Below are 68,596 nucleotides of genomic sequence, written 5' to 3'. Positions count from 1 at the left end.
GCTTTATATCTTACTCACTTGTTATTAGTCAGTAGCTAGACCAAGAGTCAGCACTTAGGACAATGCAAGCACCCTTCTCAATTCCTTATGTGATGCTCATTGCTGTATTTTGCAAATCGAGATCACTAGTACATTGCAAAATGTATTTACGTATACTTGTAAGCAGACCACAGTATGAGTCTACCGCATTATGCAATGTGCCTTATATGTGAGGATGATGGGGTTTTCAGGATTATGCATCAGAATGTGCCTCATGTCCTGACCTACTCCGTGTTTGTCATTAGTTCTCTATGGTTACTCATTGCAAAAAACATGAATAAACTTCCAGGAAGTGAGCTGCTCTTCATGTAACATCTGGATCTCTTTCTTGCTGATCCAAGTGTCTACATGTAGGAGATATCTCAGGCCACGGCATGATAGGACATTCATTGCAGGACACATATTTACCTATTCTTCTTGTTAGGAGGGGTCACATTAGGTTGCAATGTTTCCTATAATTAAAGGAAACCTGTCAGCTTGAACATACTGTCCAAACTGCAGGCATGATGTTATAGAGCCGGAGGAGCTGACCAGATGGATATATAGTTTTATGGGGAAAGACTCAGTATAAGTTATATTTTATTCATTTATATCTCTGCTCATTCTGAGCTGAACAGTCCAATGGGGGGAGCTATCAGCGATTGAAAGCTATTTCTGTATGATGTGTGCATATAGAGATTGTTGTCAATCACTGATAGCTCCGCCCACTGGATCTCTAAGCTCAGAATGAGCAGAGATATAAATGAATAAAATACAAGCTCTACTGAATCTATTCCATAAAGCTATATATCCATCTGCTCAGCTCCTCCAGCTCTATAACATGATGCCAAGTGCAAGGACTGTATTTTTAATGAGATAGGTTCCCTTCAGGTCTGTTTCAAATATTTCTGCATGATTGTGAGGGGGGGCGGTATCTGACTCAGGGTTTTCCCTGTGATCTGGGGCAGTCGGGAGCACAGAGGTTCCGGGAGCCAACATGTATGCTTTCATTAACAAATAGAGATGAGCGAATCTACTCGGCCATGCCCCTTTTTCACCCGAGCACCGCGATTTTCGAGTACTTCCGTACTCAGGCGAAAAGATTCGGGGGGCGCCGTGGGTGAGTTGGGGGGTTGCAGCGGGGAGTGGGGGGAGAGGGAGAGAGAGAGGGCTCCTCCCTGTTCCCCGCTGCTACCCCCCGCTCCGCCACGCCACGCCTCCCCCCGCCCCCCGAATCTTTTCACCTGAGTACGTAAGTACTCGAAAATCGCGGTGCTCGATCGAGTAATTACTCGAAACAAGTATATTCGCTCATCTCTATTAACAAACTTTAATGAAATGTAAAAAGAAAACTGATAAGCAATTTAGGTCCCGCTTCGGGGTGACTCATGACTGTGAGTTATTACAGAGGATCCACATTAGTGGTATTTCATTAAAAGTCCAGTATGCATAAATTAGGTTTCTCAAAATTCTTCCCTGGTAACCAGGGTTTCAATATAAGTCCTGTTTTCCCTATGTAATAGGTTTCTCAAAAGTCCTTACCTGGTCACTTATAATGCAAGTCTCTAGCAGCTTTGTGCCATATTAACATTGTCAGGCAGAAGAGAGGAGAGGAAAGAACAGGCAGAAGTCTCCCCAATGCTAGTATTCAGCTCAAGCTTTATCCTGTTGAGTAGTTCACGCCCACAGAACTGCTCAGAGGCGTAACTTGAAGCTCCTGGCCCCCAATGCAAAATCTGTAACACGGCCCCCATCTATAATGCTTTATTCAAAGTACTGGGTTTTCGAAATGGAGAAGAGAGACCTTATGGGCCCCCTGAGGCTCCTGGGATTGGGTGCACCCGCATTCCCTATAGTTACGCTCTTGCGACTATACCCATGCACCCTGCAATTTCTCTCACAGCATGGAATATCCCCAGCTCCTCACACTGCAGCATAGCTGCACAAACTTGCTAACTCCTTTCCCTTCTTCCTGCTCAGAGAGCTGCTCATTGATCTCTTCCCTCGTTAAAGTCCCAGTAGTTTACAAATCACTGACACAGCAGAACATCAAATGAACAATAAAACGATCGGAAACAATCATACCCCCTTTAAAAGATTGCTAACTTGAACTTTCAGAATATTTACTATGACATCCTTAGAATGGAAGAGCAGAATAGTGGGGACTATTGGTTGCTAATTTTGAAGTTTGTACAGGTCAGGTTTACTGCACCTAACTGTATTTATTTTCTGTATCACATGAATCTTCATTATAGTGGTGATGGAGTTTAATGGAAGTATGCATAGATCTGTATTTCAATAGTTTATTGAGATTTATTTATGTGGAGTCGAGAATGAAATGCAATAGCAGCAGGCGCCATTGGGTCATACAGATATAGAAAAGGTTATTTTGACACTTAAAGGGGTTGTCCCGCGGCAGCAAGTGGGTCTATACACTTCTGTATGGCCATAATAATGCACTTTGTAATGTACATTGTGCATTAATTATGAGCCATACAGAAGTTATAAAAAGTTTTTTACTTACCTGCTCCGTTGCTGGCGTCCTCGTTCCCATGGAGCCGTCTAATTTTCGCCCTCCGATGGCCAAATTAGCCGCGCTTGCGCACTCCGGGTCTTCTGCTCTCTTCAATGGAGCCGCTCGTGCAGAATGCCGGCTCCGTGTAGCTCCGCCCCGTCACGTGCCGAAGAGCTGCGGTCCACGGAGGAAGAGGATCCCGGCGGCCATCTTCACCGGTAAGTATAGAAGTCACCGGAGCACGGGGATTAAGGTAAGCGCTCCGGTAAGCTTTCTTTAGGTCCCTGCATCGGGGTTGTCTCGCGCCGAACGGGGGGGGGGGGGGGGTTGAAAAAAAAAAAAACCCGTTTCGGCGCGGGACAACCCCTTTAATATGTTAGCTACAGTCCCAGCAAACCTTAAATTGACACTTACCACAAAAAAAGCCATTTAAAAAAATCAAGTTAAAGTTTGCTGCAACTGTACAATTAAAAGGGTTTTCCGAATAACATACAGGGTTATTACTATTGATTTTCTCAATTCGAAACACTCATTACTCTGTAAACTCTAATGGAAACTGATAGTTTCATGGACTCTTTAATGTTTTGTGATGAAGCCTTCCACCTTTTGGGCACAGTTAACAAATGTAATGTCAGAATTTGGGTGAAATGTTTCAAATAGGGAAGATCATTGGTAATAACCCTATATATTCTTTTAAATATGCCTGCCATGCTGAAAAACAATAGAACAGTCTATACTCCCTCCTCCTAGGTCCCCATTGCTGCAGGCAGTTCCTGCCTCTGTTCGCCTTGCCAGTACTCTGTTTACAGGTTGCAGTCAGCCTGCTGGCAGGATATTCCAGGCTGCTGCAGCTAATCATAAGTCTCAGCAGTTGACCGCGGAGGTCAGTGATTGGCTGCAGCAGCCAGTGATGTTCTGTTCACAGTCTGACTCTGTGGCTTATAAACAGACCAGGCTGGGTGAATGGAGAGACAACACTGGAGTAGCGGTGAGCTAGGACAAGTGAGTATAGGCTGTTTTATTGTTTCTCAGCATGGCAAACATATTTAAAAGAAAAAATATATATATCTCAGAAAACCCCTTTAATGTAGTGTCAAGTTAAGATTTGCTTTCCCTTAGAAGAACTGTTTTCAAAACTTAATTATATTACCAATTATATAACAAGTTTTGTAATAGGAATCTACAGTGTAAATGAAATTCAAAGCTCATCATAAGCAATAAGCAACTACTATCCATTACCCATAGCGTTCCATATTAAAGAATGTGTACCCCAGGGTATGTGGTTTTACTGGATACCATTGGTATGGTATTTTTTGTAGTGTACTAATGTATAGCTAGGATGTAAAGGATAGTCTTTTGGCTTCCGTTGCATTAATGGAGCCCTATGGATACATTTAGCATTTACATCATGAGCTTTACCCAATGTATATGCTAAGTGGACGTAAAAACATGATGTGAACCAAATCTAGGATGTGCTCGCTTCGGCAGCACATATACTAAAATTGGAACGATACAGAGAAGATTAGCATGGCCCCTGCGCAAGGATGACACGCAAATTCGTGAAGCGTTCCATATTTTTCCGCCTGATAACATGCTCCCTGACCTACTGACTGCAATCCCTGCTAGCCATCATAAACCGCTCCTGCAGTCATACTGTTTCTGCCGTCACACGGCCAAATGTCTGACCATTGTCTATGTGTATAGCATCCCTCACTCTCCACCTCGCCATACCGCGCACATCTCCAGCCCCTTTACCTTCTGTATCACCCCATTACTTGTAGTATGTAAGCTCGTTGGAGCAGGAGCCTCGCCCCTATTGTTTCCATCAACTGATTACTATATGTAACTGTGGTTCTGTAATGTTTGTACTTTTGTCTTTCTGTATCCCCCCTGTCTATGTAAGCGCTGCGGAATATGTTGGCGCTATACAAATAAAGTTTATTATTATTATAAGGCCACATTTAGCCAAATAAAAGTACAAGGCATGTAGAAACACCAATTCTCAACAGCATGGGACTCATAAAACAATGAAGACCTTTTTGCACTAGTTGGCCAAAATACCAATAACAACTCATGTTTGGAAGTCAGAAAGAAGACTCATGAGAGCAATTAGTAAGGATTACAAATCCACAACAGTTAACAAAACCAAACTAACACCAGATTTCTTCCTACAAAAAAATAAATAAATATGAGGTATTAGAAATATAATTTAAAAAACACCAATGCCAGGCATACGTTACTATTAGAGATGAGCGAGCACCAAAATGCTCGGGTGCTCGTTACTCGGGACGAAATTTTCGTGATGCTCGAGGGTTCGTTTCGAGTAATGAACCCCATTGAAGTCAATGGGCGACCCGAGCATTTTTGTATATCGCCGATGCTCGCTAAGGTTTCCATTTGTGAAAATCTGGGCAATTCAAGAAAGTGATGGGAACGACACAGCAACGGATAGGGCAGGCGAGGGGCTACATGTTGGGCTGCATCTCAAGTTCCCAGGTCCCACTATTAAGCCACAATAGCGGCAAGAGTGGGCCCTCCCCTCCCAACAACTTTTACTTCTGAAAAGCCCTCATTAGCAATGCATACCTTAGCTAAGCACCACACTACCTCCAACAAAGCACAATCACTGCCTGCATGACACTCCGCTGCCACTTCTCCTGGGTTACATGCTGCCCAACCCCCCCCCCCCCCCCCGCACAACGCAGTGTCCACAGTGCACACCAAAGTGTCCCTGCGCAGCCTTCAGCTGCACTCATGCCACACCACCCTCATGTCTATTTATAAGTGCGTCTGCCATGAGGAGGAACCGCAGACACACACTGCAGAGGGTTGGCACGGCTAGGCAGCGACCCTCTTGAAAAGGGGCGGGGCGATAGCCCACAATGCTGTACAGAAGCAATGAGAAATCCAATCCTGTGCCACCTCCATCAGGAGCTGCACACATGGGCATAGCAATGGGGAACCTATGTGCCACACACTATTCATTCTGTCAAGGTGTCTGCATGCCCCAGTCAGACCGCGTTTTTTTATAAATAGTCACAGGCAGGTACAACTCCGCAATGGGAATTCCGTGTGCACCCACAGCATGGGTGGCTCCCTGGAACCCACCGGCTGTACATAAATGTATCCCATTGCAGTGCCCATCACAGCTGAGGTAACGTCCGATTAAATGCAGGTGGGCTTCGGCCCACACTGCATGCCCCAGTCACACTGGGGTTCTTTAGAAGTAGACACATGCAGTTACAACTCCGTGTGGACCGACAGCATGGGTGGGTGCCAGGAAGCCACCGGCGGTACATAAATATATCCCATTGCATTGCCCAGCACAGCTGAGGTAATGTCATGTTTAATGCAGGTGGGCTTCGGCCCACACTACATGCCCCAGTCAGACTGGGGTTCTTTAGAAGTAGACACATGCAGTTACAACTCCCTGTGGACCCACAGCATGGGTGGCTCCCTGGAACCCACCGGCGGTACATAAATATATCCCATTGCAGTGCCCAACACAGCTGATGTAACGTCAGCTTTAATGCAGGTGGGCAAAAAATTAATTGAATTACACTGTAGGCGAGGGCCCCAAAAAATTGGTGTACCAACAGTACTAATGTACGTCAGAAAAATTGCCCATGCCCAACCAAGAGGGCAGGTGAAACCCATTAATCGCTTTGGTTAATGTGGCTTAATTTGTAACTAGGCCTGGAGGCAGCCCAGTTAAAATAAAAATTGGTTCAGGTGAAAGTTTCAACGCTTTAATGAGCATTGAAACGTATAAAAATTGTTTACAAAAATTATATGACTGAGCCTTGTGGGCCTAAGAAAAATTGCCCGTTCGGTGTGATTATGTGAGGTTTCAGGAGGAGGAGCAGGAGGAGGAGGAAGAATATTAGACACAGATTGATGAAGCTAAAGGGTCCACGTTTTTGATGGTGAGAGAGAACAATGCTTCCATCCGCGGGTGCAGCCTACGTATTGTTTAGGTATCGCTGCTGTCCGCTGGTGGAGAAGAGAAGTCTGGGGAAATCCAGGCTTTGTTCATCTTGATGAGTGTAAGCTTGTCGGCACTGTCGGTTGACAGGCGGGTAGGCTTATCCGTGATGATTCCCCCAGCCGCACTAAACACCCTAAACAAGACACTAGCCGCAGGACAAGCAAGCACCTCCAGGGCATACAGCGCGAGTTCAGGCCACGTGTCCAGCTTCGACACCCAGTAGTTGTAGGGGGCAGAGGCGTCACAGAGGACGGTCGTGCGATCGGCTACGTACTCCCTCACCATCCTTTTACAGTGCTCCCGCCGACTCAGTCTTGACTGGGGAGCGGTGACACAGTCTTGCTGGGGAGCCAGAAAGCTGTCAAAGGCCTTAGAGAGTGTTCCCCTGCCTGTGCTGTACATGCTGCCTGATCTCTGCGCCTCCCCTGCTACCTGGCCCTCGGAACTGTGCCTTCGGCCACTAGCGCTGCTGGATGGGAATTTTACCATCAGTTTGTCCGCCAGGGTCCTGTGGTATAGCATCACTCTCGAACCCCTTTCCTCTTCGGGTATGAGAGTGGAAAGGTTCTCCTTATACCTTGGGTCGAGCAGTGTGTACACCCAGTAATCCGTAGTGGCCAGAATGCGTGTAACGCGAGGGTCACGAGAAAGGCATCCTAACATGAAATCAGCCATGTGTGCCAGGGTACCTGTACGCAACACATGGCTGTCCTCACTAGGAAGATCACTTTCAGGATCCTCCTCCTCAGGCCATACACGCTGAAAGGATGACAGGCAAGCAGCATGGGTACCCTCAGCAGTGGGCCTAGCTGTCTCTTCCCCCTCCTCCTCATGCTCCTCCTCCTCCTCAACGCGCTGAGATATAGACAGCAGGGTGCTCTGACTATCCAGCGACATACTGTCTTCCCCTGCCTCTGTTTCCGAGCGCAAAGCGTCTGCCTTTATGCTTTGCAGGGAACTTCTCAAGAGGCATAGCAGAGGAATGGTGACACTAATGATTGCAGCATCGCCGCTCACCATCTGGGTAGACTCCTCAAAGTTTCCAAGGACCTGGCAGATGTTTGCCAACCAGGCCCACTCTTCTGTAAAGAATTGAGGAGGCTGACTCCCACTGCGCCGCCCATGTTGGAGTTGGTATTCCACTATAGCTCTACGCTGCTCATAGAGCCTGGCCAACATGTGGAGCGTAGAGTTCCACCGTGTGGGCACGTCGCACAGCAGTCGGTGCACTGGCAGATTAAACCGATGTTGCAGGGTCCGCAGGGTGGCAGTGTCCGTCTTGGAGTTGCGGAAATGTGCGCTGACCCGGCGCACCTTTCCGAGCAGGTCTGACAAGCGTGGGTAGCTTTTCAGAAAGCGCTGAACCACCAAATTAAAGACGTGGGCGAGGCATGGCACGTGCGTGAGGCTGCTGCAGAGCCGCCACCAGGTTACGGCCGTTGTCACACACGACCATGCCCGGTTGGAGGCTCAGCGGCGCAAGCCAGTGGTCGGTCTGCTCTGTCAGACCCTGCAGCAGTTCGTGGGCCATGTGCCTCTTCTCTCCTAAGCTGAGTAGTTTCAGCACGGCCTGCTGACGCTTGCCCACCGCTGTGCTGCCACGCCGCGCGACACCGACTGCTGGCGACGTGCTGCTGCTGCTGACACATCTTGATTGCGAGACAGAGGTTGCGTAGGAGGAGGAGGAGGAGGGTGGTTTAGTGGAGGAAGCATACACCGCCGCAGATACCACCACCGAGCTGGGGCCCGCAATTCTGGGGGTGGGTAGGACGTGAGCGGTCCCAGGCTCTGACTCTGTCCCAGCCTCCACTAAATTCACCCAATGTGCCGTCAGGGAGATATAGTGGCCCTGCCCGCCTGTGCTTGTCCACGTGTCCGTAGTTAAGTGGACCTTGGCAGTAACCGCGTTGGTGAGGGCGCGTACAATGTTGCGGGAGACGTGGTCGTGCAGGGCTGGGACGGCACATCGGGAAAAGTAGTGGCGACTGGGAACTGAGTAGCGCGGGGCCGCCGCCGCCATCATACCTTTGAAAGCCTCCGTTTCCACAAGCCTATACGGCAGCATCTCCAGGCTGATAAATTTGGCTATGTGCACGTTTAACGCTTGAGCGTGCGGGTGCGTGGCGGCGTACTTGAGCTTGCGCTCCAACACTTGCGCTAGCGACGGCTGGACAGTGTGCTGAGAGACATTGGTGGATGGGGCCGAGCACAGCGGAGGTGAGGGTGTGGGTGCAGGCCAGGAGACGGTAGTGCCTGTGTCCTGAGAGGGGGTTGGATCTCAGTGGCAGGTTGGGGCACAGGGGGAGAGGCAGCGGTGCAAACCGGAGGCGGTGAACGGCCTTCGTCCCACCTTGTGGGGGTGCTTGGCCATCACATGTCTGCGCATGCTGGTGGTGGTGAGGCTGGTGGTGGTGGCTCCACGGCTGATCTTGGCGCGACAAAGGTTGCACACCACTGTTCGTCGGTCGTCTGCACTCTCAGTGAAAAACTGCCAGACCTTAGAGCACCTCGACCTCTGCAGGGTGGCATGGCGCGAGGGGGCGCTTTGGGAAACAGTTGGTGGATTATTCGGTCTGGCCCTGCCTCTACCCCTGGCCACCGCACTGCCTCTTCCAACCTGCCCTGCTGCTGCACTTGCCTCCCCCTCTGAAGACCTGTCCTCAGTAGGCGTAGCAAACCAGGTGGTGTCAGTCACCTCATCGTCCTGCTGCTCTTCCTCCGAATCCTCTGTGCGCTCCTCCCTCGGACTTACTCCAATCACTACTACCTGAGTGATAGACAACTGTGTCTCATCGTCCTCCTCACCCACTGAAAGCTCTTGAGACAGTTGCCGGAAGTCCCCAGCCTCATCCCCCGGACCCCGGGAACTTTCCAAAGGTTGGGCATCGGTCACGACAAACTCCTCCGGTGGGAGAGGAACCATTGCTGGACATTCTGGGCAGGGGCCCGGGAACAGTTCCTGGGAGTCTGCCTGCTCCTCAGAATGTGTCATTGTAATGGAGTGAGGAGGCTGGGAGGAAGGAGGAGCAGCAGCCAGAGGATTCAGAGTTGCAGCAGTGGACGGCGCAGAACTCTGGGTGGTCGATAGATTGCTGGATGCACTTTCTGCCATCCACGACAGGACCTGCTCACACTGCTCATTTTCTAATAAAGGTCTACCGCGTGGACCCATTAATTGTGAGATGAATGTGGGGACACCAGAAACGTGCCTCTCTCCTAATCCCGCAGCAGTCGGCTGCGATACACCTGGATCAGGAGCTCGGCCTGTGCCCACACCCTGACTTGGGCCTCCGCGTCCTCGGCCGCGTCCACGTCCTCTAGGCCTACCCCTACCCCTCAGCATGGTGTATTACCAGTAGTGGCGAAACAGAACGCTGTAATTAAATGTGCCGCTTATTGGCCTGTGGTTGGAGGCTGACTTCGCTAACGGAACGCACAGCAGAGGCAGGAAAGAATTTTGCGCAAGCCTGCTGTAACACTTAGCTGGCTGCGTATGAATTAGGACAACTACCCCCAGCAGAGACCCAGTACACTTGTGGACAGGAATACAGCGGTGATGTAAGAGGCAACACAGAGGCAGGAAAGAATTTTGCGCAAGCCTGCTGTAACACTTAGCTGGCTGCGTATGAATTAGGACAACTACCCCCAGCAGAGACCCAGTACACTTGTGGACAGGAATACAGCGGTGATGTAAGAGGCAACACAGAGGCAGGAAAGAATTTTGCGCAAGCCTGCTGTAACACTTAGCTGGCTGTGTATGAATTAGGACAACTACCACCAGCAGAGACCCAGTACACTTGTGGACAGGAATACAGCGGTTATGTAAGAGGCAACACAGAGGCAGGAAAGAATTTTGCGCAAGCCTGCTGTAACACTTAGCTGGCTGCGTATGAATTAGGACAACTACCCCCAGCAGAGACCCAGTACACTGAGGACGGTCACAGGCAGCCCAAATAGATTTTTTTCCCCAAATGTTTTTGGAAAGGCCCACTGCCCATATACACTAAATATGTCTTCTGTCCATGCCTCACCACTACTGGCCATGGACAATGTAAAATTACTGCAGGACGCAATGCTCTGCACGGCCGATATACAAAAAAAAAAAAAAAGTGCAACACTGCAAAAAGCAGCCTCCACACTACTGCACACGGTTAGATGTGGCCCTAAGAAGGACCGTTGGGGTTCTTGAAGCCTAAAATAACTCCTAACGCTCTCCCTATAGCAGCTCCGGCACCAGCAGCACTGTCCCTGATCTCTCTCAGAATGCATCTGTGGCGAGCCGCGGGAGGGGCCGATTTATATACTCGGGTGACACCTGATCTCGCCAGCCACTCACTGCAGGGGGTGGTATAGGGCCTGAACGTCTCAGGGGAAGTTGTAATGCCTTTCCTGTCTTTCTATTGGCCAGAAAAGCGCGCTAACGTCTCAGAGATGAAAGTGAAAGTAACTCGAACATCGCGTGGTACTCGTCTCGAGTAACGAGCATCTCGAACACGCTAATACTCGAACGAGTATCAAGCTCGGACGAGTATGTTCGCTCATCTCTAGTTACTATGCAAGGACTTGTGCCGCTACCTGTAAGCCCACCCCAGCACAAGTAATAGTTGGAAGTCAGAAAGAACACTCATGCACTCCTGGGTCATAAATAGCAAGGGTCCACAACATTCAATAAATCAAAATAACTCTAGGAGATAGAAGATAGTTAAAACAACTCATCTACGTACAGTGCCTATAATCAAGAGAGCTGGAACTAAAGATGCTTTTACATGAGACAATCTGTCGGACAACAGATGTCCAACGGGTCGCCCCAGCGATCATCATTCCTGTACTTTTAGGCCTCATGTCCACGGGGAAAATCAGGCCTGCCGCGGATTCTTCATGTAGAATCCGTAGCGGGTCCCTCCTGCCCCGCGGACATGAGGGCTAAAAATCAGAATAAACTCACCTGCTCCGGACGATGCGGATCATCCTTCCTTCGCGGCCGGATCTTCTTTCTTCGGCCCGGCGGATGTGCTCGGCACGCCGGCGGCGAGCCGCGCGCATGCGCCGGCTCGAAGAAAGAAGATCCGGCCGCGAAGAACCGCATCGTCCGGAGCAGGGGAGTTTCATTCTGGTACGGGTCTCCCGCAGATTCGGACGGCTTCCATAGAAGCCTGCGGGAGCCCCGCACAAAAATGGAGCATGTCCATTTTTTTTCCTGCATGTGAATCCACGCCTGACGGGAAAAATGACAGCCGCAGGTATTTAACTACCTGTGGGTGTCCAATGCATCCCTATGGGGCGTGGATCCGTGTGCGGGAGAAACGTTGCGGATTTCAAGCCCGTGGACATGAGGCCTTACAGAGGACAAGCGTCGCTAGTGAAGCGAGCGAGTTCTCGTTTGCCGTTCAGTCAGTACATGCATTTACACTAAACGATAATCGTTCACATTCTCGCTGAATCGTAGGAATTTGAATGACAATCATTCCGTGTAAAAGCACTTAAAGGAGATTATCTCAAAACAGTGAAAACAATGCTTGCCACTCGTTTGAAAAGTATTTATTGAAAGTCATTTTAAACTGTTGGCAACATTCCTGCCGCATAGACCTGCGTGGGCAGGGGGGAAAAAAGTTTGGCTTCACAACAGGAATTTTTGGCATATTTAGAATCGATTGATTCCAAGAAACTGTTATCAACTCGTATAAACTTGTACAGCTATATAACCAACAGTGTATAGGGATAGGGGGAGGGGGAACCGGGTATAACAGTACAACACAATATAGGCACTTTGTTGGTGTTTCACTGTAAATCGGGATGATGCTTGCCACTTTAACCTACTTAACCCTTTCCATTCCAATTTGTATCCTGGTTTTCCTAGGGGACTTACTCTTTCTCTGCTGTTATACAATGGCGCTATCTGCTGGCTAAAGCCAGTACTGCATGAGGTGACACGTTGGATAGCCTCAGACAGCAGAGAGGCTGGAAATATACAGTAAGAGAACCTTGATGGACATCTTCCAACATCGGAGCTGTACAGCCTTAAATCATAATGTCTAGAGTCGTCAGACAGTGGATTAGAAAAGATTAAAATGATGTAGGTTGGTTGTTGTTTCCCAGGTTGCTCCTATTTCTGCTTCTTGATCAGTAGATGACCACCGGTGTGCATACGCAAAGATACAGCTGAATAAAGTCCCAATCTTTTGTGGTATGGCTCCATGAGCTGTCTTCTTACTAGAAGGGAATTCTAAAGGAGTAGAATAGAGTGCCATGTTCCGGCCAGCAGTATTTCCTGCTTGCATCCACCCCTCGTGGGTCTTCCTGACATCACCTAGTGTATTACGGACATCGTGCAGACTAGGGATAAGTGAGTATACTCGCTAAGGCACTACTCACTCGAGTAATGTGCCTTAGCCGAGTATCTCCCTGCTCGTCCCTAAAGATTCGGGGGTCGCCGCAGCTGACAGGTGAGTTGCGGCGGGGAGCAGGGGAGAGCGGGCGGGAGAGAGAGATCTTCCCTCCGTTCCTACCCGCTCTCCCCCGCAGCTCCCCGCCCCGCGCTGGCCCCCGAATCTTTAGGGATGAGCGGGGAGATACTCGGCTAAGGCACATTACTCGAGCGAGTAGTGCCTTAGCGAGTATACTAGCTCATCCCTAGTGCAGACCCAAGAATCCCAAACACGTTTCAAAAAGCTATTTTATTCCTAAGAGAAAAGTGTGGTACTGTGTTAGCCAGTACAACAAACTTGTTAGTGCTCTTAGTATGAGAAAAAAATAATCTTGTAGATATGATGTTAACAGTAAGCTTTCAAGACTACTGTGGTCTCTCTCGGGCATGGTATAACAAAATATATCTGAAGAAACATATATATGTACACTAGAGAGCAGAGATATGATGTGATGCATTGACATTCCAAAAAACCAAATAACAGAATGAGCTCAGAGAGTAAGGCTCCTTCTACACAGGCAAACAATGACAGAGTTCGCTTATCCGCTCTTGCAGCCTGTCTATACAGGCAGATAGAAGGTTCGGAATTGCGCTTGCAAATTTTTTAGCTGTTCACATTTACTGTACCAGTGAATGGGAATCACTAAAAGATCGCTGTTCACACGCAACAACGTGCGAGCGATTATTTTTATGCTTGCATAAAATGAACGACGAATGAGAAGCGAACAAATTCTCGTTCATCGTTCAATCGTTTGTCATGTTCAAACTGAATGATTGTTCAAATTCGCACGATCCAAAGATTTTTTCTGAAACAATAACATTGGGAAACTCAATTTTTGGTGACTGAGATGTTAGAACATTTTGGGGGTATTTTGGGGTCATAGATTCTGAAAATTACATTAGTTTTTCTCCATCAAGTCCGCTTATCAAGTTATAACATATGAATGTACACTAGAGATGAGCGAGCACCAAAATGCTCGGGTGCTCGTTATTCGGGACGAAATTATCGCGATGCTCGAGGGTTCGTTTCGAATAACGAACCCCATTGAAGTCAATGGGCGACCCGAGCATTTTTGTATTTCGCCGATGCTCACTAAGGTTTTCATGTGTGAAAATCTGGGCAATTCAAGAAAGTGATGGGAAGGACACAGCAACGGATAGGGCAGGCGAGGGGCTACGTGTTGGGCTGCATCTCAAGTTCACAGGTCCCACTATTAAGCCACAATAGCGGCAAGAGTGCCCCCCCTCCCAACAATTTTTACTTCTGAAAAGCCCTCATTAGCATCGCATACCTTAGCTAAGCACCACACTACCTCCAACAAAGCACAATCACTGCCTGCATGACACTCCACTGCCACTTCTCCTGGGTTACATGCTGCCCAACCCCCCCCCCCGCACGACGCAGTGTCCACAGCGCACAACAAACTGTCCCTGCGCAGCCTTCAGCTGCCCTCATGCCACACCACCCTCATGTCTATTTATAAGTGCGTCTGCCATGAGGAGGAACCGCAGGCACACACTGCAGAGGGGTTGGCACGGCTAGGCAGCGACCCTCTTTAAAAGTGGTGGGGCGATAGCCCACAACGCTGTACAGAAGCAATGAGAAATAGAATCCTGTGCCACCGCCATCAGGAGCTGCACAAGTGGGCATAGCAATGGGGAACCTATGTGCCACACGCTATTCATTCTGTAAAGGTGTCTGCATGCCCCAGTCAGACTGGTAATATGTACCTTAACAGTAACCGCGTTGGTGGTAATGTGGTGGTGACTGCGGACCTAGTAGCGCGGTTTTATTTTGTTGGTTTTTGGAATGTGGCCCGGATTAAGTGGGCCGTGGCGGGGGGATGTTTTTGAGGCACTACGTGTCCTCTCCACGTGTCCGTGGTTATATGCACCTTAACAGTAACCGCGTTGGTGGGAAATGGCCTCGCCGCCATCATGTCTTTGGGAAGCCTCTGTTTCCACACCCCAGAGACATACCATTAGCAGCGGTATAGGCAGAGCCCAGAATTCGTAACATTTCAGCCGTAGCATTAGGACAGGCCCCACTAACATATCACTAGCAGCATTATAGGAGGAGCGCAGTCTTCGTTCCATGTCAGCAATAGCAGCACTCAAGACAGGCCCCAGTAACAATTCCGAAGCAGCAGTATAGCGGGAGCGCAGTCTTCGTTCCATGTCAGCAATAGTAGCACTCAAGACCGGCCCCAGTAACAATTCCGAAGCAGCAGTATAGCGGGAGCGCAGTGTTCGTTCCATGTCAGCAATAGTAGCACTCAAGACAGGCCCCAGTAACAATTCCGAAGTAGCAGTATAGTGGGAGCGCACTCTTAGTTCCATTTCAGTAGCTGCAGTATAGCCAAGGCCCAAGTTACATTTATGTAGCTAAAGTGTAGGCCAACCCCACACATACTTCTGTACCATGAGTGCAGGCGAAGAACATACAAATTGCTATAATTACACTGTAGGTGAGGGCCCCAAAAAATTGGTGTACCAACAGTACTAATGTACCTCAGTAAAAATTGGCCATGCCCAACCAAGATGGCAGGTGAAACCCATTAATCGCTTTGGTTAATGTGGCTTAAGTGGTAACTAGGCCTGGAGGCAGCCCAGTTTAACGAAAAATTGGTTCAAGTTAAAGTTTCAACACTTTTAAGAGCATTGAAACATATAAAAATTGTTTAGAAAAATTAGATGAGTGAGCCTTGTGGCCCTAAGAAAAATTGCCCGTTCAGCGTGATTACGTGAGGTTTCAGGAGGAGGAGCAGGAGGAGGAGGAGGAATATTAGACACAGATTGATGAAGCAGAAATGTCCCCGTTTTGGATGGTGAGAGAGAACGTAGCTTCCATCCGCGGGTGCAGCCTACGTATTGCTTACGTATCGCTGCTGTCCGTTGGTGGAGAAGAGAAGTCTGGGGAAATCCAGGCTTTGTTCATCTTGATGAGTGTTAGCCTGTCGGCACTGTCGGTTGACAGGCGGGTACGATTATCTGTGATGATTCCCCCAGCCGCACTAAACACCCTCTCCGACAAGACGCTAGCCGCAGGACAAGCAAGCACCTCCAGGGCATACAGCGCTAGTTCAGGCCACGTGTCCAGCTTCGACACCCAGTAGTTGTAGGTGGCAGAGGCGTCACGGAGGATGGTCGTGCGATCCGCTACGTACTCCCTCACCATCCTTTTACAGTGCTCCCGCTGACTCAGCCTTGACTGGGGAGCGGTGACACAGTCTTGGTGGGGAGCCATAAAGCTGTCCAGGCCCTTAAAGACTGTTGCACTGCCTGGGCTGTACATGCTGCTCGATCTCCGCACCTCCCCTGCTACCTGGCCCTCGGAACTGCGCCTTCTGCCACTAGCGCTGTCGGATGGGAATTTTACCATCAGCTTGTCCGCCAGGGTCCTGTGGTATAGGAACACTCTCGAACCCCTTTCCTCTTCGGGAATGAGACTGGGAAGGTTCTCCTTATACCGTGGGTCGAGCAGTGTGTACACCCAGTAATCCGTAGTGGCCAGAATGCGTGCAACGCGAGGGTCACGAGAAAGGCATCCTAACATGAAGTCAGCCATGTGTGCCAGGGTACCCGTATGCAACACATGGCTGTCTTCACTAGGAAGATCACTTTCAGGATCCTCCTCCTCCTCCTCCTCCTCAGGCCATACACGCTGAAAGGATGACAGGCAAGCAGCAGGGGCACCGTCAGCAGTGGGCCAAGCTGTCTCTTCCCCCTCCTCCTCATGCTCCTCCTCCTCCTCCTCCTCCTGAATGCGCTGAGATATAGACAGGAGGGTGCTCTGACTATCCAGCGACATACTGTCTTCCCCCGCCTCCGTTTCCGAGCGCAAAGCGGCTGCCTTTATGGTTTGCAGGGAACTTCTCAAGTTGCATAGCAGAGGAATGGTGACGCTAATGATTGCAGCATCGCCGTTCACCACCTGGGTAGACTGCTCAAAGTTTCCAAGGACCTGGCAGATGTCTGCCAACCATGCCCACTCTTCTGAAAAGAATTGAGGAGGCTGACTCCCACTGCGCCGCCCATGTTGGAGTTGGTATTCCACGATAGCTCTACGCTGCTCATAGAGCCTGGCCAACATGTGGAGCGTAGAGTTCCACCTTGTGGGCACGTCGCACAGCAGTCGGTGCACTGGCAGATTAAAGCGATGTTGCAGGGTGCGCAGGGTGGCAGCGTCCGTGTGGGACTTGCGGAAATGTGCGCAGAGCCGGCGCACCTTTACGAGCAGGTCTGACAAGCGTGGGTAGCTTTTCAGAAAGCGCTGAACCACCAAATTAAAGACGTGGGCCAGGCATGGCACGTGCGTGAGGCTGCCGAGCTGCAGAGCCGCCACCAGGTTACGGCCGTTGTCACACACGACCATGCCCGGTTGGAGGCTCAGCGGCGCAAGCCAGCGGTCGGTCTGCTCTGTCAGACCCTGCAGCAGTTCGTGGGCCGTGTGCCTCCTATCTCCTAAGCTGAGTAGTTTCAGCACGGCCTGCTGACGCTTGCCCACCGCTGTGCTGCCACGCCGCGCGACACCGACTGCTGGCGACGCGCTGCTGCTGCTGACACATCTAGATTGCGAGACAGAGGTTGCGTAGGAGGAGGAGGAGGGTGCTTTAGTGGAGGAAGCATACACCGCCGAACATACCACCACCGAGCTGTGGCCCGCAATTCTGGGGGTGGCTAGGACGTGAGCGGTCCCAGGCTCTGACTCTGTCCCAGCCTCCACTAAATTCACCCAATGTGCCGTCAGGGAGATGTAGTGGCCCTGCCCGCCTGTGCTTGTCCACGTGTCCGTAGTTAAGTGGACCTTGCCACTAACCGCATTGGTGAGGGCGCGTACAATGTTGCGGGAGACGTGGTCGTGCAGGGCTGGGACGGCACATCGGGAAAAGTAGTGGCGACTGGGAACTGAGTAGCGCGGGGCCGCCGCCGCCATCATAGCTTTGAAAGCCTCCGTTTCCACAACCCTATACGGCAGCATCTCAAGGCTGATAAATTTGGCTATGTGGACGGTTAACGATTGAGCGTGCGGGTGCGTGGCGGCGTACTTGCACTTGCGCTCCAACACTTGCGCTAGCGACGGCTGGACTGTGCGGTGCGAGACATTGGTGGATGGGGCCGAGGACAGCGGAGGTGAGGGTGTGGGTGCAGGCCATGAGACGGTAGTGCCTGTGTCCTGAGAGGGGGGTTGTATCTCAGTGGCAGGTTGGGGCACAGGGGGAGAGGCAGCGGTGCAAACCGGAGGCGGTGAACGGCCTTCGTCCCACCTTGTGGGGTGCTTGGCCATCATATGTCTGCGCATGCTGGTGGTGGTGAGGCTGTTGGTGGTGGCTCCCCGGCTGATCTTGGCGCGACAAAGGTTGCACACCACTGTTCGTCGGTCGTCTCTGTGAAAAACTGCCAGACCTTAGAGCACCTCGGCCTCTGCAGGGTGGCATGGCGCGAGGGTGTGCTTTGGGAAACAGTTGGTGGATTATTCGGTCTGGCCCTGCCTCTACCCCTGGCCACCGCACTGCCTCTTGCAACCTGCCCTGCTGCTGCCCGTGCCTCCCCCTCTGAAGACCTGTCCTGTGTAGGCGTTGCACACCAGGTGGGGTCAGTCACCTCATCGTCCTGCTGCTCTTCCTCCGAATCCTCTGTGCGCTCCTCCCTCGGACTTACTGCCCTTACTACTACCTCACTGCAAGACAACTGTGTCTCATCGTCATCGTCCTCCTCACCCACAGAAAGTTCTTGAGACAGTTGGCGGAAGTCCCCAGCCTCATCCCCCGGACCCCGGGAACTTTCCAATGGTTGTGCATCAGTGACGATAAACTCCTCTGGTGGGAGAGGAACCACTGCTGCCCAATCTGAGCAGGGGCCCGAGAACAGTTCCTGGGAGTCTTCCCGCTCCTGAGCAGGTGTCATTGTAGTGGAGTGAGGAGGCTGGGAGGAAGGAGGAGCAGCAGACAGAGGATTCGGATTTTCAGCAGTGGACGGCGCAGAACTGTGACTGGACAATAGGTTGCTCGAAGCACTTTCTGCCATCCAGGACAGGACCTGCTCACACTGCTCATTTTCTAATAAAGGTCTCCTGCGTGGACCCATTAATTGGGCGATGAATGTGGGGACGCCAGAAACGTGCCTCTCTCCTAATCGCGCAGCAGTCGGCTGCGACACACCTGGATCAGGAGCTCGGCCTGTGCCCACACCCTCACTTGGCCCTCCGCGTCCTCGGCCGCGTCCACGTCCTCTAGGCCTACCCCTACCCCTCAGCATGCTGTATTACCAGTGATTTGATTTCACAGGCAGGAAATAAATTGGCGCAAGCCTGCAGGTCAAATATAATTTTTTCCCTTTTTTTGCAAAGGAAAGGCCCCACTGCGTATATTCAATGAACAATACGTTTAATAACTGTGGTGTGGCCCAGAAAAAGTGTCACACAACTTTAGTGTAGCAGAGTTATTAACTCTGGCAGAGCAGGTATTTGCCAGTCAGGAAAGAAAATGGCGCAAGCCTGCAGTAAACCGTAGCTGGTTGCGTCTGATTTTTGTACGTTCACGCAGCACACGTACACGGAGACCTTAGGACTGACACAGGCAGGCCAAATATAATTTTTTCCCCTTTTTTGCAAAGGAAAGGCCCCACTGCGTATATTCAATGAACAATACGTTTAATAACTGTGGTGTGGCCCAGAAAAAGTGTCACACAACTTTAGTGTAGCAGAGTTATTAACTCTGGCAGAGCAGGTATTTGCCAGTCAGGAAAGAAAATGGCGCAAGCCTGCAGTAAACCGTAGCTGGTTGCGTCTGATTTTTGTACGTTCACGCAGCACACACGTACACGGAGACCTTAGGACTGACACAGGCAGGCCAAATATAATTTTTTTCCCTTTTTTGCAAAGGAAAGGCCCCACTGCGTATATTCAATGAACAATACGTTTAATAACTGTGGTGTGGCCCAGAAAAAGTGTCACACAACTTTAGTGTAGCAGAGTTATTAACTCTGGCAGAGCAGGTATTTGCCAGTCAGGAAAGAAAATGGCGCAAGCCTGCAGTAAACCGTAGCTGGTTGCGTCTGATTTTTGTACGTTCACGCAGCACACACGTACACGGAGACCTTAGGACTGACACAGGCAGGCCAAATATAATTTTTTTCCCTTTTTTGCAAAGGAAAGGCCCCACTGCGTATATTCAATGAACAATACGTTTAATAACTGTGGTGTGGCCCAGAAAAAGTGTCACACAACTTTAGTGTAGCAGAGTTATTAACTCTGGCAGAGCAGGTATTTGCCAGTCAGGAAAGAAAATGGCGCAAGCCTGCAGTAAACCGTAGCTGGTTGCGTCTGATTTTTGTACGTTCTCCACGCAGCACACACGTACACGGAGACCTTAGGACTGACACAGGCAGGCCAAATATAATTTTTTCCCTTTTTTGCAAAGGAAAGGCCCCACTGCGTATATTCAATGAACAATAACTGTGTTGTGGCCCTGCCTACACAATTCTGTCCCTGTAGTATCAATGGAGGGTGCAATGCTCTGCACAGACGATTTTTAGAAAAAAAAAAAAATGCAACACTGCTAACAGCAGCCAGCACAGTACTGCACACGGTTAAATTTGGCCCTAGAAAGGACCGTTGAGGTTCTTGAAGGCTACACTCACTCCTAACACTCTCCCTGCCTAAGCACCACTTCTGTCCCTAATGCCGGGTGCAATGCTCTGCACTGCCGATTTTGAGAAAAAAAAACAAAAAAAACACTGCTAGCAGCAGCCTGCACACAGGTAGATGTGGCCCTAAGAAGGACCTTTGGGGTTCTTGAAGCCTACACTAACTCCTAACGCTCTCCCTACAGCAGCTCCAGCACGATACCACTGTCCCTCAGCTAACTCACAAGGCATGTGTGGCGAGCCGCGGGAGGGGCCGACTTTTATACTCGGGTGACATCTGATCTCCCCAGCCACTCACAGCAGGGGGGTGGTATAGGGCTGGAACAACACTGGAGGAAGTTGTAATGCCTTCCCTGTCTTTCAATTGGCCAGAAAAGCGCGCAAATTTCTCAGGGAAGAAAGTGAAAGTAACCCGAACACCGCGTGGTACTCGTTACGAGTAACGAGCATCCCGAACACCCTAATATTCGCCCGAGCATCGAGCTCGGACGAGTACGTTCGCTCATCTCTAATGTACACATATTGTATATGTAATGACTGCCAATCAAAAGCTAAAGGTACAAAGATAAATCCCAAGAAACCAAGAACACAAATAAAACAAGAGTTTTTTCATTGAGACATGTCGACTACATTTCTGTGATTTCCTGGGATGAAATATTTCCGGACATTCGCGCTGGATGTTCCACAAGTAGTCCACCATCATATGTTTGTCCCATCGTCCGCAGTCCTGTTCTTCCACAGTCCTTATTTCCTGGTGCAATCATTCACCCTGTTCATCACTAACATCACCGACACTATCTGGAGTTGATGCAACATGACTGCAGGTCCTGCAATCTGATGCTCATGTTACACCCAAGTGTTCAGAAACAGAAGTGAGCGTATTCTCCACAAGTTCACTGTAGTTTACAGCCCTATAGCTCCCAAGGAGATGCTTTACAACCATACAAACCAACGACCGTGCCGTCGCTCCTCAAGGTTGTCCACTGAACCTTGGAAACGCTGATCTTTCATGAGTTCCCGGATTTGTGGTCCATCGAATTTACCTGCTTTTCGCTTCTAGATGCTCATCACAGGAAATTTTCTACATTTGTAACCGAAACACGTTCAATTTCTCTTCAATGTCTTTACAAATTGTTTCATCAACCCAAGTTTGATGTGTAGTGGTGGCGATATGTATCATATGTACTAATAGTAAGCAAATGCTGGCCGGAAAATAAAGTACATATAACAGAAATAGATAATGACGTAAAAAAATATCGAAATGGATTGTATTTTCAGAATCAGCGGCACAAAAATACCCAGAATAAGGTCTAAAATTCCAGGCACTATGAAAGAAAATGTAATCGTTCCGTGTAAAAGGGCTCTAAATTCGTAATTAGTCCATAGATAAGAGTCTGAGAGATTTATTGTTTCTAAATAGGTGTTATTTTTGAACCCTGGTTGCCCCAATTATCTGTGGACCAGGTTATTAAGATGCTGTAGCAAGCCATAAATTCTTGAGACAGATTAAGTCCTGTGCTCATCTCTTTTTTTCACCCTTTTAAGAGTGTCATAGTTGTAACCTTTCTTCATAAAATGTGCCTGGAGCCTTTCTGCCTCCTTTAAGTATTCCTCTACCTCTCTACCTGACAGCAGTTCTAATAAATTGGCCCTTAGGGAAATTTAAATGTGAAATAGGGAGATAGCAACTCAATAGGGAGATAAAACTATCCTTATCTACCGCCTTCCTGTAACTCTTAGGATTTCATTATCTTCTACATGTATCGTAATTCTCAGGAAATCAATGACATTTCATGTGGACATAATATCAATAAATCTCTTCCAAGTGGTTCCAGTAATAATATTAGTTCAATAATGTGTTCTATGGAAGACCAAATTTCTTGAACAAATAAAAATTAATTCAAGGCTTACTCCCACATCGAATAGAAATTCCACAGATTTTTTGCGTATTTGGTGGTGAAGACTGATGGGAGTGCTGGATAGAATACACCTGTTTTATAGTGAGCTGTGAGATGTTGATGAACACTTCCATAACGTTTACCAATGTGGCGTATCTAAGCATGGAAATCAACCATGGACCTTTTGAGCCCGCACAATGTCTGCAGTACTCTGAGTAATGGCAGCAAGACCCTTGAGGGTCGGATATGAGTGGGAAATACTGCCAGCTCGTGTGTGGCACTCTGCTCTAGTTCTTTAGAATTCCCCACTGGTAAGAAGAGCGTTCATGGGGCCATACTGCATGAAACTGGGGCTTCATTCAGCCACATGTTCCCTTGGTCCTTAGGGACATTTAAAGGGGTTGTCCCGCGCCGAAACGGGTTTTTTTTTTTTTTCAACCCCCCCCCCGGTCGGCGCGAGACAACCCCGATGCAGGGAGGTAAAGAAAGCTTACCGGAGCGCTTACCTTAATCCCCGCGCTCCGGTGACTTCAATACTTACCGCTGAAGATGGCCGCCGGGATCCTCTGTCTCCGTGGACCGCAGCTCTTCTGTGCGGTCCATTGCCGATTCCAGCCTCCTGATTGGCTGGAATCGGCACGTGACGGGGCGGAGCTACACGGAGCCTGCATTCTGCACGAGCGGCTCCATAGAAGACTGCAGAAGACCCGGACTGCGCAAGCGCGGCTAATTTGGCCATCGGAGGGCGAAAATTAGTCGGCACCATGGAGACGAGGACGCCAGCAACGGAGCAGGTAAGTATAAAACTTTTTATAACTTCTGTATGGCTCATAATTAATGCACAATGTATATTACAAAGTGCATTATTATGGCCATACAGAAGTGTATAGACCCACTTGCTGCCGCGGGACAACCCCTTTAAGAGTCAAATGGGAAAATGTCAACTAAATGTTGTTGTTAGCAGTTTAGTCATTCACGACCCTCGGCAACCCTAAAGCCGAGTTCCCTCCATGTTTTTCGGTTTTGCACTGCTTTCAGTTGTGCGATATCCATGCCAGTATCAGCTCTAACAGTATCGGCCATCGTGTTCTTTGCCGGCCGGGTCTTCTTTTGGCACTGATCTGTCTAAGCATTATAGATTTTTCCAGCGACTCTGCTCGCATTATATGGCCAAAATATGTGAGTCTGAGTCCTATCATCTTCCCCTCCAGTGATATATCGGGTCTGATATAACTCAGGACTTCTCTGTTTGTGACTCTTGTTGCCCAGGGTCAACTCAACAGGAAGATCAAACTATTCTAATCTACCTCCTTCCTGTAACTCTTAGGATTTCATTTTATAATGTGAACACATCCAAATAATAGCAGTTACAAGAAACACATAAAGTGACATCCACAACTATAGCTGCAGTCACCATATACGGGGTTAGCCACAGAACTTCCCAATAAAGTATACAGAAGCCCAACATATCCCCCTTGCATACTATTGCTCACTTTTCCCATGTCGAAAATACTTGAGACATGATTATGTCCTTTTAAGTACAAACTTAATAACCTAGGAAGGCACATTGCTTATTTCATGATCAAAAATAGGGAATAGATAAATTCCCCATTTGAAAAGAAATTACAAAGAATATGACAAATTAACAGTCTTCCTCAATCAGTGCCCACATCCTTCTGGTAGCAGTGTGATTAACACACAGAATCTCACCAGGCAGAAATAAAAATGCCAACGCCAAAAAAATGCAAGCCACTATTTTGCTATGAATCACAATATTGGGACACCATGGGACGTCTACATATTATAGCAGTGGGAAATGTTTGCAGCAACTCCATGCTCTATGTCTTAGGGCAAGGTTATCCATAGGAAACTCGGTTATATGTGCGATGTTCAAGAAGCATGTGATTGTGAGCTGAAAGCGTGACAGTCATGACCCTAAACATAAAGCAACTTTGCACATTTTAACAAAGCGGATGTAAATAAAAATAACTGTCACAAGGATTGCTAGTCTATTAAAACAGCTGGCAGTCTAACAGCTGGCCATTTAGTAAAGCTTTCCTAACCCTGGTTGTTGCCCATTGATTTTGTACATTTTTTTGGTCCACAAAGTTATCTGTTGGGTTGGCTTTTTGACCAGTAGTTGACTACAATCTAAAGTTTTGTTTAAAAAGTTCCATTCTGCAGTCAATTGTACATTATAAAATTTTCATTTTTGCATCTAAGTATGTTTGTCTGTGCATAGTCATATAATAGTAACATAGTATGTTAGACTGAAAAAGGACATATGTCCATCCAGTTCAGCCTATTACCCCCAATGTTGATCCAGAGGAAGGCAAAAAAACAAACAATGAGGTAGAAGCCAATTATTCCCATTTGATGGAAAAATTCCTTCTCGACTCCAATCTGGCAATCAGAATAATTCCTGGATCACCAACCCTCCTGAAGTATTCAGTGATATAACCTGTGATATTGTATCACTCAAGAAAGGCATCCAGGCCCCTCTTTTAGTGAGTTTTCCATCACCACATCCTCAGGCAGAGAGTTCCACAGTCTCACTGCTCTTACAGTAAAGAACCCTCTTCTGTGTTGGTGTAGAAACCTTCTTTCCTCTGGACATAGAAGATGCCCCCTTGTTACTGTACATTTGTCTTGTCAGTTTCCATTGCATGTTAATGGTCAGTTGGTGGGTTGGAGGACAGCCGTCTTTAGAAAATGACTTCATCTGGAATGTAGTGCTTGCTAAATAAAGACCAACCACCAATGAAGTAACTTAACATTTCTTGGAAATCCCATGCAGGACAATTGCAGGCAGATAAAGTGTATATTGGCAGAGAGGTGTATACATTAGAATAGTGATCTGAATAGTAGCGGGATCTGTGAACTGTAAAATGATAGTTACAATCACAGTAATTTGCACAAGCTTCTGCATCTGCAGATGAAAATGGACGGAGCTATTTTTTTTTGCTATAGATATTGATACCGGGTGGGAAATTATGGAGGGTTAGCAACCCTGGTCTTAGGAGAGTTGGTTCACTAGCTACATGAAATATGTGTTCTCTCTCAAGGCTGTACATAGTGGTCCACAACTTGAGATCATTACTCTGTGGACTGGTAATTGCTTGAAAGGATTAATGAAAAGTAAGAGACAATGAACAAAGGAAAACAATGAATACAAATAAATTGAATTGTTACATATAAAAGTCAGAACAAGTTGGAATCTGAATCACTTTTTAAGTTGACGACTGGAGATTAAGTTAAATGGGTTTGTCATTAGCATAAAATGCAAAGGAGAGAACCCTCCGAGTATGCACTTCAGAAATACAGTGTTGACTTACTGGTTCAATTTGCCTCCGATATCAATAAATACACTTACACAATGGCTGGATCTTCCAGGCACTGGCTATTATAAGTTGAATGTGGCATCAATGGGTCAGGAAAAGCCATTCTAAGTTGAAAATATTCTAACTTGAGGGCCATATAGAGGCTTACCTCCTCTACATTCAAAAATTCTGTAATTGATTGAATTGGTATTCTGTGTGTTCTTTGATATAACATCCCAGACGTTGACATAATCCTCTGTAATAACCTGAACTCATGACATGTTCATTGTATGTATTTGCTTATTTGTTGTGAAACCAGTAAAATTATGGAAAGAAACTCTAGTACAACTATATATAGCTGCAAGAAAAATTAAGTGAACCCTTACCCATCACATTAGACTCTCCACCACTTGGGAAAGCTTCAAAAGGAGCCTAAAAACCCACCTCTTCAAACAAGCCTTCAACCTATAGTAATGCTGCTGCCACCCCCAAGATGAGCACCTTCTACCCCCTACTTACTGTCTCCTCCCCTTCTCCTGTACACTGTAAGCCCTCACGGGCAGGGTCCTCTTTCGCTCTCTATATCAATGTCATTTAATGGAGGTTTACCATTCCCGTTTTATATATCTAATGTGGTTGTATATGTTGTAGTATTTGCAGCTTATATGTAGTGCAATGTACTTTAACCCTATTCTTCATTTGTACAGCACCTTGGAATTAATGGCGCTTTAAAAATACATTTCCTGAACTTCTGCATTGATTACTAATAAAATTTGATCTGATTGTTACCGGTGTCACAATTGGAGACAACCACAATCATGTCTTTTATTGAGCACATTGAGTAAACATCCACAGTGCAGAAAGAAAAAGTAAGTGAACCTCTATGTTAATAACTTCTCCAAGAGCTAAATGGCAAAAGGTCTTTCAGCTAAGGAGATGAGATTTGAAGTGTGAGTTTCAGAGGTACTTTACCCATTGAATAAAGACACACAAACCCTGGTTACTGTTCTTCTGAAGAATGATTGGTTAATGTGCAACCATGCCTTGATGCAGATAAGTTTCAGAAGACCTACAAAGCCATTGCTGAAAAATAAAGACCCGAGTGTCCATCAGTGTAGAGTTGGACAAGTTATCCTCAGGTGGAAAAAATTCAAGACTATTACTACTCTCCTTAGGAGTGGGCATCCTTTTAATGTGATTTCAAGAGTACAATGGGCGATCCTGAAAGAGGAGAAAGAACTTCACGGTAATAGCAGAAGAATGATAGAAGTTTCTATAGACTGTTAAAACCTCTATTCATGTGTACACTATTAGAAAACCAGTGAACAAGAATGGTGTTCCTGAAAGAACACCTTGAAGAAATCATGATTCATTGTGTCAAAAAAACCTTAGGCCTCATGTCAACGGGCAAAATAGGATTTAAAATCCGCAGCGGATCACCCGCATGCGGATCCGCATCCCATAGGGATGCATTGACCACCCTCGGGTAGATAAATACCCGCAGATGGTCAATAAAAGGGAATTTTAAAAAAATGGAGCATGAAAAAATCCAGACCATGCTCCATTTTCATGCGGGTCTCCCGTGGGGACGGCTCCCGCAGGCTTCTATTGAAGCCAATGGTAGCCGTCCAGATCCGCGGGAGACCTAAAATAAGAATAACTTACCCGCAGTGGACCGGGCAGCTCTTCTCTTCTTCACGGCCGGACCTTCTTTCTTCGGCCCGGCGGATGGGCCCGGCGCTTGGCGCGGCACGCAGCCGGCGTGCCGAGCACATCCGCCGGCCGAAGAAAGAAGATTCGGCCCTGAAGAAGAGAAGACCTGCCCGTCCTGCTGCGGGTAAGTTATTCTTATTTTCACTCATGCGCTCATGTCCACGGGGCAGGAGGGACCTGCTACGGATTCTCCATGGTGAATCCGTAGCGGGCTTGATTTTCCCCATGGACATGAGGCCTTAGTGATCTATCTCAAGTTTGCCTGAGACTATCTGGATGAGGTTTCTGGGAAAATGTTCAATGGACAAATTATGCAAAAGTGGAATTCGTTTTAGCACAAGCACACAATATGTTTGAGGAAAAACAACACTCCACCCCAACACCAAAGGGCTCATTCATATGGACTAAAACGCATTTTGGCTGCATTCATATGCTACTCATTTACGCAACTGAAAATTGCTTACGCTTGTGTATTTCACCCGCGCATGTGCACTTATGTGCGCACAAATCCACTGCGTATTAAAAGCATCAAGAACGCACAAAATTGCATTGATTTAGTGTGAAAATATGCAGTGAACACACATTTCCGCCCACCCATTGATTTCAATGTGGTTCTATGGTGCGTAATATAGGACGCAGTAAGGAATGCTCCAAAATTCTTCCTAAACGTTGTTGTTGTTAACGCAACTCTCGGTAACCCTAAAAGCGAGCTCCCTCCATGTTTATCGGTTTTGCACTACTTCATTTAGTTGTGTGATATCCATGCCAGTATCAGCTTTGACAGTATCAGCCATTGTGTCCTTTGGCAGGCAGGTCTTCTTTTCCCTTATAGATTTTTCTAGTGACTCTGCTCACATTACATGGCCAAAATACGTGAGTCTGAGTCATCTTGTCCTCCCGTGATATATCAGGTCTTATACGATTCAGGACTGCGCTGTTGTACAAGTCTTATTTGCAGCTACAGTAAAAGTTTGCTGAATGCTAGTGCTCCAAAAAGTTGCATCTACAGGTTATTAAATTCAAGGGTTCACTTAGTTTTTTTCCTTTGCACTCTGGCTTTATTCAATGTGCGTAATGAACAGTACAACTATTTGTGTGCTGTTAGATTGTGTTCAACTATAATTGTGGCTTGGATAAACTCAAACATTTTATTATCACCAATGCAGATAATTCCAAAGAGTTCACTTAATTTTCTTCACCTGCACTTGTTAGAAGTCTCACTTAATAATGAAACGCAAATTCAAGTTTCCCACTGAAATTATGTTTACAGGTCTCTTCTATAGGTGCAGTTTTTAAGCTACATTTATACTCCCCATCTACAGCTTGCAGTATCGCTCACTTGTAACCTTATCTAACAGACCAGGTGCCGTCATGGAAAATTCTGGTATAAAGCCAGCATTGTGTCCTGAAAACAATAGGTCTAACCCCAGATGACTTTTCTTAACTATCTACTAGTAGAAGGAACATGTAGATGTCTAATTTTAGCATTGACTCCTAATTTAGCTTATTTCCAAAAAATTTCAAATGAATAAACAATATTTTTGGAACGCAGCAAAGGTAGAATTATTCTTGGATGCTTCCTTAGAGGAATTACAAATACAAGGCGGAAGGTCTTCGGTTTGCTGCATATTGTCTAGGTCAGACCATTCGTTGGACAAAATGTGTTCAGCTTTGAAGACTTCCTATACTAGAAAAGTAAATAAACTGCAACATTGATTGTTGGTAGATTACAACTATGAGTAAGCTCTTCCAATCACCAGTTGTCAAGGTACACCGGGAGATTTTGTTTTCCAGCAGCTGGAGAGCAACAGTGATCAGTTGATGGGGATAAGATGAGCTACGGAAGCCTTGGCGACCCAAAGGGAAGCTGTGAGCAGGTGTATATTCCATGGCATCCAATGAAAATTAACAGCTGATCCGGTAACACAGGTTCACATCAATTCTACCAAAAGGTTTCCGGAAACTTAATTGTCCGTCTGCAAACATCACTGACTACAACCAGCAACAATGTAAAAGCTGTCCATTTAGAAAATCTTTCACAATTCTAAATGTAAGCCCTTGATTTACTACATTTTGTGGTCCAAAAGACTTATACCCCATTTACACGAAAAGAGGATCGCTCAAACTTAGCTCAAAAGACAGTTTAAGTGATCATTTTGTATAGCTACTAATGGGCACTAATGTCCATTAGCAGCTAAATAACACCATTTGCATATTAATGAAATGCCTGGAGATGTATTTACAGAACAGCAGGTGGTCGGTTCTTTAAATACTTTGTTATTAGCTGGCAGCCCACAGCAGAACAATGTTATGAGCCCTGCCCGCAGAGAACTCAGCTTGAGGTCCCTGCTATTAAGAATGATGGATTTCATGCTCACATAAAATCCATCGTTCAGTAGAAAAGCACATGATGGTAGGATTTACACGCAATAATTATCGCTCAAAAGCCATCGTTTCAACAAATTTTGAGCAATAATAGTTATGTGTAAATGGGCCTTAACTGCTTCTTTATCAGTCAATTAAATTATCCGTGGGATTGGCTTTTTGGTCAGTAGTTGACTAATCTAGTTTTCTTATAAAGTACCATCTTGCTGCCAGTTGTACTTTATTAAATGTTCATTTCTGAATCTCAGAAGGTTTGTGCATAGTCATATACGGTACATTTGTACTGTTGGAGAACAAAAGCTTTCTAGAACAACTACTCATCCAGAGGACAGCTGGTACTCACCAGAGTGAGAGTTACTCTTTGTTCTGGACGATACTTTTTCTACAGTGTTTATATGCCCTAGTAGGAAATATGGAAATCGGCTTTTCTGATGATGAATCTTGATAAAGAGAATCTTAAAAATATATTAATAAATAAATTACCTTTAAAGCGCTGCAGAACAAGTTGGCGCTATACAAATAAGAGGATTTTTGGTACTTACCGTAAAATCTCTTTCTCGTCTTATTCATTGGGGGACACAGTCAAGACCGTGGGTATAGCTACTGCCACTGGGAAGCGACACTAAGCACAAAAAAGTGTTAACTCCTCCTGCAGGCTACATCCCCTCCTGCCGACATGAGGCTAATCAGTTTGTCTGCCAGCAGTAGGAGCAGCCACGCAGGATCTGAACAAGAACACAACAGGCATAATGGTTACAACTGTAAACCACAACAGCACCATGTGCAACTTACCAGAACCAAGTATCCGAACCGGATGTAACATGTAAGTATCTGGGTGGGTGCTGTCCCCCCCAATGAACAAGACGAGAAAGAGATTCTACGGTAAGTACCAAAAATCCTCTTTTCTCACTCGTGTCATTGGTGGGGGACAAAGCTAAGACCGTGGGACGTTCTAGAGCAGTCCCTCTTGGGGTGGGAGAAATTGAGGCATGCGGTCAGTTAATAGCCATCTGTAAGACTCTTTGACCGAGAGAGCTGGCCGACGATGCAAAGATATGCACTCGATAAAATCTTGAAACGTATGCAAAGACGTCCACGTAGCCGCCTTGCACACTTGGGAAGCTGATGCCCCATTGTGTACTGCCCATGAAGCTCCCACTGCCCTTGCAGAGTGTGCAGTCACCCGAAATGGTGGCGTCTTGTCCTTGGAGCGGTAAGCCTCCACCACTGCCAAACGTATCCAGCGGGATATGACCACCTTAGAGGCTGCCAGACCACGTCTTGGGCCGTCAGCAATGACGAACAAGGAGTCAGATTGCCAGAACCGCTCCAGGTAGACTCGCAAGGCTCCTACCAGGTCCAACCTGTGTAGAGTCTTTTCTCTAGGGTGGACCGCGGAAGGGCAGAATGACGAAAGCACGATATTCTCGTTGAGGTGGAAATCCGAGACTACCTTGGGAGACTGCAAAGGGATTGGGCGCAATACCACCTTATCCTGATGGAAGACTGTGAATGGTGGTTTTGCCGACAAAGCAGCAATCTCCTCCGATACTCAGCGAATGGAGGTAATCGCTACACGCAGAGCCACCTTCCAGGTCAGTACCCCTGCCGAAACTTCCCTCAGCGACCTAAACATTTGGGACTGCAGCGCATCAAGCACCAGGTTCAAGTCCCAGGGCGGGACCGGAGATCGGCAAGGCGGAGCGGCGTGTGCGACTCTCCCTGTAGGAAGGTGCACACTGCTGACCTAGCCGCCAGTGGTCACTGAAAGAGGATGGACAATTCCAATATTTGACCCTTGCGGGAATTCAAACTGAGCCCCATCTCCGGTCTGTCCTATAGAAAGGACAAAAGGCGAGCCAGCGAAAACCGCATAGAGTGGAAGACCCGTTGTTCACACCATAGGAGGAAGCCTTTCCACACACGATAATATACCTTGGCAGAGGACGGTTTTCTGGCCTTGATCATGGTCCGGATCACTGGTTCCGAAAATCCGCGAGCTCTCAGGACTGCGGCCTCAATAGCCACACCGTCAAACGTAACGTGGATAAATTGTGGTGGAAGAGGGGTCCCTGTAAGAAAAGGTCCTCCCGCAGAGGGAGAGGCCACGGAGCGTCTGCCAGTAAGGCGATGAGTTCCGCGTACCACGTCCACCGGGGCCAGTCTGGAGCTATGAGAATTACCGGAAGTTCTTCCCTCCTGATTCGCCTGAGGACCCTGGGAATAAGTGGGAAGGGTGGAAACACATACGGAAACTGGAATTCCGTCCATGGAGTTACCAGGGCGTCCACAGCTCGTACTCTGGGATCCTTTGATCTTACCACATGTTCGGAAGCTTGCGGTTGAACCTTGATGCCATGAGATCGACATCTGGTCGTCCCCACCACTTGCAAACCTCTTGAAAGACCTCAGGGTGTAGCTCCCACTCGCTTGGATCAACCGTTTCCCTGCTGAGATAGTTGGCTATCCAATTGTCCATCCCCGGTATGTGGACTGCCGACAATGCGGGAACATGTTTTTCGGCCCAAGCCAAGATTCCTTCGACTTCCTCCATGACCCTCCTGCTGCGGGTTCCGCCCTGATGGTTTACGTACGTGACAGCCGTCGCGTTGTCCGTCTGGATCCGGACTGGGTGACCCTTCAGCTGCGGAGAGAAAAGTGTTGCAACGACCAGAATATGGCCTTAAGGTCCAGGACATTAATCGGTAGAAAGGCTTCCTGACGGCTGCCAGGTTTTGTAGAGTCCCTACCCAGCTGGAGAGACTGGCATCTGTGGTAAGGATCTGCCACTGAAAAAGGTAGAAAGGATTGGCCGAGATGGATCTGGGGGGATTCCAGCCAGCACTGTAGGGCATGTTGCGTCTTCGGCGGTATCCTGATCCTCTGATCGAGTAATGTCACTGACCTGTCCCACCTTGACAAGATAGTCATTGCGTGATGTGTGCGCAAGGAGCGAACCTGCTTCTGAAGCAGGCGCTGCTTCGGTGCTGGTAGCAGAACCCGATTCAGGGCAGTGTTGAAGTGCAGACCTAAAGAACTCCATGCTCTGTGATGGTGATAGCGACGACTTTTGCCTGTTGACAATCCAGCCGAATCTGTTCAGCGTGTCCACTGTAATGTGCAGACTCTCCATATTGGCCTGCCATGTCGGGGCCTTTATCATGATGTTGTCCAGATATAGTATCGTGACAATTCCCCTGGAATGGAGGAGGGACATCGCTGCCCCCAAGATCTTTGTAAACACCCCGAGAGCTGTTGCCAGGCCAAATGGCAGCGCGGTGAACTGGAAGTGTTCAGCTTGAACCGTGAACCGAAGGAATCTCTGGTGTGCCGGTTGGATGGGAACGTGGAGGTACGCATCCTTTATATCGATTGACGACAAGAACTCCCCCGATTCCATTGACCAGATTAATGCTCGAATGGACTTCGTGCGAAAACGACGCACCTTCACGTATCGGTTCAACCTCTTCAGGTCTAGGACCGGCCTGACGGATCCATCCTTCAGTACAACAAATAGGTTTGAATAAAAACCTGTGAACCGCTGAGAAGCAGGGATCCGCACTATAACTCCTTGCGTGAGTAACTTGTGGACCGCCTGTAGAAGTGCAGAGGCTTTTACCGGTGATGCCAGTATCCTAGAGCTGAAAAAGCGATTCGGGAGGATACTTGGCAAACTCCGAAATGCCTTCCTGTACACAAGCGTCCGAGACCTGTGCCCGCCAGACCGTGGCAAATCGGGAAAGCCGTCCCCCCCCCCTCCCTTCCAACAGCAGCGGGGGGCTGACCTTCATGCAGACAACTGTGCGGGAGCCACCGCCCCCCCCCCCCCCCCCCCGGCCTTAGAGGGCTAAGCCTTATTGCGCCATGTGGCCCTGGTCCTGGGGGCTCCTCTTATTCTCTGGCGAAAGGAACAAAACTGGAAGCTGGACCGTCGTGGAGCCGCTGGTTGTCTACGACAGTTCTGCGGTAGGTGCGTGCTTTTACCCTCCGTGGCTGCTGAAATTATCTCGTCCAACCTGGCTCCAAAGAGGCACAGTCCTACGAAGAGAATGTTAGTCAGGGATCCCTTGGAGGATGCACCTGCATCCCAAGATTTCAACCACAAGATTCGACGTGTGGCTACCGACGCTTGAGCCATGAACCTCGCCGCATCCAAGGAAGCCTCGCAGATGAATCTGCCCGCCTGCTCTATCTGGCAGCAAAAGTTGGTCTAAGTGATGATCCCACTGCCTCAAAGGATGATTTAGCAAAAGCATCACTCTTCCTGTCGTGTGTATCCCGTAGGGAGGAGGCTACCTCCATGGGGAGAGTAGTGTGCTTCGCAAGGCGAGAAACCAGCGGGTCGACTGTTGGCGGCATCGCCCACTTTTTAGCCAGGTCTTCCGGGAAGGAGTACAGGACCGTCCAGGTGGTTCAGTTTTACAAAGAGTCTGTCCGGAAACTTCCACTCCTTGTCCAAAACCGCCTCAAAGTCCTCATACGGCGGAAATGTCTTCGGGAACCGCCGAGGTCGCCGAAAGGAATGTCATGGCGCAGGTGTGGAGGGTGGCTGTTCGGTAGCTGGAAAATGTCTCTCACCGCCACGATCAGGCTGTCTACCAGCTCGGAGAGGTTAGGCAACTACTCGTCTTCGATGTCAGGGTCAGAGGGTGACTCCGAAAGCTCTGCCTCAGCGCAGCTGTTCTCTCTGTAGGACGGTAGAGAAGTCACCCCAGGAGAGTCAGCATGGCTCGGCAACGCTGGCGATCTGGAGGAGTCCCATGAGTCGGGCCGTCAAATGCGCTTCCACGGTCTAGCATGAGAGAAATCTCTCCTGACCGAGACATTTCCGCCGGACACATCTGGAACCGGGGGATACGCTCGGCCCAGCCTGTCCAAAATCGTGGTAGACGGCAGGGTAAGGTTTGAGACAACTTGCGCCAGGGAGGGGGGCCCACTCTGGTTCTGTTGAGAGTGAGGGCTGCATGGGCGGGGGGCCTGTATTAGGTTGTACAGGCACCTGCCTCGGAGCGATACTGTCAGCACAGCAAGGCTGCACCTGTTCGCATGGAAATTTTGCGTTACAGCGAAAGCAAGCATAGTGCATCACTCTTGCTGATCCCTGTCCGGACTCTTGGGTTCTGGAGTCAGACATAGTGCTGTATATGACACGTTGCAACCTGCCTCTGCTGGAGAAGTATGCAGGGAAAGAATAGTGCTGGGGAGCTGCCACCAGGGCAGAGCCTACCCGGTCCAACAGGAGTTCTGGGCTGTCGCGGCTATGTCCACCCTCGCTGAAGCAGACTGTGGAACCACAAGTCCCAGCACGGAGAAGATGGCCACTCTGGTAGGAGGGGTGGAGCCAAGTGCTGAGCCACTGCCGTCCCTGTCCCCTTGGCGCGCTGGCTGAGGATTGGCCAGGAGAGCCCGCTTGGACCCAGCCTCCGCCCACCCATGACGAGGAGGGGCGTGGGTAGGTAGGGCCAGAGCCAGGGGCTAGATTTTGAAAACCCCGCACTGCTGGGGGACAGAGCAGAATCCTACCCAAGCTGGTGACGCCGCGGGCGCGAGCGTATGCTGCGGTTCGCTGTCGCGGGCCGCCAATGCGGGGCCGCGTCCCGCGAGTCAGGAGCACTAGTCGCGGCCAGAGGCGGATGTAGAGATGGTCCACTGGTTAGAGAAGCCCAAGTATACCACAGGGTCGTGTGGAACGCAAGGATGCGGCCTGCGGAAGATAGGCCGCGATACACAGTCCGGGGCGCGGGGGGATATCCTGGGGGCCCGGAGAACCATAGTGGCCGCAGCTGCCTAGCAGAGAAACAATGGGAGAATGCCCGGAGTGCAGGAGCTGCAGAGGGGACAGCAGGAGGAACACAAGAAATCCACATATTTACCTCTTGATGTATGTAGGGTGGTAGCCCGGCTCCAGCAGAGCATCCTCCCCGACATCGCCTTCCCTTTAGGGAGAGGGGATGTTGGACTGTGAATAGCGGGAGGCTCTATGGCTGGCGGGTCACACAGTTTGGGAGCAGAGTGTGCCTCCTTGCCTTCTGAGAGACCCGGCAGACAGAGGTTTGAGTTCACCTGTTAGCCATCCTCGGTGGGTTAACGGGGAGACTCCTGCCTCCCCGTTATTCCCTGGTCATTCCCAACGAAAAAAAGCAAAAAGATTAAAAAAGAAATTTCTCCGCAGACGAGACCGTCTGCCTCCTACGACACTTAGCTAAAAACTGATTAGCCTCATGTGGGCAGGAGGGGATATAGTCTGCAGGAGAAGTTAACATTTTTTTGTGCTTAGTGTCACCTCCTAGTGGCAGTAGCTATACCCACGGTCGTGGCTGCGTCCCCAACTGACACGAGCGAGAAAAGATGTATTTATTTTTTAGATTTACGTCAGAGAAGACAATTCAGCTGCATTTGCCGTGCGTGTATACAACTGGGACAACCCCTTTGTATAAGGCAAGCAAGCTCCCTGCAAAGAGGTTGTCCCTGTAGTAGCTCCTCTGCAAAACCCTTTTCCCCATGCACTGACAAAACAGTCATACGCACCTCGCCCCCGTGTTCTGTGGCACTACACAGTCCTCCACTCCTGTGTTTGTTTACAAGCTGCAGTCCCGCCCTGTCTACATAACAGACACTGCAGCCAATGACAGAGCTCAGTGTTCGAGCCGTGAGCTGTCAGTAGCTGTGGCACCTGTGACATCCTGTAAACAGGGCGGAGCAGCCTTTAAAAGTGACATCAGAGGGAATACCCAGAGCGGTGGCGCAGGACACATGGGGAAGGTGCTTTACAGAGGAGCTTCAACTTGGACAAGCCCTTTAAAACATATCCATAAACGACACACCTGACAGCCATCAAGAGGGGGACCTTGGAGACAAAATAAAATATTAAATAAATAGGCACCTAGTCCAGTGCCAAGAAGAGTCAGGGCTCAGTGGTCTACCAACAGCAAGTATCTCGCTCCAAAGGCAGGGAGCGGAGAAATCTCCAATCCCAGACTTTTAGCTACATGTGAGCAACGCACATCTGATCACACCAATCCAATGGTTCCATATTAATTAAGTAAAAAAAATAAAAATACGGACAACTATACCCCCAATTCTCATCTGATTTTCAGACGAGAGTAGCACCTCAGACAGCACATGGGTGGGATATCCAAGTTTGGTCCAATGCAAGTTGCGCCGAAAGTTGTTTTAGACATAGACTATTCTTAAGTGCATTTTTCGAGTCCTCTAAAGAAGCCTGTGGAAAAACAAAGCAGAACAAAAAAAAAAAAAAAAAGTTGAGTAGATTGCATTTTAGAAAACCAATATGAACCTCCTTCCCTTCTCCCAAAAAAAAGGACACTGTTCATAACTCCCTATTGATCCATATCCAACATCTGTCTAACTTTTTTTCTGCTAAATTAATTTACGTCTCGCGGTCAGTCAATATGACTCTTTTCTTACAGTCCATGCGCTCTGCTGTTCTCTATGAGACTGAATGAAAAGGGTTAGACCAACTGACCGCTTGCCGACTTCCTGGGCTGACAGAGCAGGAACAGGGAGCCTGGCAAGTACAAAAGATTACACCTCTGTCCTATAAACATCAGAACTTTGTTTATGGTGCTTACAGGAGCCGGTTCCATTTAAGTCATCTGTTTATGTTCGTTTTGATCAGGGGTTCTGGTAAGATGGCGCAGCCTGCAGCGCCATTTCTGTTGTCAAATATAACGAAAGCCTGGCGGCCCCTACAATAAGGTCTGTTAGGATAGGTTTGATAACGCAGCTATCAAATTTCATTATGCATTGCAGGGCATGAGACCAATGTCTTTATTTTGCCATGTCTACATACCATTCATAGAGGATAAACTGGCATCCATTCTTGCTGCAGCTTCTCTCCATGCATACTTCTATACAAATCATTTAGTTCCCCCTAGTGTTTCATTATGGAATGTGCACCGCACTGAACATCCGCAAACGTTTTCGGTGTAACGTGAGGTTTATTACACCTTCTATTTTATTAAAAAGAAGAAAAAAAAAACACAACAAACAATAACAAACAGTACGATACAGTTCAAATAAATGCAACGTCGATGCCCCCAACACAAAAGGAGAGGACAAGAGAGCGTATGAATATGACACAGAAGATACTAAAGAAGTCCGCACATAATAGATGGTAGATGATCCTAAATTACTCACACAGTATACGTACTCTTATGTGTACACGCGTACGTCACCTGGTTGGAACTTTATCAAACATTATCACAAAAAGAAGTGGACTGTACATTAGAAAACGGGACTTTGCTACAATCCGCTTCTTCAATGTGCGCATTCCTCGCAACACCGTAGCTGCATTCATGTAGAGCTGCATGTTAGAACTATGCAGGGTTTCAGGCTCTTGTATTGTCCCTCCTCCTTCCTGCATTAAGGTTAAGGCGCTTTTTCACGGAACGATTAAAAAAAAAAAATCCTGCAATTTTCGAATGTGAACGGTAATCGTTCAATGTAAACACAGCCGACGATGACTTATTCGCTTATTTTTCATTCTATGCAAGCATAAACAATCGTTGGCTCATTCACTTCTGATTCCACCGTTCTCATTCACTGGTATAGTCAACAAACCGGCCTGTTAAAAAAAAGAAAAAAAAATCCCAAACGATTTTTGTATTGAAACTGACCGCCCGAACAGACTGCGTCATCGTTTGCTCGGGCGAATAATTTCTCGCTCCGTGTAAAAGTATCCTTACTGGTAGACTATGATGGTACGGTCAAGGAGAGAATAACGATCACTACAGGTGAAGAGCTCGAATACCATTTTTCAAAACGCTAAAAAATATCCGTGCGCTGACCGCCATGACAGCTCAACCTTAAAGGAAGGGAAGTGGACGGGAAGAGGTCTTGCTGACCATCTGTGTCAGGGCACACTTTCTTATGTAACATGAACTATAGAAAACAGACATTTTATTTTTCCGACTCTTCTAAAACAGGTGATAGGACATTTCTTGTAAACATTTGCATACTCATTATGAGGTGCACTTTATATAGGTATAAAAAAAACCAAAAACAATCCTGTAATGGGATATATTAAAGTGGGCCAACATGCGCAACATGATATATTGGCACTCCTAGCTGCAAGGAAGGAACTGCTCCTGTGGTACTTAAAGGGGCTGCCCCACAAAACATTGTGTATAGTTAGAACAGTGCCTCCTGCTGTTTTTACTGAAGAGTCTTTGCGTCTTTCCACAGGGGTCAGACCTACTTAGTCTTGCTTCTCTGCAGTCTTACTCCACATGTCTCTTCTGATATTAGAGAAGACATAGCAGCATCAGGACACTACACATCCAGTGGAGCAGAGAAAAGCAAGACTGAGCATGTGTGACCACCTGAGAACATTTAGTGGTGGTCACAATAGAAAAAGCAGGTGGCGCTATTCTAACATCAGTCTTGGATTATCCGGGGGAAAAAAAAAGTTTATTATGAGCTGCATTGTGCAATAAACAATATTTTCCTTAGGACTATCCCTTTAAAGGAGTATCCCCACCATGGAAAAAGTGATAACATATTACTAAAATAGCCGAAGCCACCTTGGCCCCCCCTTGATCTCAACATCAGCACCGATAAAGATATGGCATAGCCTAGTGATATAATATGCCAAAATATAAGAAAGGAATACCCCTTTGCCAGTATCAGTTTTAAGTAGAAATATTGTATGAACACAAGCGCCCGTTAACTTTTACAACCCCCCCCCCCCCCCCACGAAAAATGAACAAAAATATATATATATCAGGCACCCCAAATTTGGTAAAATGTAACACAGGTAAAAAATGTGTGTGTATGTATTGATGTACCAGGGGACATACATTTTCCTTAAGATGACATTTAAGCTTAAATCTGATTTTTTTTCTAATTTCTGTCCAAAACATTCTGCTCCACAAACCATTAACAGAAATATGGTAAGTAGGTAAATTATACGTTTTGCTATCGAAGAGATACATAATGTACTAATTATTGCTTTAATTTTGTATAGCGTCCAAAGTTCAGAATTCTCTGCAACCCAAAGACCACGTGACACATCTAGAGACTAATCTTTCATCGGCATAATACAAAAACGTGGATGGGTGTGACGTAACCCCACAACTGCACCATGGAGCTCTACTAAATGTGGTCTTCAGATACGTAAACATGATAGTCTATTCACATTTATCTCTGTGGATAGTATCTTTCTCTTCACCTAAGTGCTAATGAGCTGGAAATTAGATCTCCAATATTAGATGTCCTTTGGGAAAGCAGAAACAGCTTTGCCTGGGAACATGAATTGAGTGGGAAACAAAGAAAACATAAACCGCTTAATATGTCCTCTGGCAGTCTAGCCCATGATGGTTGCTCCTTCTTCTACAAGTCCAGTTCCAGGTCCTCTATCTCTTCCTCTAGGGCTTTCCTCCTAGCCAGCTTTTCTAACTGCTCTTTGGAAGGCTGCTTGATCTCTCCAGAGTCTATTTTCTGTTGTAGTTCCTCTACTTGCCGAAGCTTCTTACGCAGGTTCTTGAGTTTCTTGGCTTTCTCGGCAGCAGTGTTTTCGATATTGACGTTGTCCTTTTGCACCACGGTTTCTGAAAGGTTGATCTTCTCCATGTCCTGCCTGACCTCTTCCACCGCCTCTCGCTCTCCTTTCTCTTGCTTCTTTTTCTCTTTGCGCTTCATTTTTCTTTTGGCCGTTTTAGACAAAGCGGTTTCCGTCTCCGACTTGGTGGACTGTTGAGTTTTGTTAGCAGGGGCCTCAACAAGTCCAGGGGGAAGCGAGGGCTTGCTTTTGAAAAACTTGACATACTTGTTTTCATACCTGTAAGGACACAGAAAGCAAGAAAAAAAAAAAATGCATCAGAAGGGGGTTTTCCGATTTACCTCTTTGATTTCCGGCCACATTAACTTCAGCTTCCATTCTCAACCACCCTGTTTATCGTGCAGCGAATTCTCTGCCAGCGCAAGGAACACCCTCCTGCCTCAGACTACCCACAAACTAGATGCTTCGCCAGGCAGGCTGCGCACGTGTAGTTAGAACTCCATGGAGTTGCACTGCGTATGTTCTTAAGGGCCTGTTCACATCCCTGCAGTAGCCGATCCTGTACCTTCCACCGTGTAATTTCCAATGCTGATAACATTGTCACACAGCCAAAGGAAGAGGAAGGGAGCCTGATTGACATGAAACAGGTGGAAAAAGTTTCTAGTAGTGCTGTATCACACACCCGCCCTTGAAAGTTGGTGTACGGCACCAAGGTTACTAATGTATTTGGTTCTTGTATTTGGAATTTGGTTGAGGTGTTTTTTATTGTAAAATAGAGAAAATTATTTTAGATCTTGGAATACCCCTTTAACTGTAGAAAAAAAGTGAAAACAGCAGAATACCTTTGTACCTACATGCATGTTATAAATTAAAAAGGAGTTGACCATCAGCCAAAGCTAGATTTTTTTCCATATCCAACACTGGTATTGCGTCTCAGTGATCACTTAAATGAACTGCACACCAACATTAGACACGGACAAGAGCGGAGCCCATTTATGGCAAGCAAGAAAAAACAAAAAAACCTTTTTTATCATTTAATACAACCCCTTTAAAAAAGTGACCTCAGCAAGGGAAAGCCATAGCATGCCAGGGATTCCCCCACAACGATTTGCCAGCTGTGAATACGCTCTCTAGTACTGTACATATGACCTCAGTAGGGATGACAAATTTTTAGCAGCAGTGGACCATGGGCCGGGAAAAACGTAATACAGTATGACTAAGTCCTTATAGGGGTTGTCCCACGAAATAAAGTTATGCTCTATCCACAGGATAGGGAATAACTAGCTGATCGGTGGGAGTCTGACTGCTGGGACCCATACATTGCAATGAATAGAGCATTTTTTGCACGTAGGCGATCGCTACTGCATTAAGACACCCGCTGATCAGCTAGTTATTCTCTATCCTGTGGATAGGGAATAACTTGATTTTGTAGGACAACCCTCTTAATGGGAATCTGTCACCGGCTTTATTCTGTCCCATCTGAAGGCAGCATAAACTAATGACAAGAGATGCCGATTTCAAATGTGTCACTTTTCATAAAATCACTGCAGACAGGAGCCGAGGTTGTAGTCTTGGATGTGTGCGAGTGGTTGGCCAACCCGTCCCTCTGCTGCTGATTGATATGGTTAACTACACCGCATGCGCACATCATTTCAAGGTTGACCTCGTTCAGTCTAGGGGCTGTTCACATCACCTTTTTAAATTTATGTTTAGTGGATACGTTGAACGTGAATAAAAAAATAATAAAAAAAAAACTTGCACAACTGTATACAGGATTAAACGTACATGTATTACATGTATTTTTTAGTGTATACGCGACACATACAGCCATACACCCGTGTCTGATTTTACAATAAAAACACACTTTCACTGGAAAGTCTTTTGAAAGTCAAAACTAGTCAAAACTAGTCAAAACTACGTTTGACCAATTACAGTGAACAGCCACATTCATTGCAGCAGAGAAAGTGATTTTATGAAAATTACAGAAATTAAGTGACCTGGTGTTGGAATCAGGGTTTCTGCTGCCCTCGGATAGGGTGACATAAACCTGGTGATGAAAATATTGCACACCTACTTTGCATTTATTGTATCTAACCACTGCCACATATCTTACAGATGTTATATTAGAGACATGACGACGGATACATACACAGGGACTTCTTCTTGAGGCACGTATCCCTCCTTCACTTTTCTCTGCTTCCTCCAGGTGCCATCAGGACGCTGAGTAGCTGCTATGTACTTCCCTGTAAGAAAAGGAAACTATGTATTACAAGACGAATAATGCCTACAATTATACAATAATTCTCAATATCTGTCTAGGAGTCATCAAATATATTAGATTGTTAAAAAATATCGACCAACATAAGCCTTTTCAGGTACAGTAAAATGGGTTGTACAGGATTAGAAAAACACGGCTGCTTTCTACCAAATGCAACCCCAATCAATTTTTCTGGCAAATGCCTACTGAGTTGGCCGATGCTGGGCTGCGAGACCGGTGGCCCGCTGGAGGTCATTTTCTAGAGCTCGGATAGTGCACCTCATCACATAAGAGAATAGATACCGGTCCTGAGGCTGAGTTGATGCCTCTTCTATAGTCCTATCCAGCTGTCCTTGAGTAATGGACCATGTCTTGGCATCTACTCCATGCTCTTGAGATTGTGCCGAGAGACACAAACTTCTTTGTAAGGATGTGGCATCCCGGAGGAGCAGAACTACCTGTACAACCCGATGTAATTTACATCTGCACCAAAGCAATCGCCTATGCTTCCCTAAGGGCGCTATTACACAAACATCGTTTACGCTCGGGTCATAGCACTACTTTACATTCGTGCCAGTCTTGTGCGTGCGGCACCAGGTGAGATTCTCCCCCATGGGAATAAGCCCTTCGGCTGCTATTATACAGCAGCGATTCTCTCCCGATATATGCGATCGAAGCTCTGCCAATTGTGGCAGCACGAGGACTCGTCATGCAGTTGGAATTAACGAGTGCAGGTGAACCATGGCCAAGCATGCACCCTGCTATATTCATGTGTATGGGACTACGAGAGAGAGACGAAATACAGCACTGTAGGCGGTCTCCAAGCTTGATAGAGATGAATGGAGAGGTGGCACCTTCTCCATTCATAAAGGGGAAAGAGGATCCCCATTATAGTGATGGATGGGGATCCCAGAATCTGCACCCTACATACCCAATGTGATCGCATATGCCCTGCATTCCAAACGCAGCCATAGAAAGCAATAGGGCTGTAAGTGGAGAATATGCAGTATATCAGAACACGCTGGGTTCTTTTTTTTCAGAGCGTAATATATGCAGTAAACTTTTGCAAATGTGAATGGAACAATAAAAACCAATGTACTTTCATTGCCACCATGCACTGTGTATTACGCGTGCGTAATATGCAATTCAAACACGTTCGTGGAAGCCCGGCCTGAGGCTAAGGGCTCACTGATGGAAGTGTATGCTACCGCGTATTAGGCACATGGGTTTTGCGCACATAATATACAGTAGAGTTCTCAACATGGACTTGAAATTGTGCCTCTCTCACAGCGCGTGAAATGCACTCCTTTACACACGCCAAGATGCTGTATGGGGATTGTCAGCATGCAAGTACGTAATGCATCGCGTGGTTCTCCGTGGGAGATACACGTGCGGTACGCTGCCAAAAACGCTCATGTGAGAGCGCTTCGTTATGGGTCCACAAGATTCCCGACTGCTGCCCGGCCCTTCACTGCGCCGCTGTGTATCCATGTATCCAGAATTCTGCTTATTTGATCACCTTGTCTCTAAGAAAAAAAAATGTAATAAAAAGCGAACAAAAAGTCGCATCTACTCCAAAATGGTACCATTAGAAACTACAGAATATCCCACAAAAAATGAGTCCACGCACAACTAGGTCGATGGAAAAATAAAAAAAAGTTATGGCTGTCAAAGATGGCGGCAGAAAATAATAAAATATATATATATATCTTTAGAAAAAAAACACCCCTATACAAAATTTGGTATCGTAGTAATAATACTGACCCATAGAAAAAAGTTATTGTGTCATTTTTGGTGCAGTTTGTGCGCCGTAGAAACAAGACCCCTCTCCCAAAGATGATGGAAGTTCACGTTTTACTCCACTTAGAATTTTTTAAACCTTTTACAGTACATTATATGGTACCATCGAAAAATACAACTCGTCCCGTAAAAAACAAGCCCTCAGATATTTAAGTCGATGGATAACAAAGTTGTGATTTTTGGAGAGGAAGGAGGAAAATTGAAAAAAAAAGAAAAAAAAAAAAGAAAAAAGGGCCATGTTCCTAAATGTCTCGACTGCTGTTCATGGGTCCTGCACGTTACTGCAGCGTTGAGATCGCGAGATGCTGTCCAGGGCTGTGGAGTTGGTGAGCCAAAGCTCTGACTCCTCCATAGATGAGTCACGTCTAATGACCACTTTACCATCCTAGAATGGTAACATTGGGCTTATGATAAAATGATCCAGCGACCTCCCACATCCCACACCCTAGTGACCAATGTATGTGATAAATAGGGGATTAGAGGAATAGAACAGATTTATATGAAGATACTAAACTTTCCTAAATTCCTATAAAAGGAAATATGTAACCAATTTTGCACTGAATTAAACCAAATTCTATTCTATATTTATTTAACATGGTATATTTAACTCAATACTATAATTATCTATATATAACTCATTCCAACCAACTCCGCCCTGCTATGTACGTCTGCCTAATAAGACTGGCCTACAAACACAATACACTGCAATACTCAAAATAAACAAAAAGATATGACACGTTTAAAAATCCCCCTTCCTGTATTTATAATAAAATATTTGGTATTTACCCTTGCAAATAATGTATAAATTATCCTGCACAGTGAACATCACAAAAAGAAAAAAAAAACAGAATGTCAGAGTTGCAATACTCTTCGGAGCTTGATGCTTGTTCGAGTATTAGCGTACTCGATGGTGCTCGTTACTCGAGCAAGCATCACGCCATGTTCGGCCCCGCCCTAGTTTTTGGCTCCTCCCCACTATGACGTGTCTGTTTTGGCCCCTCTCCGCCGCAGCACGCGCGCCAATTGCAAATTGAGGGAGGGGGAGAGGGAGACCATACGAACCAAGAAAGAAAAAAAAGCTTGGCAGCGTCTTAAAGGGGGTTCAACTATTTCTGAAGATCTTGGCCCTACCCAACAAGTATGTGCTGGCAAACAGTCGCTACTGGGGTCTGACCCTGCAGTGTCACAGCTACACTTTATTTAACGGGGACTTCCAGTGACTCCCCACTAAATAACTGTCTGCTGAGCAACACTAGTGCCACCTCCATATCTCTGCCCCCTTATGGCGATGTGCCAACCGTGGGTACGGTCTCAAGCCGCCACTTTCTGCAAGTTGTTCCTGGAGCATCTACTTTAGCACTTGTCGGTTTTTCCTGCGCTGCTAGTCCTTGACATACACGTAAGCAGACTGATCCCTGGCGCGGCGCCGTATCGTAGCGTTACGGAGATCGGATTTCATTCCATTGAACTTGTCCCTACAAACAACAAGGCACGCATCAATTATTTACCGGGCGCTGCGGCACTTCAGTCTGAAACGGTCATCACTGGAGGAATGGATTAACGCCGCTCAAACTGGATGATGGACTGTCTCCGGACAGATGTTGGCTGTAAAGGACCAGGGAGAGGGGGACACACAGGGTTTCGACATGACCGACCCAATGTTCCCACAGCAGATAAGCCGCTGCCAGAGGGATCTGAGAGCAGCGTATTCCCCTCTTCCCACGGAAATAAACTTGCAGATCTTAGGTTTACACAGAATGGAAGCGCAGTGGACTTTCCACGGCAGCCGGAGAACCGCGCCTCAGAGCTGCAGTTTTAAGGAAGAATGCTTTTTTTGCGCGGCGGTATATTGCGCTGTACTTCTTCCACCTGCACGGTCATTTGCACACAGGATGGTTAATCAGCACCAGAGGTGTTCTTTTCCTAGCGGTGTTCCGCATCTCCTTGCATCTTGCGCCCCCATCACCTTCTAATACACAGAAAAGTAAGGCCTGCTGCGTTTCTGCTTTACCGACAAACGAAATGCCCGCGCAAAATACGGAGATGTAAACGAACTCATTGAAATCAATGGGCTGTACTCTCTGCGTATAAGTCCGTGTGAAGGAGCCGGTAGGGTTGAGTCTGAGAGGAAAGTGTCCAGATATCTACCTTGTTGTACTGACTGCACACCGGGTACTGTATTATACACGGCTTAAAACACGTAAGCATCGCAGTAAGAACCCTGCTCACTTAACCCCTTAGTGACAGCACCTATTTTGGCCATATGGATGCAACTTTTTTTTTTTTTTGAGGTGGGGGGATTTTTATTTCTACTTTTTAAAAGCCACCACTTGTTTATTTTTCCGTTGTCACGGCGGCACCAGGCTTGTTTTTTGTGTAGCGAACTGTAGTTTTTATTGGTGCAATTTTTGGGACATATAACTGTTTTCTTTGCTTTCTTTCACCGTTAATCATGCAGCATAAATGACATGCTAGAGTTTCCCAGCGGACTGCTGCAATAACGAAATTCGCACATTAACTTTTTTTTTTTTTTACGCCATTACATTCAAAATAGCATAACTTTTTATTTTTCGTGGGTTGAGCTCTGAGGGCTTGGGGGTTTTTTTGCTACCGTTTTGGGGTACATACAGTTTTTTTTTTCTTCTTTAAATCACTTGTGTCGCATTTTTATGGGAGGCAAAATGAACAAAATAAGCGTTTTGCCGCCATTTTTTTTTAAGAGGTCTTTTTAAATTTTTTTGGCCTTACAAGGTAAATAGTGTATTCAATTTATTATACAGGTTGTTACAAATACAATGATACCAAAATGATTTTAAAAAAAATATATTTAATTGTTTTTATACAAACAAGAAAAAGTGCGAGGAAAAGGGCGTCTTGATATAAATTTTTTCACATTTTTTATGTCTCTGAAAGGGACTTGAAGCATAAAAGCTCTGATTTCTATTATAATGCACTGCAGTACTTCTGTACTGCAATGCATTATCGCTCACAATAGTAATCATAGGCCACAGCAGGCCCGGACACCACTTCTCTTGTTTTGCATCTTTTGCTAGTGTCCTTGTCACAACTGGAAGCATGAGGCGGTACCCACAACTCAATCAGGTTGCCACAGAACAGTCACCAGGGCATGGGCCATTACCGCAAGAGAGCTGGACAAGGCTGCAAAAGGACTGGTATCTACCCCCTTGTACGAGGAGCATGGCGCACTCTTCATAAGTGAGAGCAGGTTCACACACGTGACAGACGAAAGCGTCTAGAGATGACATGCTGACCATCATGCTACCTGCAAACATCATCCAGCGTGACCAGTTTGGCGGTGGGTCAGTGATGGTCTGGGGAGGCATGTCAGTGGAGGGTAGCACAAACCTCCATGTACTAGCAAGTGGTACCATGACTGCTGTTTGACTTTCAGACCCTACACTGGTGCAGTGGCCTTCCCCGAGCTGCTCCTTGGTGCCCCTAGTGGTCAGAGTGTAGGTGCTCTTGGGAGGCACATTGCCCAGCACTGAATCTGCTGCTGCCACAAACTATCCAGGCATTCAGTGATGTCCTCCTCCATGCCTGGGAGGAGAGCCTCCAGGATAACATCGGCCATCGCATCAGGAGCCGGGTCTACAGGTACGTGGGGGTCATTCACACTACTGAGTCACATTATGAGCCGCTGTGATGTAATTCACGCAAATTGGTTTCCTGAGTGATTCTGAATTTACCCCCCCAACTGGTTGATGATTTTGGCTTCGATTAAGGCCGGCTCACAAGAGTGTGTGGAAAAAAGCTGAGTATATAACGCAGCATGTTACCACTGCGTCGCCGCATATGACAGTATCTCACGCACGGTTATCTGCAGTCTTTACCAGACTGTTATGTGCCATCTTTTTTTAATTTATTTTTTTAAAGGAGATGTCCCGCGCCGAAACGGGTTTTTTTTTTTTTAAACCCCCCCCCCGTTCGGCGCGAGACAACCCCGATGCAGGGGTTAAAAAAACCACCCGCACAGCGCTTACCTGAATCCCGGCGGTCCGGCGTCTTCATACTCACCTGCTGAAGATGGCCGCCGGGATCCTCTGTCTTCATGGACCGCAGGGCTTCTGTGCGGTCCATTGCCGATTCCAGCCTCCTGATTGGCTGGAATCGGCACGTGACGGGGCGGAGCTACACGGAGCTACACGGAGCCCCATAGAGAAGAGGAGAAGACCCGGACTGCGCAAGCGCGGCTAATTTGGCCATCGGAGGGCGAAAATTAGTCGGCACCATGGAGACGAGGACGCCAGCAACGGAGCAGGTAAGTATAAAACTTTTTATAACTTCTGTATGGCTCATAATTAATGCACAATGTACATTACAAAGTGCATTATTATGGCCATACAGAAGTGTATAGACCCACTTGCTGCCTCGGGACATCTCCTTTAACTTCCCACCCTGTCGCTTAGTGACATTGCGTATAAACGCTGCACATACGCAATGTAATTACGAATGTACAGCGTTTATCACGCACCCATACAGAACAATAGAGCCCTGTCATGCATAATACGCAGTAAAATAGAACATGCTGTGTCCTCTGGTATTATTGTATCTTGATGCCACCAGAACTGATGGGTGGAGAGAAGGCTTAGGCTGTTTGCCAGCCATGACACGCCCCCAGTAGGTGATTAGCTGCAGTCGGGTGGCGTCTAGACACAGTGGCATGAATGTGGTAACAGCGGTGCGTACAGCAGCTCATTCCTCCCTGCACCCCCCAGCCCCTACACAGCAGTTGTCAGCTTCGCTGCCGGCTGTGATGTAGTACTTGTGCAGCGGATGGAGCCTTCAAAATTGCCCGCTGAAAAAGTAAAGTTTGGTCGGTAGAGGGGCCAGTCACAGCGCTGGGCAGCACAGTCCAAAATCCCCCCCTCGTCAATGGAACTACTGTCAGCGGCACTCACAGTCCTGGATAAAAGTGCAATTCTGGCAGTATGCATCGCCGCCGGCAACACATACAGCGGCAGAGCAGGTATGCCTAATGGAGCGCTGACATGCAAGCGCAGGGAAAGGGGGAGGCAAGCGAGCCAGTAGCAATCCCCACCTATCTTTTTTTTTTTTTTTTTATCACTGCAAAACAGTTACGTTTTTCAATGGGACTTTCTATCTCGGAAAAAAAAACAAACAACACGCTAGGTGGTAAAAGCCGTTACATGTCCGGCGTCTGCTACTCAATGCAACATCAGAAGGTCCTGCAGCCAATCATCTACTGGGAGGCGTGTTCTGGCTGTCAAAACAGCCTAAGCCTTGACTCCACCCATCAGTTCCGGTGGAGTCAAGAGACAATAGTACCGCTTCCCCCTTATTTCCCGATGCATGTATTATACGTGAGTGTGCGAGGGTCAATGAAAATCAACATCCTTTCACTGACTTCATTCACTACATATATTGCGCACGTGATACGCAATGAAATCACGCCCCTGTGCGCCCGGCCTGAACCGTTATTACACAATGTAGGTCAATAGAGATTTTCAACTTCAATCTGTCATCCATGGAGATCCGATGTGGGATTTAGGCTGCCTTTCCACTAGCTTTTTTTTTTTTAACGTTGCGATATCACTGCGTTTTTTTCACGTGATTGTCAATAGGACTTATTAAAAGTTGTTATGTTAAAAACGCATCGCACAAAAATCACAAGTTTGGTGCTTTGTGCACAACACGCTATAGAAAGGCGCTTTTGCCTGCACACGAGCGGAAATTAATTGCAATTTTCTGCTCACGGAGGGAAAAAAATCCCAGCATGCTCTATTTTTGAGCGGATCCACACGGACGGCTTCCATTGAACTCAACGGAACGCGTCCGACCCGCAGCCCTGCCGCAATTGACAGTGCGGAAAGATGGCAGATTCCGCATAACCGTCAGGCGATGATGCGGGAAAAGGAGTTTAAAGGGGTTGTCTCACGCCGAAACGTTTTTTGTTTTTTTTAAATAGGCCCCCCGTTCGGCGCGAGACAAACCCAATGCATGTGTTAAAAAAAAAAACGTTTAGTACTTACCCGAATCCCCGCGCTGCGGCGACTTCTACTTACCTTACTAGGATGGCCGCCGGGATCTTCACCCACGATGCACCGCGGGTCTTCTCCCATGGTGCACCGTGGGCTCTGTGCGGTCCATTGCCGATTCCAGCCTCCTGATTGGCTGGAATCGGCACACGTGACGGGGCGGAGCTACGAGGACCAGCTCTCCGGCACGAGCGGCCCCATTCACCGCACAGAAGACCGCACAGCGCAAGCACGTCTAAAATCGCCAGAAGACGGCGATTTTAGACGGATCCATGGCGACGGGGACGCTAGCAACGGAGCAGGTAAGTGAATAACTTCTGTATGGCTCATAATTAATGCACGATGTATATTACAAAGTGCATTAATATGGCCATACAGAAGTGCTGAACCCCACTTGGTTTCATGAGACAACCCCTTTAAAGAAAACCATCTGTACTGCGCAAGTCTGACAGCGAGTCGTCCAGACCATCCGCAGCACGGAAAAGGACAGGTACATGGGGCCCGATTCTGGTGCGGGATCCCGCCTCCGACTCGGTCGTGTGCAACGCCCTAAGCCTTCCTTCCATCTTTTTGCGCAGTGTAATAGTTTTATAAGACGACTACAAGGAAAAGCAATCAGCTGAAGAGGCGCCCAAGATGACGGCTCAGTGCGAGCAGCGGGGGGCTCAGAGCTACAGGACATGTAATGGCGCACTTAGCGTTCAAATGTGCGAGAGTGAACTGTAATCGTTTGGGTTAAACACGAGCCAATGACTGAATGAGGAACGAGAATCGCACACTTTTCGTTCGCCGTTCAGATTCAGCCTTCACACCGGCGTTGGGGGTCGGTTCAGGGTTTCTGTCTCTAAGGTCTATTTTTAGAGAAAATAAACTGGGGGGGGGGGGGGGGGGGGGGGGGGAAACAAAAAAAAACACGTGTCTGTTTTTTCCCCCCGACTAATTTCAAAGAAACGGAGAGGCTTCCATTCCGTCAGGTTTACGTGTTTTTTCTTTTGGACAGTAAAATAGCGCAATCCCTTGCACGGTCGATAAACCGAGTGACACACGAAGTTTTCAGGGGCAACTTGCACCGCGTATCAAATGCGCACCCCGTCCGCGTGCTGCACCGCCATTGCCCATCACATGTGACCCCGTCCGCGCGCTGCACCGCCATTGCCCATCACGTGCGCACCCCGTCCGCGCGCTGCACCGCCATTGCCCATCACGTGCGCACCCCGTCCGCGCGCTGCACCGCCATTGCACATCACGTGCGCACCCCGTCCGCGCGCTGCACCGCCATTGCACATCACGTGCGCACCCCGTCCGCGCGCTGCACCGCCATTGCACATCACGTGCGCACCCCGTCCGCGCGCTGCACCGCCATTGCACATCACGTGCGCACCCCGTCCGCGCGCTGCACCGCCATTGCACATCACGTGCGCACCCCGTCCGCGCGCTGCACCGCCATTGCACATCACGTGCGCACCCCGTCCGCGCGCTGCACCGCCATTGCACATCACGTGCGCACCCCGTCCGCGCGCTGCACCGCCATTGCACATCACGTGCGCACCCCGTCCGCGCGCTGCACCGCCATTGCACATCACGTGCACATCCAGTCCGTGCGCTGCACCGCCATTGCACATCACGTGCGCACTCCGTCCGCGCGCTGCACCGCCATTGCACATCACGTGCGCACTCCGTCCGCGCGCTGCACCGCCATTGCACATCACGTGCGCACCCCGTCCGCGCGCTGCACCGCCATTGCACATCACGTGCGCACCCAGTCCGCGCGCTGCACCGCCATTGCACATCACGTGCGCACTCCGTCCGCGCGCTGCACCGCCATTGCACATCACGTGCGCACTCCGTCCGCGCGCTGCACCGCCATTGCACATCACGTGCGCACTCCGTCCGCGCGCTGCACCGCCATTGCACATCACGTGCGCACTCCGTCCGCGCGCTGCACCGCCATTGCACATCACGTGCGCACTCCGTCCGCGCGCTGCACCGCCATTGCACATCACGTGCGCACTCCGTCCGCGCGCTGCACCGCCATTGCACATCACGTGCGCACTCCGTCCGCGCGCTGCACCGCCATTGCACATCACGTGCGCACTCCGTCCGCGCGCTGCACCGCCATTGCACATCACGTGCGCACTCCGTCCGCGCGCTGCACCGCCATTGCACATCACGTGCGCACCCCGTCCGCGCGCTGCACCGCCATTGCACATCACGTGCGCACCCAGTCCGCGCGCTGCACCGCCATTGCACATCACGTGCGCACTCCGTCCGCGCGCTGCACCGCCATTGCACATCACGTGCGCACTCCGTCCGCGCGCTGCACCGCCATTGCACATCACGTGCGCACTCCGTCCGCGCGCTGCACCGCCATTGCACATCACGTGCGCACTCCGTCCGCGCGCTGCACCGCCATTGCACATCACGTGCGCACTCCGTCCGCGCGCTGCACCGCCATTGCACATCACGTGCGCACTCCGTCCGCGCGCTGCACCGCCATTGCACATCACATGTGACCCCGTCCGCGCGCTGCACCGCCATTGCACACTATTCTTGCAGGAAAAAAAGGACCTGCTACCGTTTTTACGTCTCACAATATAGGGGGGGGAAAAAATCCCCAAAACAACAGGTAAATTTGGAAATAATCGCAGGGAGCTCACGCATTTTTCTCGCCTGTGTACGGCCTCATGTCCGCGGCCTTTTTCACATGTATTTTTACATGCGTGTCGCACGGCAGCGGGACGTGTGGTGAATGGAGTCAATGAAAGCCGATGGATTTGGTTGTGCGGACGGACACCGCGTGGCGATACGTGTGAGGAAATTAAAAAAATTTTTGTAAAAAGAAATAACATTTTAAAAAATGTCAGCATGGCGTCTTCTACGGCGTATCACGTGCGTCCGCCTTTATGATCTCTACGGGTGCACAAGGCAAACTGCCTGCGAAACGGATGTTGCTAGGATACAAGCATTTCTTTTAATGCGGTTATGGCTGCGAATGTCCCGTGTTACAATATGCATGAAAGAAAAAAATAAAATAAATAGTAATATAAATAGTAATTATATTATATATATATATATCACATCCGCAGGGGAAGGGAGGACCGATCGGCAGCGTGCTGCGCCGGGGGACCTAAACTAGTCCCAATAGGACAAAGATACATTTAGGTGGGGCTCATTCACACGAGCGCAGAGAATAGCGCCCATGAACTTCAATGGATTCCTTCACACAACTTTCGCTCACGTGGGAAAAATAAACGCGGCGCGTCCTCATCCTGGCGCGGATTACATGCCGGAAAAGCCGGGTGGAATCAACGAGCGGGCGCGAATAGAACGGAAATCTGCGCAGTCGCTGCATATTTGCGCACAAAATTAATGGATGTCATGCGCTTCGCTTATGGGCGGGTTTCAGCCTGTACATTCGCTGCGGATTCACGGACCAAAATACGCATACGCCCCCGTGTGAGGAGCCTGACCCCATGGGCGCAGTACAGAATGAATGAAATATATATATATATATATATACACACACACACACACACACACACACACACACACACACACACAGGTAGACTGGGACTGAGTGAGCGGCCATCACCCCCTCCCGGGCTGCACGGAGCGCTATGTGAGGCGCACAATGGCGGCAGCAGCGCGCTAGGCGCAGCTATAAAAGCCAGTCTTCGCCGCGCTCCCAGATACCGCCCGGTTATGCCCGCCCCCTCCCGGTGCTGCACTCACCGGACTCGTCGGTCACATAGGGAGTCGCCATCTTGGTCCTCTCACCACGTTTCCTTCCGACACCTGCTTGCATGACGTCACGCGCGGGTCATGGCAAAGAAGGCGGGAAGAGGGAGGAGGACCCGACCCCCAGACATGGCGGCGGGCGGCTACCCGCGGTTTATATCACCACCGTCGGTTAGCGCACTGCAGAGGACCCGGCGGGAGCGAAGAGAGGAGCCGCCCCGAGAGGGCGGGGGACACCAAACACCGTACACAGCTCCGTCCTAGAAACCGACTGTTTATATCACGTGACCCAGCAGCTTCCGCCGCGTGTACGGAGAGCGCAGCGGGCCAAGAAGCAGAGCTGCGCCGCCATTTTGCTTTATTTGTAAAGTTATTTGTAAAGGTTCTGCTCTCGGCTTGCTGACTGTTACCTATTAAAACATACAAGATTGTTGTCGTTTTTGACTCTTTTCTGACACTTTATTTTTATGTTATCTTTATGAGGAGTAGTTTTCTGCAGGTGCAGCTATGGGGCTTTTAAAGGGGTTGTCCCTTGAAATAAGAATCACAGCATAGGGGTTGTATATAGGTGATCAGTGGGTGTCCAACCGCTGCGACCTCCACTAATCACGAGGATGGGTATCGAAGGGTCACGCATGAATGGAATGGCGGTTGAGCGTGCAAAGATGGCGGTGTTCAAGCTCTTGGCTTTTTCCAGCAACCCATTGGTATGAAAGGGACGGTGATGCATGTTCGCGACTACTAGTGAACTATTTGCTGATCTTGTTTTGAACTCTGTTCTCAAGAATGGCGCGGATCCCATCAGTCAGACCCTACCAATTAATGAGCTATTCCCTATGCGGTGCGGACGGATGAAGGGGCTTGACGACTGAAATGCACTTACACCCATGGGAATGAGCCCCAATAGTGACACCTATAGTAGTCTAAGTAGTAATAGTGTCCCCCACAGTGGCCTCAATAGTAATAGTAACTCCCACAGTGGCCCCAGTACTAATAGTGACCCTCATAGTGGCCCCAGTAGTAATAGTGACGCCCATAGTGGCCTCAGTAGTAATAGTGACCCCCATAGTAGTCCCAGTAGTTATAGTGACCCCCATAGTGGACCCAGTAGTAACAGTGTCACCTATATTGGCAGAAGTAGCAATAGTGACCCCCATAGTAGTCCCAGTAGTTATAGTGACCCCCATAGTGGCCTCTGTAGTAACAGTGGCCCCAGTAGTAATAGTGACCACCATAGTTGCCCCAGTACTAATAGTGACCCTCATAGTGGCCACAGTAGTAATAGTGACCCCCACAGTGGCCTCAGTAGTAATAGTGACCCCCACAGTGGCCCCAGTAGTAATAGTGACCCCCATAGTAGTCCCAGTAGTAACAGTCACCTATATTGGCTGAAGTAGCAATAGTGACCCCCATAGTAGTCCCAGTAGTAATAGTGACCCCCCACAGTGGCCTCAGTAGTTATAGTGACCCCCACAGTGGCCTCAGTAGTAATAGTGACCCCCACAGTGGCCCCAGTAGTAATAGCGACCCCCATAGTAGTCCCAGTAGTAACAGTCACCTATATTGGCTGAAGTAGCAATAGTGACCACCATAGTAATCTCAGGGATGCTGCCCAGCCAGAGGCCAATAGCAACCTTCCCATTGCATCAGGAATAGGTAATCGGGCGTCATGAGGCCCCGGGTTTATTGCAGAAGGTGTATCTGGATACAGAATGTTATCTTTCTGTTTACTGGAGAAGCTTTTGGTATTTGTCATGCAGATATACCAGTCAGTATGGGGGTTTCTTTGCTCTGATGTCAGACTTCATTCAGTATACATACATAACTATCCATCCATGCCTGGTTAAGGGTGGTTTCACATCTGCAGCAGACTTCCGCTTTCCTGCTTCCTTTAGGGAGCAGGAAAGGGGAATCCCTGGGGGAATCCCCGAGGCTGAACAGTTCCGTCTCTGGACAGAACCGAACAGTGCTGGACGGACCCCATTGACTATAATGGGCTTTTCACCCAGCTGCCTAGCTTTTCCTTACGGTATTTTTAGCCAGATCTGTGATAGACCGCAGGTTCCAACATAGATGTTAAACAGGCCTTAGTATGATTTCTATGCACTTATTTATACTATGCACTTTTTTAAATCGCTTTTTCTGATGTGTGCTTATATAATAGACATTAATAAAAACTTAGTTATAAAAATACTTCAATTTGTGCAATAATAAAAGAAACATTTTATTAAACCGGTGAAATAACGTAATAACGCAAACAATGAAAACACACCTACGTAATATATCCCCCCCCCCCCGCCCCCCTTTATTACGCTTTAAACTATTTCCAAAGTAGTCGCTGCCTCCTTCTAGATGACTCTCCCTTCCCGCTGCCGACTTCTCACATGTAAGCAAAACAAATACTATTACTACACAAACCACAAGCACTGATGCACAATTATTTCCATGCGAATTAAGGGCTAAATGAAGTAACTACAGTTCCTTGTAATGTTATAGGACAGCTTAAAGCCACATGTAAGGTGTAGAGTACAACTGCAAGAAAAAGTCAACCCCTTGGAAGATCTTGGATTTCCACATTGATTACTAATATAATGTTCTCTAATCGTCATCTGAACCACAATTATAAACAAACACAATGAAACCATAACAATAACACACAAACGTTGTACCGTTCAAGTCTTCTAAGCTCAGGCTACATGATGACTTTGGTAGCGACAAAGATCACATGGCCAAATATCGGTAGTGGCGCTATCTCCCTCCATACAGCGCGGGCGTCAGCTGTTTATTACAGCTGACACCCGCGGGCAATAGCCGCGCTCGGCCGTTCGGCCGATCGCGGCTATTAACCCTTTAAATGCCGCTGTCAATTCTGACAGCGGCATTTAAATCCCCCGAACGCTGGTCGGGGGTCCCGTACGGCCCCTCCGCGGTGAGATCGGGGGAGCCGTGCAGGTGTCATAGCAGCCGGGGGCCTAATGAATGGCCCCAGGGCTGCCTTAACAGACTGCCTATCAAGCCATCCACACAGGGTGGCTTGATCGACTGCCTGTCAAAAAGCAGTATGACGTAATGCTATAGCATTACGTCATACTGCAGGAGCGATCAAAGCATCGCATGTTAAAGTCCCCCAGGGGGACTACAAAGTAAAATTAAAAAAAAATCAATAAAGTTTTTTTAATTGTTAAAAAAAAGTTATAAAAGTTTAAATCACCCCCCTTTTGCCATATCTATTATTAAAAAATCTAAATCATAAATAAAAATTTGTATTTGATATCGCCGCGTCCGTAAAAGTCTGATCTATCAAAGTAATGCATTATTTTTTCTGCACGGTGAACGTCGTCTGAAAAAAAAAATAAAGAACGCCAGAAATACACTTTTTTAGTTACCCTGTCTCACAGAAAAAAACGCAATAAAAAGCGATCAAAAAGTCGTATGTATTCCAAATTGATACTATCGGAAACTTCAGGACATCCCGCAAAAAATGAGCCCTTGCACAACTACGTCGATGGAAAAATAAAAAAGTTATCGCGCGCACAAAATGACCGCAGAAAATAATTGAAAAAAATTTAATATCTTAAAAAAAAAATACAAGCACTACAGCAAAAACAATACTATATAAGTTTGGTATCGTAGTAATCGCACTGACCCATAGAATAAAAATATCAGGTCGTTTTTGTTGCAGTTTGTGCGTCGTAGAAACAGGACGCACCGAAAGATGGTGGAATGTCGTTTTTTTTCCATTTCTCTCCGCTTAGAATTTTTAAAAAGTTTTTCAGTAAATTATATGGTACAATAAATAGTGCCATTGAAAAATACAACTCATCCCGCAAAAAACAAGCCCTCATACAGCGACGTCGATAGATAAATAAAGGAGCTACGATTTTTTAAAAGGGAGTAGGAAAAAACAAAAATTGAAAAAAGCAAAAAAGGTCCGTCACTAAGGGGTTAAATTTAATAACCTGTGGATCACTCTTTCACACCCCTAGTATGCACAATTACGTTGTGGTTGTGTGGGGTTCATATAAAGCGGGATCCCGAGTTGATTGTCTTTGACAGCTGACACCCACCTTCAACGGCCTCGATCAGCACTTACACTGATTGCGGCTATTAACCATTTAAAGGCTGCTGTCAATTCTTACAGTGTCATGTAAATGCCCCGATTGATTTTCAGGAGTATTTAAGTTCCCCCCTGCGATTATGGGGTGCTGTTCAGCTGCTATGGCAGTATGGGGCTTTCTGAAAGCCCCTAGGGCTGCCATGATGGATTGGTACATTAAATAATACCATTGAAAAATACAACTCGTCCCACAAAAAACAAGCCCTCATACAGCGACATCGATGGAAAAATAATAGATTTATGATTTTTTGAAAGTGGGGAGCAATAACTAAAAATGGGGAAAAAAAGGGCCACATCAATAAGGGGCTAACGGGAATCTCATCCAGAAAATGTTTCCTGCAGCTACAAACAAGTGTTTGCACAATGTTGAAGAGGAATGTTGTACTATTCCACCCTGCAAATGTGTTTCAGTTCATCAATATTTCTGGGATGCCTAGCATGCACAGCCCTCTTCAGGTCTGCTGTAGTAACCCAGAATTAATGGGGCCCCTCCATAAGTATGAATGTATTTGTCTTGTGCCTATGTTTTGTCAGTGTCTTCTATGTGCATGAAGTTGATGTGTATTGCACCTCTGCAGCACGGAATGGGTTACTGTCTGGGTTATATCTGAAAAATGTATCTTGTTGTTTGTCATGTGACCTTGTTTCATTTATGTGTTTGGAAGAGGTTCTGCTTTTGAGTCTGTGCAAGGTGCAGAAGTTGGATTGAGTGGAGACTTTTAGTGATTAGGAGAAATTGTGCATTGTCTTACAAGGGAACCCAGGATGGAGGAAGCTGAGTGATTGCCTTGTGTGTGCCCTGGGCCCAATTCACCCAGGCCTTCCCGCTTTTGACCTGGAGGACTAAGAGAGTGAGAGGAACCGCCATACAGCGCTGAGTGCTTTATTCCTAACAGTGACTGTTGACCAGTATAGAGCTGGAGAGAGTGAAGGAGAGTGGCCGGGATTAGAACCCCACAGATAACTGGGACTGTGGACTCGTCTGTCATCCTGTGATTCCTCCCTGTCACACCACCAATTTCGCCTGCACCAGTGTCCTGATGGCTTATGTAAATTGTATGGACTGTTAATCGTTATTTCAAGTAAACGAGCACTGCCGACCATTCCCGGCTTTGCTTTGAAACGTTTTCCTGTGTGTGGACTACTTTATTCAATCATCTGGATTCACCGCAGAGGATGGAATGGTGTCGTCACGAGTGAAAGGACTTAAAGGTAAACCACTACCAGGGCTTTCCTACGTGAAACTCCCCCAGCAGTATCTTGGACGGGTCCTCTGCTACCCCCCGGGGAGAAGATGTAGAGCCCCGTAACAAGGCCTCAATCTACCCCGCTATCCCCTCGGCTGTGGGCCCACTCATCGGACGCTGCTATGCCACAGAATCTCATTACGATTAAGGTCAGGACAGTTACTTCACCATTCTTAACCATAGGACAATTTCCACAGATTGTAAATGGAATTTCTTGAAGTGCCATCCATTTTTTGGGGGAGAAAATCCACAGCACTTCCACATAGTGTGGCCATACCCATAGGTCTCCTTCACATGAGCGTATGCGTATTTGCGCATGCATGAGTGTAGCATTGTTGCAGAATGGACTATGCTTTTTTGTGCGTACATCGGCATATTCTACAGTACTTATTGAGTCAGCAAGACATGTTCATTTGCACGCGGCAAACAAAGATGCACTGATTGAAATGGCTAATTAGCCTAATGAGTTCCAAATGTGTTCTTTTTCCAAGTGGAATAACGCAGCAAATTACACATCTCCTTACGTATTTTGCGTGCATTTGCGCATTCCCTATTGACTTCTATGAGGCCCTTTGGTACACAAATGCGGAGGAAAAAAAATAGAGCATGCAGTGTTTCTTTTTTAGAGCATGTGAAAAATACGTGCATGTGAACAAACCCATTGAAATCAATGGGTTCTATTCTCTGCGTATTGCGTGCGTAAATTCTGCAGACGCAAATACGTCAGTGTGAATCTAGTCTTAGGGTGTATCCACACGGGGTCAAAGTGCTGTGGAGTGTCCGCAGCAAACAATCCGGGGCAGATCTGTGGTGCAAAATCCTGATCGATATTCGCACCATTTAGCAGGCAAGGGAGGACTTGGAGCGTCGTCTCTCTGAGGCGGAAACCCATTGTATTTTGACTCCCACTCCGCGCTTAACTGAGAAGGAGAGAATATAAGTTACTACTGCTTGATTATACCAAAAAAACGACTATTGAGCTCCCAACATAGAGTCTTTGATCAAGGGGATAAAAATGGTCCACTATTAGCCTATCTTGCCAGTGAGGACAATATTATTCCCCCAATTGTAGGAAAACCGAGACACATCCGGGGCCATAGAATTTATAGCCCCAAACCCCTTGTGTTATTTAGCAGTATCCTTCGGGAGGGGATTTTGCCACCAACTATGCATAAAGCTTTGATAGTCTTGATTCCAAAGCCTGGGAAGTACACGGTGGATTGCAGTTCGTACCGACCTATCTTCCTACTCAATAATGATATTAAAATCTTGGCTAAAGTACTGGCAATGTGTATTAATAGGGCCCTTAGTCACATCATACACGCTGATCAGTCAGGATTTATGCCAGGCAAGAGTACAACTATGAATGTCGGAAGACGTTTTACAAACCTTGCGCTGTCTCACTCCAATCGAGGGGAAGCGTACCTTGGTCTTTATTGACTCGGTGGAGTGGAGATACCTGTGGGAAATGATGACTCGTTTTGGGTTCGGGTCAACCTTTATTAAGTGGGTGCAGATGCTGTATCATTTTCCAGGGGCTCAGTTGCGAACGAACACCCATGTATATAGGCAGATTTGCCTTGGTAGAGGGATGCGTTGGGGCCGTTTACAATACAGATCCAAACGTCAACGACGGTCACAGGGTGTCAGCTGAAAACTTATGAAGAGCGAGTGGCATTGTATGTGGATGATACTCTTCTGTTCCTGCAAGACCCGGAATCCTCTTTGGCCTCAGTGCTATCAATTACGGAGAGTATTCCGGCATAAGGGTTAACTGGGACAAAACTGGGCTGTAGGCAGTCGATGTCCCTGCGGCATCACTAGCCCTCCCTGCCCCCTGGAGTGGACAGATACTGTCACTTATTTGGGAATAGTGGTGTCAAGATCCACTGACCATTTTTACACAGATAATCTTGCCCCACTTCTGGACTGGGCAAGAGACATGGCAGCGCGATGGGCTTCACTCCCATTGACCCTTGTGGGTTGTATAAACCTAATTAAAATGAAGTTATTACCCAAATCTTTGTATATATTTCAGAACGCCCGTATCCTGATCCCTAAAAGATACTTTATAACTCTCCATAAAATACTCCGTATACTATGGCGGGGCTCAACCCCAAGAATTAAGTTGGAAACTCTCCGCCTGTCCACGGATGGAAGGGGGGGGGGGTTAGCCCTTCTTCACTTCTACAATTATCACCTGGCTAGTCAATTTGTATGTGTGGGGTGGTGGCTGTCATCCACCGATTATAACCCAGTGGTGGGACTCAAGCGCAGAGTGGTGGGCCAAGAATAAAGCTTGAGAGGTTTATTACTAAGGGGTCCAACCTCATGTATAAATGTCCTACCTGCACCCAGGTAGATGTCTCTCAAAATCTGGAGCGCTGTTTGATACCTGGTGAAGCAAAAAAGTGTTCTCCTCATACCCCTCTATTGTGCAACCCCAACCTCCCGCACTTACAATCTATGCCTGATATAGTCTTCTGGAGACACCATGGGATCACTACCCTCTCAGATGTTGTCGAAGGTGGTGTTTTCTGCACCTTTTTACAACTGCAGACATGTTTCGGCCTCCCTGGTAACTCCCTTTTTAGGTACTTCCAACTTCATCATGCACTCAGAGCCCAATTTGAGGGCCTGAGTATCCCTCTCGTCTTGACACAGCTAGAGGAGTTGGCACAGATGGCTAATATCCTGAAGCTGCTCTCCTGTTTCTATAGACAGCTGATGCAAAGCCTTACTTCACTGGGAGACAGGGCTCTTGAAAAATGGGGCTTAGATATACCGCACCTGGACTTGGATGACCGGAGAGGCCTTTTGGCAGGCTCTGGGCCTCCCTTAATAAGTACTAGAGACAGGCTAACACAAATCAAGTTTCTTTATAGAGTCTATTATACTCTTAGCCATCTAAACGCTATGGGCTTATCTCCTAGTTCAGACTGCCCAAGGTGCTTGATGGATACGGGCACAGTTATGCACATGTTCTGGAAGCGCCATGTTTTACAAAATTATTGGAGGAATGTTCTTGAATTTATGGAGACACATCTGGGAGCACCACATATCCTACACACTAAGGTCTGTCTATTCGGCCTTGTGGAAGACATTCCGGTCTATGCGGCAGCACGCACCCTGTACAGATTGCTTTTTTTCTATGCTAAAAAGGTAATATTACTTCATTGGAAACATCCAAAAAAAAACAATAGGTCAGCCTGGCTGCGTGAGATAGACAGAGTTGCCCCTCTATATAAAGTGACTTATATGGCTAGGGGATGCCCTGCCAAATTCACCAAGATATGGGGTCGGTAGGTTGACTGCCCTAATACAGCTCTGGATATATCTGACTAACTCCTCTTTTTTATCTCTATTGATTTTTGTGACTCGCATGAACAATAGGTATATATATATATAGTGGTATGTAGTATATAGTGGTAGTGGAGCTGTGGGTTTAGATTGCAGTTGTTAGATCTCTTTGTTGCGATTCCCCAGGTTGGGAATCTTGGTCTCCTTCATTACAATGGCCAAAGTTGTTTCTTTTTTTTTTTTTTTATTAAAAAAAAGGGGGTATTATAAACTCTAAAGGGAGCGAGAAAAATTGTAATGCTCTAATTGTGTGAGGTACTCCTGATGACTCTCCCTTGTTGCTTTGTATTGTGATCTATGACATGCCTAATGAGTGTTCCTTTAAAAAAAAAAGGTTAGCACCATTTGGTGCAGATATTAACGCCCATTTTTTACGCAGAATTCACCCCCTCATATGCAGAGGTGGAATCAGCATCACAACTCCGCTGCAGTTTATTGAAAAAACACCAGGAAAACACTGTGTGTGAAACCAGACATGTAATCTTCCCGTTCTTAGGTATTAGGGGATGTTTATCATGTTGACATACTTTTCCCGTGTCATTGCATTTTTTCCTGATTTAAGCTGTCTTTACTATTACTTACCACTAATTCTTGAATTTCATGATCAACAGTTTACTTTGCACCTTCTTCCTCTTCTTCTCCATCCCATGTCAGCCACAGAACTTTGAAAATTCCTTAGGTCTTTGTTCACAGCCCACACCCAGCCCACACCCGGCGGTAACAGCTGCGATGAGCTGCATGTCCAATCGGGGCTGTTAACCCTTTAAATGCCGCTGTCAATTCTGACAGTGGCATTTAAATCCCACGAACTATGTTCAGGGGTCCTGTACGGCCTCCCCCATGATGAGATCGCAGGGAGCCACACGGGTGTTACGGTAGCCGGGGGCATTTTGAAAGGCCCCAGGGCTATCTTAGTAGTATGCCTATCAAGCCATTCCCGTGGGGTGGCTTGATAGACTGCCCGCCAGATAGTATGATATTAGATAGTACCATTGAAAAATGCAACTCGTCCCCCAAAAAACAAGCCCACATTACAGCTACGTCGTAAAGAAGTTACGATTTTTTTAAATGGGGGAGGAAAAAACAAAAATGGAAAAAAAGGGCTGTGTCATTAAGGGGTTAAACAATCATTTATACCATAAACCTTGAAATGCAAACCAGAAACCAGCTCCTCTGCAGTCGCTCCCATGCAAGGACTGGCTGGAAACCACAACTGATGCACAGGAAAAAAACGGAGTAAGTCCAGTGTAGGGTAAAAAAGTTTTTTTACCCAACCCTGGACTTACTTCTTTTTCCTATAAACTTGGGTATGTCACTCACAAGTTTCTCACTTTGACTACTAAGTCACAATAAAACTTCCATCACCAAATAAAGGAAATACGTGGAGATAGGCATGTTTACCAGACTCACATCATTTCACCCGTTTAGGAAATGCCGGTGATATCACTGTTATTTCCTCTAGTAACTACAAGGTTAGTTTTGACAAGTAATGAGTTACTTTTTCTTTGTGTGACTCCAGGTTGTTAAACGCATTAAGCAGGTACTTTCCACCTTTATAATCTTCAAAATCATGGGAAAATACAGGAGTTTCTATCATGCACAGTGATATACGCCGGTCATGTTCCAAGCCAGGTTGGAGAACTTGGGATTGGAGAGCCACAGTGCCGAGACAAGAGTTACTTTCTGTAGCGCAACAGTTGGACTCCAAAGTCTCAGCTCTTTCTTATATGTTGCTATCATGACCTTATTAAAAGTTTTCAGTTATAATAAATTTTTGAAGTCATTTTGCAAATACAATCATTTATTTACCATAATTTATAGTCCAAAGGACCATTAATTCAGGAAATAATCATAAAAAAAAAACATTTAAAGCTGGATTCAAATGAGCGTAATATGGGTGCATTATTGTGTCCTTATTATGGCCGAGATAATGTAAGAATGCATTTAGTCTTCTACAAAGGCTGTAGTTGAGCAGAATAACCTACAGTATGTGCCTATAAGTTGATACAGTCAGCCTATATTCTTTTTTATGGGTAGATGTGGTGATACGGTGTTTGTATAGATTAAAGTGAGTTAGGACTCAAATCTCCTATTGTCCCGACTCCATGTGTACACATGCACAGCTGAACATTTCTTTAAACCGTAGGACCAAGCACCGTCAATTTATGACACTTGGTCTTGGGCTTTAATCCCAGCTGATAGTAAAAAATGCAGCATGTTAGAAAAGCTCCTACTCCTGTAATGTAGCAGGAGCAGATCCTCGGCTGTCACTACAGGGGGATCCTTTGCCCTGTAACTGGGGCTCCTATGGAAGCCCATGGCATAAATAGAATTACCAAAACCGCGTGGGTCTTGTGCACGTACAATCTGCGCCCATAGGTAATCATTGGGGATCCGCAGGTAATTAAATACCTGCGGAAGTCAGTTTTTCCCCAGCGCATGGATCCCACTGCAGGAAAACAACCGAAGCATACTCCATTTTGTGCAGTTTTCCCCTACGGATGGCTTCCACGGCTTCTATTGAAGTCAATGGAAGCCATCCACCCTGCGACACAGACGCAGCTGACAATGCGTCCATGCCGCGGGACCACGGGCAAAAGAAAAAAGATCCGACCGCGATGGAGGAGAGCCCCGCAGCGTCCGGATAGGTGAGTATAATGTATTTTCTGGCCTCCTGTCTGCGGGCCGGGTAGAATCCGCTGCAGGATTCTGCACAGGTAAACCCTGTGGGCCCGTGGACATGAGGCCTTAGTCATTGTATCTGCATTGCTTTTACTCACTAAGGGCTCATGCAGAGGCGTAACTTGAAGCTTCTGGGCCCCGATGCAAAACTTATAACAGGGCCCCCAACTATAATGCTTTACTTATAGTACTAGGTTCCCTATATAGAGAGGAGAGGCCTTATGGGCCCCCTAAGGCTCCTGGGCCCGGGTGCAACCGCATCCCCTGCATCCTCTATAGTTACGCCCCTGGCCTCATGTCCACGGGCATTATTCATTTAGCAAATCCGTGCGTGTCTCCCACGCGTGAAATCCGCAGAACAATTTTCCCATAGGGAATCATTGACCATCTGTGGTTAATTTAACAGCCACGGATGTTTATTTGCGGATTTCACGCATGGGAAAAAAACGCAGCATACTTTTATCGTGGATCACGTGGGGATGGGCGCCATTGATCTCTATGGGTGTGGGAGATCCGCAGTGCATCCAGAAATACATTTGCGGATGGACTGCGGATTTGAAGGTTAACCCCTTCCCGCTCCTGGACGTACCTGGTACGTCATGGCAGCCTGGTACTTCCCGCAACATGACGTACCTGGTACGTCCTGGAGATAGCACGGGATCACATAAGATCCCGCGCTATCCCGCAGCGGGAGCCGGCTGTCAGTCACAGCCGACGTCCCGCTGTAACAGCGGGGGGACATCGGAGATGCGCCCGCCGCTGTTAACCCCTTCCCTGCCGCGATCTAAGTAGATCGCGGCAGGGAAAGAGTTCACAGAGGGATCGCGATCCCTGTGTGCCTCCGGCCGGAACTCGCGATGTTATCGCGAGAGCCCGGCCTGTCACCATGGCAACAGGACGCCAGACACTGGCGTCCTGTATTGCCTGTGCCTATAATCGCTGTACAAGCGATAAGGCATGGCAGAGCAGTAGCTTTGCCATGCCTTATGACAGCGATCATAGGCACAGTGATGTAAGTCCCTCAGAGGGACTCAAATAGTATAAAAAAAAGAAAAGAAAAGTGTAAAAAAAAAGAAAAATGTAAAAAAAAATGTAAAAAACCCCTTTTTTATGCTTTTTCTAATATTAGCATAAAAAAAGGGAAAAAAAATGAAAACCCCACATATTGGATATTGATGCGTCCGTAACGACGTGTACAAAAAGTTGAACACGCTTTTTATTTTGTACGACAAAAAGTGTAAAAAAAAACGCTAAAAAACAGAGGCAAAATGCTAATTTTTAGCATTTTGCCTCACAAAAAATGCAATAAAAGTGATCAAAAAAGCTGTACATTTCCCAAAATGGTACCAATAAAAACTACAGCTCGTCTCACAAAAAATAAGCCCTTAAAGAGCTCCGTACATAGAAAAATAAAAAAGTTACATGACTTTGAATGCAGCTATAGAGAAAAAAAAAAGATTTCCAAAAAAAGGGGGTTTTATTGCAAAAAAGTGTAAAAACCTAAAAAAAATATAACAATTTTGGTATCGTTGTTACCATACCGACCCGCAGAAAAAATTTAGTGTGTCATTTATGCTGCATGATTAACGCTGTAAAAAAATAAATAAAATCTATGGCAGAATTGATGCGTTTTCTCTCCCTGTTATCATTAAAAAAAAAAAAAAAAAATTTTACGATATTGTCTATATACCAAAAAGTGGCACCAATAAAAACTACAGATCGCCACGCAAAAAACAAGCCCTTATACGGCCGCGTCCACGGAAAAATAAAAAAGTTATGGCTTTTGAAAAATGGAGATGGAAAAATACCAAAAAATCGCTTGGTCCTCAACGCCAAAATAGGCCATGTCATTAAGGGGTTAAAGTCAATTAGGAAGGTAAGGAAAAGGTTGGGAGGTGGGATTGAGTTTTTTTCACACGGTGATCTGTAGTGCATCCACGTACATCCGTGTGTGAAAAATCCGCAATCAGCGATCTCCTGCAAGCCAAAAAAAATACAATTTAAAGATCATCCGCAGTGCATCTGCTGCGGAAATCCACATCAAATATCCATATGGGCCATATTATGCCCACAGACATGAGGACTAAGACTTTGTAATGATTTACAACTTTCTGAGCCGTTGTCCACTGTGACTGGACACTATACCTTTCTTTGCTCTTATTGTGCTATTAATAAAGCTAACACCGGGCTGGGCTCATCAGAAAGAGCACAGTGCTGACTTCACACAGTTGATATCTCTTGTTCTTTCTCCGATTATCAACGTTAATTCATTCGAACACATTGGAGAACTTCGCCCGGTAGCCTCTTTGACAATTCTAAATTTAAAGGAGAACGCCAACAACAGCTCTGTGAGATGTGTAATGTAGTATGAGAAGATAGTAGAGTACCCAGAGGAAGCCCATGCAAACATGGGGAGAACATACAAACTCCATACACGTTTCCCTTGCTTGTCTTGAACCACTTACTATATCAGTACTGTCCAAACTATTTTTTCTTTCATATTTTTTTTTTGTGATAACATATCATAGCCACTAGATGGTAGTAGAGTGAAAGAACAACATATCGAACTATATTTATAAAATGCAAAGTGAATGAATAAAAGCTAAATCTAAATCCAATCAATATTTGGGGTGACCGCCCTTTGCCTTCAAAACAGCATCAGTTCCTCTAGGTACACTTGCACACAGTTTTTGAAGGAGCCTGGCAGGGAGGTTGCTCCAAACATCTTGGAGAACTGAGCACAGATCTTCTGCTTGCTCAAATCCTTGTGTCTCTTCATGTAATCCCAGACAGATTGGATGATGTTGAGATCAGGCCTCTGAGGGACAAATCATCACTTCCAGGACTCCTTGTTCTTCTTTACTCTGAGGGTAGTTGGTAATGACATTGTCTTTGGGGTTCACAAATAAATTATATTATAAGGAGGCGCACTTGATGCTTTGCTA

General features: G+C 47.2%; 1 protein-coding gene and 1 non-coding gene across 2 annotated transcripts; one reads left to right on the top strand and one right to left on the bottom strand.

Annotated features, from left to right (window-relative positions):
- Positions 1–4,005: 4,005 nt before the first annotated feature.
- On the top strand, positions 4,006–4,112 carry LOC136593975 (U6 spliceosomal RNA). Its single transcript, XR_010788426.1, has one exon. It is a non-coding gene; the product is annotated as a U6 spliceosomal RNA (small nuclear RNA).
- Positions 4,113–39,868: 35,756 nt separating this feature from the next.
- Positions 39,869–54,513, bottom strand: PYM1 (PYM homolog 1, exon junction complex associated factor). Its single transcript, XM_066584853.1, has 3 exons — positions 54,240–54,513; positions 42,580–42,673; positions 39,869–40,709 (listed from the first exon to the last, which is right to left on the bottom strand). Exons 1-3 carry the CDS (start codon positions 54,310–54,312, stop codon positions 40,262–40,264), a joined length of 615 nt encoding a protein of 204 aa, XP_066440950.1. The 5' UTR covers positions 54,313–54,513; the 3' UTR covers positions 39,869–40,261.
- Between the last annotated feature and the right edge of the window lie 14,083 nt (positions 54,514–68,596).

The sequence above is a fragment of the Eleutherodactylus coqui genome, chromosome 1, assembly GCF_035609145.1.
Source record: "Eleutherodactylus coqui strain aEleCoq1 chromosome 1, aEleCoq1.hap1, whole genome shotgun sequence".
NCBI lineage: Eukaryota > Metazoa > Chordata > Amphibia > Anura > Eleutherodactylidae > Eleutherodactylus > Eleutherodactylus coqui.
Note: the sequence above shows the minus strand (reverse complement) of the source record. Positions and strands in the feature narration are given on the sequence as shown.

Bases quoted from the DNA above. Each gene is read 5' to 3' on its own strand.
- PYM1 (XM_066584853.1), bottom strand. From the start codon at position 54,312: ATGCAAGCAGGTGTCGGAAGGAAACGTGGTGAGAGGACCAAGATGGCG. The intron at 42,674-54,239 runs GTGAGTGCAGCA...CTTTTCTTACAG, and splicing joins CTATGTGACCGACGAGTCCG to GGAAGTACATAGCAGCTACT. The intron at 40,710-42,579 runs GTATGTATCCGT...GTGTCCTTACAG, and splicing joins CCTCAAGAAGAAGTCCCTGT to GTATGAAAACAAGTATGTCA.